This window comes from Meleagris gallopavo, chromosome 4, assembly GCF_905368555.1.
Source record: "Meleagris gallopavo chromosome 4, MGAL_WU_HG_1.1, whole genome shotgun sequence".
Taxonomy (NCBI): Eukaryota; Metazoa; Chordata; class Aves; order Galliformes; family Phasianidae; genus Meleagris; species Meleagris gallopavo.
Window position 1 is genome coordinate 2128960 of NC_139407.1, and position 72089 is coordinate 2201048.

At 38.7% G+C, this 72089-nt stretch overlaps 2 protein-coding genes and 1 long non-coding RNA gene across 3 annotated transcripts; 2 read left to right on the top strand and 1 right to left on the bottom strand.

Annotated features, from left to right (window-relative positions):
* Positions 1–17722: 17722 nt before the first annotated feature.
* Positions 17723–35662, bottom strand: GASK1B (golgi associated kinase 1B). The gene is made up of 5 exons (XM_085222002.1): positions 35347–35662; positions 33464–34747; positions 25686–25900; positions 22331–22557; positions 17723–22032 (listed from the first exon to the last, which is right to left on the bottom strand). The coding sequence occupies exons 2-5, from the start codon at positions 34458–34460 to the stop codon at positions 21825–21827; spliced, it is 1647 nt and encodes a 548-aa protein (XP_085078128.1). The 5' UTR covers positions 34461–34747; positions 35347–35662; the 3' UTR covers positions 17723–21824.
* LOC146544394 (uncharacterized) lies at positions 23550–27203 on the top strand. Its single transcript, XR_014882808.1, has 4 exons — positions 23550–23689; positions 25662–25918; positions 26835–26954; positions 27070–27203. It is a non-coding gene; the product is annotated as an uncharacterized LOC146544394 (long non-coding RNA).
* A 2721-nt stretch (positions 35663–38383) lies between the features above and the next one.
* Positions 38384–59610, top strand: TMEM144 (transmembrane protein 144). Its single transcript, XM_085221925.1, has 12 exons — positions 38384–38867; positions 42411–42611; positions 43668–43790; positions 44240–44339; positions 44848–44928; positions 46532–46613; positions 47334–47405; positions 48189–48297; positions 49632–49751; positions 50219–50316; positions 52309–52362; positions 53076–59610. The coding sequence occupies exons 1-12, from the start codon at positions 38837–38839 to the stop codon at positions 53157–53159; spliced, it is 1155 nt and encodes a 384-aa protein (XP_085078051.1). The 5' UTR covers positions 38384–38836; the 3' UTR covers positions 53160–59610.
* The last annotated feature ends 12479 nt before the right edge of the window (positions 59611–72089 follow it).

A 72089-nucleotide genomic window follows, 5' to 3' on the forward strand; every position in this document is an offset into this window, starting at 1 on the left:
CACCAGATGCTCAAGGAGAAACTGTGGGAACCAATTGTACCTAAAATAATCTTGGTATAGCCTCCTGTTTTCTGAGCGTCAGCAATAGATAGGCATCTTCAGCAAGAGGCACATCCTGATCACAGTGTGTACCAGGTACCAAGCCTATGTTGTAGTGCATCTAACCCATTAGCCACTGGCATCTCCAAGCTGAGCACAGAAGAGAAGACAAAGGATGACAAAAGGGAAGGAAGATGAGTGTAGTACAGACTGCTTCACAGTGAGAAAGAGCTAGAGACAGGAGGAGCTGCTGGGCAGACATGGGAGCACTTCACTGATAGGAGAATTGGGAGCTATACAAACTTTTTTAGCTTTGAATCTCTGCTCTCTGCCAACTTGACTTCAGAGCTGATGTACGTCCTGCAGGGTGGGTGGCAGCCCGAGAGGAGATGCCAAAGGCCACTGAATCCAGGGTTATACTGTAACAAATGCAAACAGCAGGATTTAGGGCTTCCTGTTGAGGTGTGCGTGAGCCACAATGGAAGCACACAGGAAGCAAAATTCTTATTTGTCATTGTATGCTGACCCATTACTTATCATTTTTAGGGCTGTGGCATCTTGCGATAAAGTCTCATTTTTCAGCTCCCTTAAAGTGTAAAAATTCAACCTTTAGGCTGTTGCAAGTAAGCCCAGTCAGTAAGTAATAATAGCGTAGCTGAGTCAACTGATCTAATTATTTCTTATAGCTTGTTAAGAAGTTTAGACATGCACAGCTACTTACACAAGACATCACCTTTTTATTATGGGAAAAAAAAACGAGATATCGAGATATCTCTGGTTGCAGTCCTTCATTTAGATGTTCACATACCATCACGTAATCCTGTGACTTGAAATAATGGTAAATATTGAGGTGTAAAATCCTCTATGTTCTTTTTATGCAGTCGTGGCAGTAAGAGATGATGACGATACGTATTTGAAATACATAAATTGTGCCAGGGGAGGCTCAGATGGGGTATTAGGGAGAATTGGTCAAGTACTCCAATAGGCTGCCCTGGTAGAGGCCCCATCCCTGGAGATACTTAAAAGACTTGTGGATGTGGTTCAGTGATAGGACTCGATAGGTTAAACTGATGATGTGATAGATGTGGTGGTCTTGAAGGTCTTTTCCAACCTTGATGATTGTGTGATTCTATGAAACGCCGATTCTATATGCTCATCATATGTGCTCTTGATGACTGATCTAGTTCTACTTCATGAGAATTTAGAGTTTACTGTTGGCTCATATAATACACATCCGTTGCAGAAATGCGTGCACAGTATCAGCAACATCTGTAGCCCTTCCTGACTTATACTTGACCACGTTGTTGTGCTGATAGAAGCAAAATCATATGCTTTTCCCTCCTCTACTGCGCAAACTAGAGTTAAAATCCGATACTGTAAAATGTAAAATGTTTTCCAATTAGTATTGTTGTCCTGTGTCCTTTTCTATTTAAATTCTCTCTCCGAATTCAAGCTTTCTGTCCTTTGGAAGAATGCAGAGGTTGGCACTGGGCAAGTGAGCCATGTGGGTGCCACCTATTGCCTTCCAGGTGCCACAGGAATATTTTCTTTTACACGACTGTCTAACATGGAAGGTGCACACAGTGCCAATGAGAAACACAGACTTTCACTGATGGATAATTTTTACATTTAGTATTTGCTACACAAGCACAGTGGTTGCCATCCTGGTCTTCTTACATTCTTAAAAGTATGTAGGTTCTACTTTGCTCTTTTCTCAGAATTAGGCTTTTTTTTTTTTTTTCTCATAAACACAATTCATAATTGCAATAGCCAGAGAACAATCCTAAAAAAAGTTTTTCTCCAGAGACTTGATATAAAAAATTAGTAATTTTTATAATTAACTTCTTTTTCACTTAGTGATATTATTTTCTGTTGAAGTTAGTTTGTCTTAGAATTTTTGTGCGTTTTACTTCTCTTCGTTGCTGTTTACATTGCCTCCAATCATCATTTGCATCTTAATTAATTAGGATTTTTTTTTTATATTTTAATTTAGATCAACCATTACAAAATCCATTACATTCCAGAATTAACATCAAGTTAGTGAATAGGAACATCTGGGAAGAATATAAAAGAACATATAAATTATCTCCTTGTTTGTCTTCCAGCTTTGAGAAGAGTGAAACTGTAGAAAGAATACTCAAAGCAAGGACTTTAAAAAGCCAGATTACTCTTTGCTTTAAAAATATCAGTTCTGGATTTATTATTGAGATAATTAGAATTGGTGGGGGGAAAAAAAAATTGCAAGAGATTGCCTTAATAGGAACGAATTAGCTGTTTTCTGGGATAATAACAACTCTTATTGTAAACACATTGCACAGAAGGGAAGTGAGTGTTTAAGTTGAACAGTTGGAAGGAGAATTAGATTCAGAGAAAAAAAAAAAAGATTTTTTTAATCCTTGGGAGCAGCATTGCTCTGGATAAGTATTGGCAGGAAATACAGAGTAGAACAGAAGGAAAATGGTAGAGATTTATTCATTTACCATGGCTCAGATTAGCACTCAAAGATTGAGAAGTGATGCTGAGGTGGATGAAAATAGGTGGAGGAGACCTTGCACAGCTAAAATGTCTTACCAGCTCAGCATGCAGTCATTTATAATATGAAAATTAATCTATGCTGAAATGATCACACCGTGAACAACTGTTGGTCACTGAAAGCATTAATATGCATTGACACATTTCTGCTAATTAGAAAACAACAAATAACCTGTTTACTCCAATAGAATATAGCATGTCTTAAATCTACGCATAGAGGTGGAAAAGTTAAAACATAAATTCTGGTCTTGACTGCACGGAAAAAAAATTTCAGCATGCATTGTGACTTTAGATCAGTAATGAAGGCAGAAAGCTCATGTGCTTGTGGCTTTAACTGCCACATTTTGTTCTGGCTTATGCTATGTTATTTTCAGAGAGCTTTTGGTATTGCACAGCTGTGCGCCTTGGCTTCAGTGGTAATGATGCTAGGATAACTGACAAAGTCTTGTGGGCAAAACTTTGGTTTTCCTAGGTCTGATTCATAAACAATAGCTGTGGCTTCATGCTGAAGCAGTCGTCGCAACAGATCTTGTCTAAATGGTGTCTGCTGGGACATGTTGAAGTATCACTCGAATGCAATGTTGTGACCACTCCAATCAAATCAAAATAAATCAATTAGGTGAATATCATTGGTGTACGCCCTTCCAATACAGCAGTTGTGACTTTGCTGTGTGTATCCATAGATCCGTGCCTGTGAGTGACCTTCTGCATGAGAAGGTGATGAGCTGGACATTAGTAAGGTCCAGTGAATCAAAAGGGGAAAAAAAACCTCCCCGTTTCCTCTGGCAAATAAATGCCACCATACACTCTGCTACACTTTTTCTTGGAGCCAGCTTATCCGGGCTTTCCAGTGTATTATGCCTATTTCATTAGATCAGCCCCCGCTGTTGCTCTCAACATTGCAGCATAAAGAAAGTGTCACTTGTCAGCCTTAAGTTTCCTGATTTTTTTTCTTCCCTGTGAGCAAGGCATTACAGTATGTCTGATTATTAGAAACAAGGAACAAACATTTCCCCTCTGTGAAGAACAGGAAACAATGTTTGGAAAACAATCAAGTCAATTCTCCATGGAAAAAAAGAAAAAAAAAAAGATGTAGCAACGGGAAAGAGGCTTGACCTTTTTCCAGTTAAAGAAAAACAAGAAAGAAAACCATTTTCATCTGAAGAGGAAATCATCTTATATATTCATGCACACCGACCTCTTTCTGAAGATGCATTTGATTATAAAGTGTATTTAAATATCAAGTATATCAGCAAAAGGAAACCAAAACATTAGGAGTTTTGGACTAAGCATTTTGCTTTCATCTTGTGAAATCCTTGTTTACATCTGCCTGCCATTGTACATTAAGTCTTCAGCTGAGCATGAAAAACTGCACAAGATGCTAAGAGAGGTCACACATGGATGTGCACTGCCACCTGCTCACAGCTGTAGTTTACATGGGGGAGTCAGCCTGGGAAATAGCAAAGCAAAGCGACTGCTCCGACCGCAGCCCAGCTGTGATCCTGTAAGCATCAACAGCTCTCTTCTCTGCTTTGAGTTTTTCGTTTTCTTTTGGATTTCTGTGCGTAGTTTTTAAAAATCTAGTTGGAAAAAAAAAAAAAAAAAAAAAAGAAGAGGGGAGAGACAAACATGCATGGTGCTGGCACGTGCTGTGGCCTGTGAACTGAATATCTTTATCTCTTACAGTTTGTGGACACACGTTTGTCTGCCTCCTACTTCATCCTGTCACACTTTGCACTCCCAATTTTGTGTTGTATCACATAGATCTTCCATTTAGACTTGTAATTAATTCTTCAGCATGTAGTTCTGCTGCCCCAGCAACTAGGGAGCCACAATATTGTTCCCAGTATGGCCCAAAGGGAGGAAGTAATTGATGCCAACCTTTAACCGATGAACAATACTTCCCCTGTGTGTCAGCTCAGACATGTGGTTTGTGCATCTGGGAACTAAAAACAAGGGTCAAATGTTCCCACTTGCACCCTGAACAGCAGAAATTTGATGGAATTTTTCTCTGCTCTGTGCTACACGACAGCTGCACTGACCCTCTCAGTGCTGTCATACCGTCATGCTCAGCACTCCCTCTCTGGCTCCAGAACAAGTGCCATGTCACCAAAGTCTCAGAGCATCACTTTTCAGAAGAAAACGCAAGTTTACCAATTTATGCAGCAATGATATTGCCGAAGCTGATGGTTTTAGTATCAGTTTTGTCATTTGCTGGGTATTTCCCAACTCACTGACTGCAAATAGAAACTCAGGAAGGGAGATTTCTCTTTTTGATTGGTTTTGTTTTTGGGGTCTTTTTTTTTTTTTTTTTTTCAGTTTTTAAGCATATCCCTGGTCTTTTAGCTAGGAAAAAAAGAGACTGATAGAAATAAACCAGGAGACTACGGGAAAGAAGTTAATGTTCACCTGCCATGTTGTTCAATTCACTGTTTTTCTCCTGAACACATGATTTCCATGGGCAAAGCTGTGATTTTTAGAAAACAGCAAATGCTCCTTGCAGTCCTGCTGCACACTTAGCACTGTCACATCCCTGCTGCCTGGCTCCCAGTTTCCAGGCTTGCTGGACAGGAGCAGTGTAACCGCTCTCCCCTTGCCATGCCTCAAAACAAGACACTACAGCAGGGTAGCAGGAATGACTGAAAGATGAGAAATGCTTGAACTAAGAGAAGAAATGGTTGTGGCAAAGGCGATTGCAATGAGTAGTTCCTACTCAGAGCTCAAAAAAGGCTGTGCACAGACTGGTAATCCGTGAAACTCATTGCCAGTGGGTGCTTAAAATAGTGCTTAAAACACATCAGGAAAAAGAAGAGATGCATATGGGTGCATTCAAACACTGGCACCTACAAGGACGTGAAGAAGCAGTACCTGCAGTATGTAACAATTACATTTTTTTCCCATAGAAAATAATGCTCCATTGGTGCTTGCCAAAGCACTCAGCCACCACCTGACATCAGGCTGAGAGCTTGTTGATTAGTATGTGTAGAATAACCTTTCTGGCACATTTCTTTACAATCACTGGTTGCATTGTAGCCGTGTTTCAGATTTTACTCCCTCTAAAACCAGGCAGTCTGTCAAATGAGTTCAGCAAATAATATGTTTACTGAATTTCATGAAGTATTAGAAAGCTATTATTCAAAGGAATGTTCTCAATGGTTCATTCAGCTCTGGTCAAGGCTCTGCCTTATGGGCTGCTGTTGACTAAATTTGCAAATCCTCCTACACATGCAGCAAAATACCAAGGCAACACAAGAACAAGTCAACTTTATAAATCTCATCACCTTTTCACTTTTCTTGAAACAAATCTGCTATTGTCTTATTTGCAACATTCCCCTTGGTCTATAGTGAAGTTTATTCTCAGCACATGCTCTGATACCACAGAGATCTTAGCATTTTCAGTTTATTTGCAAAATTAACACATCTATAGCAATCAGGATTGCAAGTTGCTTCTAATTTTATTTTTTATTTTTTTTTTTGTCTCAGAAATCTGGTGTCTTGGAGCTATTTTATACAGTGCAAAGACCAAGTTCTCTTAGTTGTCATCTCACTTTCAGTCAGAGCAAAATATTGAAAACTGTATCACAGATAATAAGCTATACTTTTATCATGAACTATGGGAGTATTTTAGTAAGCTATAATTAGCATTTGTTAATCATGGAAATGGCTTAATTTCTCTTTTTGCATTCCATCCAGTGTTAGCGAGTATTATAGGCTGGATTCCACATATTTTGCAGATCTTTTCTTTTTTCACTCATTCCATTTATGTAGTTAGAGTTCTGTTCCCTCCCAGCTCTTTGGGCTTTTTGCTGAGAATGTCCTTGGCTCTGTACAACACTGCTTTTCAGCAGCTATAAACATCAGTGTGTTATCCACAGCGTTTTTCTCCTAGAACCAAACTGTAGCATCATACCAGGCACTCTGAAGAAGAAAGTTCCATCCCAGCTGAAAGTAAGACAGACATAAAATATCTCGAAAGTGAAACCAGTGTTTGCATTTGATGTGTTAGAGTTTTGAAGGCAGTGAGATCTGGAGAGAGGGTTTCGTGTTCGTAAGATTTTCTTGCAGTATTATGAATGGAGGCAACATAGCGACTAGCCAGCACACTCCAGACAAAAGGGTGTTTTGGGTGTTTCAAGACTTAATACTTGTCATGGGGCTTGTACGAAGCACTTAGCTGATGGTGAAGAGAAAGCTGTACCCTGAAGATGCTGCACAGAATTTCAAAGGTGACAGTGAACTGCTAAGCCTGAGTGACAAGCTGGCTACTAATGCTGTCCACAGTGGCGGAGGGACTATCTGCAAGGATTTGAGGGAAAAGATAAAGATCTTCATTAAACTTCAGCTGCTGGCAAGAAAACCATGAGATGGTATCAGAGAGAGGCCAGTCAAAACAAACCAGAGGCCTGGTATTTCAAACCAGTTTAGATAATGCAGACAATGAGGAACTGTTTGAAACAATGGTGAACTTTCAAATTGTTTTTATAGTTTGTCTTGTATTTTTCCCAGAAGAACACCGTGATAACTTGGTGTGAAAAGTAGTGCACAACAATGAAAAATGCATGCATTTATGCATGTGCAAAGAATAAGGGATATAAGGGAAATGAATTTGTATATATTTGGCGCTAACTTCTAAGCAGGGATGACCCATTTCTGGGAGTTATATCAAACACACATCCTGATTTCCCTTAGTTTGCTGTTGGACTCCTTCAGACATATAGCATATCTAAATCATGCTTTTTAACATTTTCTCACCGTCATGACTGAAGATCTTTTTATCACAGAAGCATGACTTCGCCTTAGAAGTGTTCTGATTGCAGCTGTTTCCAGCATTTTTCTTGTTTCCCCTGTCTTTCCCCATCTTAGACTGTGGCACTGCTTGTCGTACAACTGAATGCTCCTGTCCCAGTGTGTCTGCTTCATTTACATACAATTATTCACTGAAATTACAAAGTCACGCCTTCAGTGTCTCCTTCCTTTTCCAGAAGAGCAAGAGACTCAGAGGCGTTGCTGATCGTGAGTGAAAGTTTTCAAGGAGACGCTTCATGGTGCTCATTTTCCAGTTGCTGACTTGACTCACCATGCTCCATTAAGACAGTCTGGTGTACTAAGCAAGCCTCAGAAATGGAAAATTGTGTCTTACAGTAATTTAGACCCAAAAAAAGAAGATTAATTCCTATAGGATATGTGCTGGCACAGTTCCAGGCAGCTGGGCTTGCACAAAGCGGCCTTTTTTTATTTCATAGATTCTGGCCAAGTTTTGTCCCTCTCTACAGAAATTGCCTGTATTATCCTGGAAATAAAAGTTCAGAAATTGAGCCTGAGCTGATCTGGAGGAAACATAAAAAAGATTGTTTATTTATTTATTTATTTATTTTAGACATCCAGTCAATTTAGATTCTCAAAGATCATCACAACAACTTTGTAGCAGTGTATTTGAAAAAACAAAGGAGGCTGCTAGATGCTGTTACTTACCATCCAGTGCATGGTTATGGCCTATTAGGATTCATTGGGCGTACTCTGCAGGTTTTCTACATGCAATAGTTGCACAATAGCACTCAAAACAGACTCAGAATTTCCTAATATTCCCCAGTTTCATGCCAGCGAATAACCAAAAGAACTATTAGTGTGGTTTTCTGGGATGCAAGGCTAGGCTTGTAGCATCATCACATTACTTTTGTAAGTGTTGGAACAAAAGTGAGGCTGCCCTGTGTCCTAAACAGAGATGCTCATCTTGCATTAGAAATGTATTCGGCACCAAAGCTTATTTTAGGAAAAAAAATCTCCTTGTGTTGAGTAGTCATAAGGCTTAAGGGTTAAAGGTTGATTTAATTTTCAGTTAATGCTTTAGCTGTTCCGAGGCTTTTCTGTTTTGTTTTGGTTTGGTTTTTTTTTCACCAAAGTCAACTTGATAATGTTTATAAAGCTAACTTAGAAAGCTCAAACACTGATTTCTGCATGGCTGAATTATGGAAAAACAAGCAAAACTAATGTAAGCTGCAATAGATATGATCTACTATCTGTCCTCTTGCTTGTTTGTTTTTAATAGCCTATCTTGAAAGTATCCCTCTATTTTTAAATGTACTTCTTTCTTTTGAACAATGGATTTTTAACGATATCAGAAATTTTATATACAAGAACATCACTAATTTCATCCTCAAAATTATATGTATCGCAAGACCCTACTAGTTCTATCTTTATTTGTAGAAAACATGATCAACTGGGATTTAGGAATTGAGAAGAGGTTAAGGAAACATACAATAACAATGGAGAAAGGATATGTATCTGACATATGGCTCCCCTTATTGTAGTTGATTCTTGAGCAAAGCAGTTTACAAAAATAGGTGATAGCTATGAAGAAAATGTTTGGTAGCGTTTGGAAAAAGGGAAAAAAATTAGCAAGTATCAGGCTGAAAATTTTAGTCATAACGACAGAGTTGTCTCTTGCAGTTTCCAGCATACTAGGTCAGTACAGTAGGCAATAGTCACCATTTTACTGGCTGTGAAGCAAAGAATCTGACTGATATTCATAAGAATTAGACACGTGTAGTTACACATTCTTATCTGTTCTTTAGATATTTGCATAGAGACATTTGGGGCACCTGAAGTGGAAGAGAGCCAAGCACTTCTACTGGAGGTGAAACCCAAACCCACAACCCCATAGCATAGCCAGGTCTTTCTGCTAAGATTTTGCATAGACACGCAATTATCTTTTTAACTACATGCATCCCGCTTTGGGGCAGAAGGAAAATATTATGGAAAAATAACAATCTGCAAACAAATCTGGAAATCTGTTTCTAAATAAGAGAAACACTGTGCTCAAACTGAATCCTAATTTGAATACTCTGTATTAAGGATTGTTTCCAAAATTCAAATAAGAAACAAGTAATGAGATGTAATATTTAAAATGCTCTAGTTTTTCACTCCACGTTTCATGATTTTTTTTTTTTTATATGAGTGAAATGTTTGAGAGTGTGAGAAATTTTGTACTTTTGATGTATGAGCTATATCAAAGCCTGAGGAAGCAGGCACACTGGAAAGGAGATACTTCTCTGTAGCTGTAGATAAACGGCCTGACAGATTAGATGTCTGCACCTCTGATGCTGGGCATTAGCACTGGTATTCCTAACTCCTGAGACATACTTGTGTCTGTTCTCAGAGCTGCAAAAACATATAGTCTGAACAGGAAAGCTGCTGTGCATAGAGATGCAGGAGAAGTAACCCAAAATAGATGAAAGGACATTTTTGTTGCCAAGAGCCAGGGGAAGTATACAGGGATTCGTTAACAACCTTCTGGTCCTTGGGGAACTTTGTTTTGCAATCCAACGCTCTCCAAAATGCTGGCAGGTGTCATCAGTTCCAGAATTTGGCTCTGAATTAGACTGGCGTAATTAAAGATTAATGTTCTCTGCTGAAAATTAACAACTGCTTCACATCTATCAGGGACTGAAATGAAATCCTCTTGTATTTTTACAAGTAAATTAAAGCAGTCTACTTGTGTTGCAGCTTCAGGAATTGCAAGTATCCACCTCAACATCCTGTGCTGATGGTTGATTTGAAGCCATGTTGTCATACACGGGCATATCGTCACCACCCAATTCATTGTCTTTTAAAACTGTTGTCAGCTAAGTCAGTCAGGTATAAGTCACAGAATTTTAGAAATATTTAGCAATAACAACATTCAATATATGAAGCATGTTCTGATCAGAACTGTAAAAAATGTGCCGCCCTCAGGGAGAAATCAAATGGAATAAAACAGTTTCTGTGCGTCATATGTCTACTAAAATGAATCCAAATGACAAAGTAAGTAATGCACATTTTAAGAACTTCAGTGTTTATGTCGTTTTCTAACGTTATTTGATGTGACATCTAGGATTCTGTCTTCAGTAAAACAGAAGTAAAATGAACTACGGGGAAGGTTTTATGAAAAGGCAGCATCAGAGCTGATTCTCACTTCTGCCCTTTGTTTCTTTTCTCTCCTGTTGTGCACTTTAGAACTTTGATAAGTTTTGCTCTCTGGATTCTTCACAATCCTTAGGTGTACATTTTCTATATTTATTTCGTAACAGACAGGAAGAAAGCTCTCACTTTTCATATTCATTTTGACCACTCTGAAAAAAATTAATTACTCAGTGTTTTCCAACATCTGTGTGTTGCAAGAAAACTGACCCACAAAAAATTGAGCCTTCCTTGAGAAAACTGCCCAGTTTCCAAATAGGTTTTGCTCATTCATCTTCATTATAATTACATTTAGACTCAGTTTGCTGCATTACTTTAAACCTCCTTTTTTGTCATTGTGTTTTTTTTCTTTTTCTTTCTGCTTTGATTGTCTACTTGGAATCAATTTCTTAATTAACTTACCCAGCTGGGAAGTACAGAGTATTCTGACTCTCAATCAAGCACTATTGCATGCCTCAGCCAGTGGTTACCATACTCCCCCAGGATTGCTGCCATGAGTCTATAAGGAGGTTTCTACCAGATTCAAAATGAGGAATGGCCTTTCCAAAAAACATCCAAGCAGATTAGACATCCTGTTTTAGCTGGGAATGCATTCTAAGCCTAAATGATTTGGAGACTTTTTATTTTCTTCTGAAAATATTTTGTTCTACTCGAAACATATTACTTTGCATCTCAAAAGTGCAGCTGTAAGTAATATGTAGTATGTCCAGTTTAGGAGTTTTTGAACTGATTATGAAAACTGAATGTCTACAGAGCTTTCCTCAGGCAAAATAATAATAGTAATAATAATAGTAATAATAATAATAATAATAATATTGCGTATTTGTATTAATTCAGGAGTAAAGGAAAGCATTAATGTCCTTTCTCACAAATCATATTAATAATTTCATATCCTTCCACGCAGGATGCTGTTAAATTGATTTAAATGAAAAACAACTCTGAATTGTATTTGCAAAGTGTGTGAAATAAAACTTGGATTGTTTGTTAAATGAAAAGTATTATTAATATAACATGAACCACAGGTGGAAATTTCATGTGTGGATAAGAGTATAATGTGTTTGCTTGTTTGTACTCTTGCAAGACCCTTGGACAGCATTCACAGAATGTCTCTGAGGGTAGATTCTTGATCTGGCATTAATGGAAAGATGTGTCACACCATGTCCAATCTAGAAATTCACCATTACCTACTGTGCTTCTGGGGAATTACTGCTTAATTTAGCAAGTATAGAACGAATGTATTTGGGGATTATTAAACTGAAGAATCTTATGCTAATGTTCCTGTAAAGAATTTGCTATTAAAAAACGACTGGTATGAATGAGAATCAGAGCCCCATTAGGAATACATCAAAAGCTAACGTAGCTATTTCAGAGTTTCCATTTTTGTGAATTCATCCCCAGGGATGTATTAAAACAATGTTAGTATTTAGGGAGGAGCTGGAAAAATTGAGAGAACCTAGATACAACCTCATATTACCCAATCTTCTTCTATCTTCTTTCTGATTATATTCCTGGCCCCTTCTTTCCTCATCATTCATGATTTGAGAGTTGTGTCACAAAACACAGCACACTGACTAGGCGATCTCTTAATATAGACAGAAAGTTGAAACATCTATACACAAACTGGGGGAAATCACTCCTTCCTACTGGGAACTGAGATCTGTGAGCTGTGCCAAAGTGGTCCTTTGAATCCAGAAAATCCTAGAGCACAACTGTGAGTTGAAAGAGCACATGGACTGAAGTTATCTTCTATTAAATAGTATTTGAATCTAGATAACCTAGGACTAGGCATCTTAGATTCAGATAGGGTTGAATTCAATAGACTGAATCTTCTTTACAAGGGAAGGAACCACTGCAATTTCTTCTGATGAACCTATTCCAACTGATTCTCAAAAAAAAAAAAAAAAGAACAGCATTCAGTAGAAAGCTTTGTAGGTCTTTGAGATGCAGAGAAATTAAACTCTTGTCTCTACTATCATCGTTGTCCCTATTAAAAAGGCATATGTGGATCTACAATGCAGCATGCACAACTCAATAGGAAGACTGAAGGCTTAAGTTTACAGAAATTTCTGTAAAAAGAAAAAGCTTTTTCTCCACAGAAAAATATCGAAGTTGCATAATACATGCTACATTTCAGTCCAGAAGGCTTGACCAAATCTTGGTGATATTTCTGTGCCATTTGAGAAATGAGAAGCAAAGTTTGGGAATGCAATGTATAACTACAGAAGTTTCCTTGGTTTGAGCAACTTGAGCAACTTGAAATGTTCTCAGGAATAGGGCAAAATCTAGCAAAACTAGATAATTTGCTGCAACACAATCATGTTGTAGCTCCAAGACTTGAGGCTGCTACAACGGCTGCAGAAAAGTTGTTTAGAGGAGAGGAGATTAGAGCTGACCGTGTGAAAGACTTGATCCAACAGTGAAAGTCATCCAAAGGGCAGGACTTTTCCAGGCTTCTGTTGTCATATAGTGGCAGGACATCTCATACAAACTTTTGGTTGAGGAAATTATCTTGGTTTTCTGAAATATTCACCCAGTCCTTAAAATGTGTATTAGCCTTGATGCTGAGCTCCACAAGTTATTTTGGCAAAACCAAATGAATATCAGGTCACATTTTTAGATTTACACTTACGGAGCACACTTTTCTCTGGTGATCTGAAGTCACTCCTGACAAGGCACATTTGCATAGCTCTTGGCATGACTTCTCCCCACTGAAAGGGAAAAATGATTTATTTTTCCTCGCTAATTAGAATCTTAACTATACTTAAAATCAAGGAAAGGAAACAGGCTGAAAAACTGGCCCTAAACTACATGTGGAAGGTAGGATGCCAGGAAGTATTGAAACACATGGAAGTTCTGTTTTCTTAACAGGAAAGGCAGCGACTGTGAATGCTTGAGGACATCTCCACTGGGTGGTAAAGCTGACAGCAGAAAATCAAAGAAATCTTAGTGCTAAGGCAACAGTTTAACAGAAAATATATGTCAGCTCTCCATGCCCATGCAGATTATCGCTCAGATAAGACTGTGATAGAGGTTAAGAATTCTTTCCCAGTACAGTGTTGATACTGCAAAGCTTTAATCTGTTGTTCTTTAGCTTTTTGGATCTCTTGCTTCAGAACACAAACACTAACAATTTGACAAAAGCTGTGTTTGCACATTACGTCCACTTTCAATCTAGCATTTCAAGTTCAAGTTTAGACATACGAGCACGCAAAGCAAAACGAAGTGGAAAGCTATGATTTTAATGGGGATTTAATCTCTTTTGTTCTTTGACCTTTTGTGGCTCTCAGAATACATCAACACTTCTGTCGCATGAATTGTCTTACTGGCATAGAACGTGCTGATGCAGCCAAGCAGGCATTCAAGTGTGATGAGGAGTTTTAAGTTTTTACAGCATTTTGCACACTATCTAGCAGTAAGTACTCCATGCACTGTTTTGCATGGTATAAATCCTGTGCATCAGCACAGGCCTCAGCTGAGATCCCTTGCACTGTGATCCCTGCAACTGGATGGAGTTGGAAAGCAACTGTAGGAAGCAGTTGCTCGGTGAGTTGGTTCTGGGGGAACACCAAGCCTACTGAGCATCTTCTCTGTAGAAGGCCAAAGGTAGAATGATACTTGAGCTCAGTCAGCATCTCATAATAAAATCTTTTCAAGTCTGATTAATAAGAAAATAACACACTGCATTTTTAGTGCATGTAACAGACATTTTTTACTTCTTAATTGGCATACTTTATTTCCCCTTTCCTTTTATGCTCCAAAGCCTGTTCAGCTAAAGGAACATCTACAGTGTAAGTACTGTTCACCTACAGTGGAAGTCTCCTAGGTAAAGAAGTGCAGAAAAAACTGAGTCACAGGAAAGGAACCCACCACAGCTGAGGCCCTATATAATGGGGATCAGGAAAGCTGGAGGCAGCAGCAATGTGTGGTTAGCTGTGTGATGACAAGTCTTATATTTCCTAAGGCCAGACTCTTCAAAAGAACTGGGCTTCTGGGATTTCTCATCACAGGCTGTATCCCACTCACGCCCTCCTATCAAAAATTCAGCTATGACTTAATGATACACTCCAAATAAATGAGATTTCCTTCAGGCAGTTGTGAATCCAAGCTGCAATTGCTATTCTGGATAGCAGCAGATATATCAGCTGTAATAGGAATATTATATGGAAGAAAAAGCTCTGGTAAGATAAAAAGAGATTACTTTTGTATTAGGAAGCTAAGAGATAGAAGCAATGCTTCACATCATTGAAGATCACCAAATGAAAAGTAGATGAGTTCTTACAGACTAGAAATAAGACCTGCAGCTTGTAAGATTCAAGTGCAAAATAAAAGCATGTGTGTCATCTTGGGAGTTCTTCATTTAAGTGCATCAGATCCAGAGGGAGGAGGATAGGTCAAACCTATTGCATGGAAAGAATCAGCATGATTCAGGAGTATCCTGGGTATAGAAACCTAGAGAGCTTTCTGAGTTCAGTAATATTCATGTTATAGGCTGAGACCTCTGCAGTAGAGTTGCCAATGTGATGGTGAAAAGAGGGAGCAGAATGAGTTTGGGGAGAGATCTGCTACTGCCACGTGGGTCTGAGCATCAAATCGATGATAAAACGCTTCAGGTTCTTTCCTCACATGGTGAAATTCTTAAGGATAGATCTTGTCATATTTAGCAGGATAAATTCTTTTACTCTCCTTCAGCATGGTGCTTTCATCAGGCAGCTCTAGCTCCCCTTTCAGTACCATCAGTTCCCAAGTTTACTGCAGCTATGCCACAGCTGTCTTCAGAGTACCCTTCAGTCAGCTCTCATTTTCACTTTTTGACTGAATGTTTCTTTCTTCCAGACATCTTGAGGCATGAAAAAAATTACATGACCAGAAATGACCCTGTCTTAGGAATGTGATATATACACGTCCATCGGAAAATTAAGATGTATGACTTGCTGTTGTTTCGGAATTCCCAGGGCAGAGGAGCTTGCTGGGCTGCCAGCTTTTGCCATCTGTCAGGCATAGTTCTCACACTTCATGAGGCTGGCTTTCACACTGGTGCTATTTTTCTCAACAGTTAATAAATTCTAACCAAATCTCAAAGTGTTTCACATAGCTAGCTGAAGAATACTTCTGATAAGGCGCTCTTGTGTAGCTTAATAGACACCCAAGGAATGCCATGACAGATTTGCAATTGAAGGAAATACAGATAATGCTTCTTAGCAGTGAATTCTGAAACTGTATGATTAAATAAGTGAATGTACTGTAGAAAGCCAAAAAGGAAAATATTAAAATAGAACTAATTATTTTTTTGAGAAATTCAGCCACCTATTTCAAGATGTGATTTAATTAAGTAATTGAATCTTTACAGCTGGTGCTGAATACAGATTGTACAGTGCAGCACAGTGGCAAAAAAAAAAAAAAAAAAAAAAAAAATCTGGCTTTTGTGTGCATTTCATCTCTTCCAGAATAACAAAATTTGTGGAATGGCTTTTGGAAAACTATCATTGGGTTCTAGAAGATTGCCATGTGTTTTCAGCCTTTTCTTTCAATGAAGACTGCTTTGTTGAGCCATCTTCATATATATTCCATAGGAATACATGGGATTCCCTTCCGTGTCACACCCGTAGGTCATCCAGCAGTACATTTTAGGCTGTGGCAATGTGAGACAAGCACATGAGCCAGGGGTCCCTTTCCCTTAGATTGCTCAGAATTCAGAATTGTTGTATTAGGAATGTTACAGGATTCAGGCTCGCCTAGTCTTTATGAAGCCCATATAAAGAGAGAGAAACTTGCTGTTTCCACAGTCTCTCATGGCATCAAGTTCAAGAAGCCTAGCTCCTGATGTGTAAATAGCTTTATTTTCTCTCTTTAAAAGAGAAACCGGTTTCATTGGGTACTTCACACCTCTTGTATTGCAGGATTTGCCAAAGAATTACACCTTCCACGCTCAGCCAATTGCTCATCTTCATGATTTTGTAAACCTGAATTACCAATATCTCCAACCTTTTCTTCTTCAAACTAAAGAAATCTATCTCTCTCCTTACAAGACAGCCTTTTCAGTCCCTGATCATTTCACTTGCTCTTCTCTCTACTGACTTTAACTTCTGGAGAAGAGGAGAACAGGCTGCACACACAATCCACGATGCACTCTCTCCACAGTTTAAATAGTGGCAGAGTCTTTATATAACCTATGCTGAGGCTCATCTGCCAGGTTTGACCTACTCATTCTCATGAGGTTCCTCTAGGGTTCTTCACCATTTGTTCTTGTTCATACACTGTGAAAACTCATTTCTTTAACACTGTCATTTTGAAATACAGTTCAGGTATTTTGTGACAGATCAAGAGAAGAAACTTCTACACTACTGACTTTAATTACTGATCTCACATGTTTATATTTGGCTAGGTTAGGGCTTCCCATACAGATGGAACAGGTAGACAGACTTTAACTAAATCTTGTAAATCCTGCTTGGAGCCCACAGATATTAGATTTTACATGCCAGTTCTACATCTGTTCTATATTTAAGGCAACTCTCTACTTATTTGTTTGTCGCTCTCTTTGGTTTCAGTCCTCCAGCCTCTGAGAACATTGATTAGTCTAAGTGAACTTAACTGTTTTATCCAGATGGAGCAACTCAACAAAATCACACTGAATGTACACAAACGTATTTGAGATTATTTAGCCCGAAGCATGTGGTAACGTGTACAAATAAATAACGTTTCCATAAAACAAATCAAATTACTTTGTGTGGGAAAGAAAACGTTTAAAAATGTTTCTGCATCTTTGTGTTTCTCATTAGTCTCTCTTGGACAAGAAAAATGTAAACTTCAGAGGCTGAAAGTTGCTAGGCTACTTTAACTCTGTGTGAGTCTCCATGCCACGGAGGTTTCACCATGCTTCTGCTACTCCTGTACTTTCTCACTGTCTATTATAAAGGTTACCAGTCACTGACGAATGCTTTTCTTCTGGCATCACAAAAGGGCATGGCCTTTTCTGCTCGATGCCTGTGTGAACAGACATTGTCAGCATGGCTAAAGAATACGGTAACAGCAATGGTGCAGGATCCAGAAGCTCCGCAGCCACAGTGAATCAGCTAAGTTAGTTACAAGTCTCATGAGGAAACAGCTAGAAAATTTTTCCACAGGAAGAACTTCATAACACTTCTTGGATTGTTTCGTCTTGGATTGTTTCTCTGAAGACACAGTTTCAAGGGCACAGTTCTTTTTTAGAAGTATCTAATGATCCACGTACTTCTTTAATATGCATTACAGTTTTGTTACTGCAATTCAGAGATCTGAAAGTAAAACGTGATGAACACACCATTTTATTTTATATATTCGAGGGCATCACATGACAATAGCAGCAGAGTCAATCAATTCAGTTTTGTGATAATGCCTTTGCTGTCACTACAAGAGGACAAACAGGTTGAATGTAAAATGCACAAGTTTCAGATGGAACCTCTGCATCTAATGTAAAAATACCTCAGATTTGATAGCACTGTTGTCTGGCTGTTTAATTTAGATAGCTGTTTTTTTTCTTTACAATTGTAAATAGAAAACTTTTTACATTGCCTAGATGTGTTAGCATGGGAAGAGTTAATGCTTTGAGAACAAAAGATGCATCCATTATAATGCTTTGTTTAAACTTTGACTTGTATATACCCACAACTGATCTTACACTCTCAAACAGTACAATTCTACATGTAAACAACAAATTGCATACTCACACTGTGAGTAGAACTGAGCCTTTTATACCAAAAAAGCTAAGGTATATAAGAGTGATATATATTCATACACATGTATGTTCTTATTCACATACACAAACGTGCTTTAAAGCATTCCCAGAATTGCTACTGGAAGCTTGTCCCTTAATGTACCCTAAGCATGTATTTGCATTTTTGAAACTGTGGAATTTATCTTTCTTTAATATAGTACGTTATAGAATGTATGGGGGGGAAAAAAAAAAAAAAAGAAAAAAAGAAATTTCTCCCACAGTGCTCCACAAAAGTTTTCATGTTCTCAGCTTCTGAAAAGTCTTAAGATTATAAACTTGCTGGCAAGCTCCTGAGGAATTTCAAGGCATCTGTGCCTGTGCTCCTTATTTTAAGCTCTGTCTTCCAATGTTATGAAATCAGCAAACCCTCCTGATTTTCTTAGTAACTCCATTTTATGTGGTTCTGGCTTTCAGGGAGATTCAAGAATGACATAATCTTTTCTCTTCTTTTCCCACCCACAGATTTTGGGCTGTTGCCATTGGTTACACCCTTCCGAGTAATGTGCAACAGGAATATTTGTCTGCTCCCATATGCCCTTAGATGGAAGGCAGCCCAGCAGAAATGACTACAACCTAGTTCCTTGGCTCTCAGTTGATCCCTACCATAGGTAGATCAAGGCTTCTTCCTTTTCTTTCTGTCTGTCAATATTACTTAGGCTTCTGTGCAGGAATGTCAGTCCAAGTTCATGCTGTTTTATAAGGAAATGGACTGATTTCTCAGCACATTTTAGTCCTTCTACTGAGAGGAGAGTATATGTCTCGAATGTAGTAGCAGTGAATAAACAAGCTATACAAAGTGCTTCTTCTGTATTTTTTACTGAAGCATTTACACTCAAGAAGTACAGAATTCTTCATTTTTGAAAGAAAAAAAAAAAAAAGAGAACTGGGCTTGTATGTACTCATATGCACTCTACCAATTATTCTTTGTACCAAACTCAAGCACAAAGATATACAACAGTATAAACGTCAGAAAGAAAAGACACTTCCTGGAGTTTTTATCAACATTATTGAATTAGGAGCATTTTGCAGTCCCACTGCCAGCCTCCTCAAGCCTCTCCTGACTGTCTGAAGACAAGAGAGTTGGTAGAATTTGGAAATGGGGCATTTTAATACAATATAGACAGCAATGCTCCCAGCTACATGTAAAATAATACTAAGACATGATTATAAGTTGAGAACATGATGCAGCAAACACAGCACACCTCCTAGAGCCAAACTCAGAATTTCAGAGAAAGAAGTATTCCTCGGCCCTTGGAAAGGGACGATGCGTGCAGCCGTGGCACAGCTTATCCTGTTTTGTACATTCACTCTGAATTTATCAGTCCCTGCAGAAGTTCTGAGAAGACTTGACAACAGAGACTTTCTTCGAAGTCTAGACATTATTCTATCCTGCAGATTAGCTCTTCTGCAGGCTGAACAAACCCAGTTCTCTCAACCTCTCTTCACAAGAGAGATGCTCCAGCTCTCTGCATGTCTTGTCTTAGAACCAGAAGAGGAAAAACTAGAAGAGTTGCAGTCACGGTTCTTTCATGATCAACTGCAGTGCTGTACGTTTCCTTGGCCCTCTTCTAAGTTCAGTGCAGCTGAGAGTCACATCTTTCACTCTTGCCAGTGTGTGATAATCCAACCAAAAAGTATCTAGCAGGAAGAAAACTGAGATAGGCTAGAAAAAAGGACAAATTGATTGTAAAGTCATCAGGGTGAAATTTGTGAAAAATCAACAGGAGTACCATGTGAAATGGATCCAGAGGATTGTTTCTCTCTCTAGGCTCAGTGGAAATGCAAGCTACGCTAATATTTTTGTTTCTGTGATAGAAATTATCTGGCTAATATATTGTAACATTTTAAGAAAGGGATAATATGAAAACCCTATAAAATTCTACTTTGGTGTCATTAAAAGTTCAAGGCACTTAAAAACATGTCCTCTCAAGGCAATTGTTAAGTTCTAGGAAGTTTTTGAGTGTATCTGCCCTTTATTGACAGAATAAAACGATTATTTAGATGGCCAAGCTCTTCAAATTTTAGTAAGTGTCTTTAACTCTGCCTCTAATTAGATCTATTTCTTCAATTGTTAATAGATGTTATGATAATAAGAAAGAAAATCTGTTTTAGCTGCAGTGGAATTGCAGTTACTTAAGATATTAACTTCACCTAGCCATATTAACATTTCAGTTTCTAATAATGAAAAGTATTATACAAGCATTTCCAAAAATTATCTTTATTTAAATGCTCTACACCCTATATTAGTGGTATTTTTTTTTCACTATATATGAAGAATAGATAAAATCATTTAACTTCTGCTATTATCTCATGGCAAAAATATGATAGATATTTATTTAGGGAAAAAAAAAGTAAGAACCTTTCTAAACAAATAGGTAGAAGATATATTTTGGGATAGACTATATCAGTTGATATTTTGCTCCTTGAACAGAATATTTTCTGGAATAGATCCAGGCTGAGAATCTAAAGTGCTTGTCCAAGCTTCTCAAACAACCTTACTTATGGGAATACTTGGGCCAAGTCATCAGCTAGAATCAAAATCATCAATCTTAACATAAAACCAGAGTTTGGATTGCTGGCAAGAGCTAAGCAAGCAGCAGAAACATTTTCAGTTCTGATTTTAACAACATTTGCATCATTATGACATCTGCCTTTTGATACTATTCTAATAAACTGTGTCAAGAATATTGCAAAAACAAACATTATACTTCATTTAGCAGCATATTTACACAGAGCTGGAGCTAAATTTCTAAAAAAAGAAATGGTGATGCTAAAGGATGATTCTGTGAGTAACACTCAGTTAATCAATAAGCAGATATATCAGATGACCCAGCCACACCACAAACCAATCTGCACTGTAAATAGTACATTGTAAAAAATGACTCATGACAAAGTATGTTCCATATCAGACAGGTGAAAACTGTATTTGTCAAATTAATTATCATTGTTAAAGCATGTTTCCCTCTGCCTGATTCTAAATTTTCCTCACGTCCAAGGGAAATATAGCTGCACTTAAAAGAGTTAAGTTCAGTCCTCAGATTTCAAAAGACCAAAATAAAACAAAATAATCATTTGGGAATGTTGGAATTGTAGTGTTCTTAATCAAACAGATGAATTCCTGTATGTTACAGCATGTAGATGTGATGGCAATTTTCACTGATGTACGAAGTGACTAAAATCTCTCTTCCCATTTAAATTTGCAATAAAGCATTACTGACTTGAAGGAGGGAATCCAGACTAATGTACTGAAAAACTTGTTGCTAATTTTCAAATGGTTTAATAGAAGGAGTGTTCATGGTGCATACTTATTTCTGTATTGTTTATTGTATTATTTGACATTTTTTTTATTTCACTGACGACCTAGAAGTGCATTGTGTTGAGCTGCAGCTGATGTTTAAATGATGCTTTTAAACCATGTAAGGCTTCTTATTCAAAAATACATTTGAAAGTCTGGAAAAATAAAAATTAAATAAATCTATGAAATAAATGAATTTTACTCTGAATTTTTGCCCCACACAAATTATTTTAAAGACTGTCTCTCAGAAGCTCATTCATTCATGGGCAGTATTTTGGCTCCGTGTGCATTTATGTAAGTAAGAAGAATTTTGGACCTCCTTTCTATTACATCAATAAGCTTTTCAATTCCTTTTCTGCCTCCTTGGCTCTCCCAGTATACTTTATCAAGGAACAAAGACTGAAGCAACTTCTCCCGTAAACGCTGGCTCCTCAGCACTGAAACTGCAGACTCAGGGAATCTGGAACAGCACAAAGAAAATCATCAGTTTTGCCGTCACTTTGAATTGCAATATTCATGTTGTGGTTTAGCAATCAGTTCTACGAATTTAGACCGTGACTCAGCAAATGAAGTCCATGCATGCCTAATCATACATGTATCTTTTACACAAGTAAGATTACTCACACATTTTTAGACACATCCTGTAATTCACTGCATGCTTCTTGGGCTGCTGATATTTATTCCAGTAACTTAGCGTCCCTTGCTTTTTGATTATAACATGGCAACTCATTTTACAAAATTATTAACTTAAAGCTTACTCATTGATTCCTTGCAGTATTTTGAAGTCGAGATTGTCCTCACTTCTGTCAAAGAAACCTTTATTGTCTATAAAGGCCAAGTGCCTTTGATCGTGCCTTCTCTGCACTATGTGCGTCAAGTCAACGGCATCCTGATCACTGCATCTCAGAGCCAGTCCTTGCTGCACACAGGAATCCTCCTTCAGAGGTTTGAATCCACAGCAGTGTCTGTCTAGCCGGTTATAGATCTAAAACCAAGCACAGCAGAGCGCTGAGTGAGAACAGCATCAAAGTATTTGGGGCATGGTGCCACTGTCAGACATTGCTCACTAGCACAGCTGGCAAGAGAACAAGTCCAGAAGAAGCATAATTAAAGGCAGCAGTGAAATGGCATTAACGACCTGGTCCACAGATTTCTCATACTGTTAAAAGCAATTTGCTAGACTGTGTATTGTATCCATTTTATAGCCATGATTTGTTATGTCAGTAGAAATTCTTTGAAAATAATGGAACAATGCCACTTTGTAACTGGAATAACAATTGGGGAGTTTTTACCAAAGGCTGTAGGATTTTTTTTACATGTTGTCTGTGGGAGCACAATAGAAATAGCATAGCCTGACAGACACAAAAGGCCTCAATTTTCTATCAGACATGCAAATTTTTTATTTTTTTTAAAGATGGGTAAGGGGCACATTAAACAACCAGAAGCTACCAAATGCAGGAATGAAGAGTAGATCTGTAACCACAGAGAAGCCTCTCCAAGCTGCCCTGTGATGCATACTTTAATGACATCAAGGTCTGGACTATTGTTTCCCATGGGAACACTCACTCAGTCATCACACAGCACTTAGCTGGAGGAATACATCTGGTCTAACTATAGCAGTGTAAATGCTAAGCATCTCTCCTGACCTAGTCATTTCTGGTCCTCACATAAACAACGACAAGAACTAAGCACTCCCTGAGCAAAGGATGCCATTTTAGGCTAACTGTTGAGCATGGAAAGATACATCACACTTCACAGGTACTCCTATTTCCTGCTGACTAGATAACAGTATTGCCAGAACCCTGAGTGCACGACTGGCCTTAATTGCCTTAAACAGTCTCACCTGGGACCTTCACACATTGCCCACGGGCCCAGGAGCCCTATTTAAGCTCAGGCTCAGCAGTTCAGCTCTCTTTTAGGCCTTACTGGGGGTGTATGTGCTTCTTGTCCTGTTACTTGGTGCTACTGGATAGCTGCATAGAAGTTCAGGCTTGATGACCCTGTGCCATGTGCTAAATGCTGCCAGCCGTGCTTTGGGCTGCCCTTAACTCCAGGCTTGGTTTCTCCTGGGGACCAATCCTATTCTTACTTGTAGGTGTTTGGGGAGCAGAAGTGAGGTAAGATGCATTTAGACTTAATGAATAAACTAATCGATAGTAAATCTTTTTTCTGCCCTTCTTGTTCACTGTATAGTGCTAACCTTTAAAACTGCTCTAGGTGTAAAAATAATACTGCTCATGTAAGCACAAAGCCTTCTAAAATTAGTCTTTTAATTTTTTGGCACCTCAGTGAAATGAAGTATTGTGACTTCTGATGTAGAACTGATGAATGTTTAAAAGGTCTCCTGTTATTGTTCATCAAGTGAAAGCCTGAGAGCTCTTTCTTTGTCTGAAGCATGTAGCACTGTTGCCACTGGAATTAGTGGAAGCATTTATTTTCAACTGAGAAAATACTTGGAGAAGAACTAGATTTCTTCCTCCCTTTTCTGCTGCACTGCACTGAGCAGGAACAAAGACTCTGTTGCTTGCAGTGTCCTAGCTCATTTCCCATTGAATTCATTGTCCAAAAGTGAAGGAGCAGCTTCAAGACTCCTCTTGTCCATAGCCCTATTTCATCCTCACCACATTTCGTTACATGTGTTAAATAGACAGGTAGACTGTGTTCTTACAGATAGCCTTTTGTATGCACTGCAACATTACAGGTTTAAAACAGAGCAAGGTGATACTCTGGAACTGATATTGGAACCTTAACAGCTTAGTACTGATTTTTGATACGTATTTATGTATGCACACGAAAATCAAAGAAGTCATTTTTATTTTTTGTGTCCTTACTCCACCTGAGTTCTTGAAGAAGGCAAGCAAAGGCCAAAAACAAGCATTTGTCAGCCTGCTCCTATGGTAATCCAGAGATTAGGAACCTCTTTAAGAGCACCAAAGGCATTTCTTTGATGGAATTATGTTTAACCTTTCACTGCAATACTAAATGATTTATGAAGCACTTTTTTACAGCCGTCTTCTGTAGTTTACCAGACTAGGCTTTAGACTATTAAGACATTTTTTTCTTGAATCAACTTAAGATTATTACACCTGATGGCCTCTTTAACTATCTTGAACAGTCTCAGACCATCATGGTGCTTATGCCCCTCAAATTCTAAGATGTTAGATTAACTCCACAACACAGACATTGTAAGCACATTACACAGGTACCTTAGTTCTTCAAATTCCCTTTCTATTTTCTGAATTATTCATTCTTATTCAATCTTACACGCACGGAGGATAAAAATTCCATCTTAGAATAGAATGGTTTTTTAACTGACCTCTCCTTCTAGAAAACAACAATTCCCTTAAGAAGTTTAAAAACTTGTCTTAGAAGATCTTAAAATTAAAAAACAGCACAGAACTGTTAAGGATTTTTTAAACTGTTCAACAAGAAAACATTGGCATGAAAAAATTAACTGATGTATTCTGCATTATTTCTGTTGGGGTATGTTGTATTATGTTTAGAACCAAAATAATCCACATGTGACTTTATTCTACTTTCTAAGAGTTTCTTGCTCATAGTAGAATTAAGATGGAGTCTTTAAACAACCAACAATATATTTTCAGAGAAAAATTTCATACTCTTTTTAACCAGACTGCAAAAATGCAAGCATAGGAAGCCTTCCTTAATCCTATAACAGACCTGAGAAGGGCAGGGATAGGCTATTCGTAAGGCAGAATGATTCTTGTATTTCAAGAAATGAAACTCTACTAAAAAGTTGAATTATATGAGCGCTCAATCACAGTGCATAAAACTAGTGCTAAATGCAATTTTAAATACCAATAGCTTTATAGACATCAGTAATTACTGCAGGAGGCTCAGTTACACACACCTGTCGAGCAGGCAGAGACAAATGGAAGCAATGCTAGGGGAGGTATAAAATCAGCTGCCAGCCATATAAAGTTAGTTCAGCTCAGTCCTTATTAATGCAGAGAGTATATTAATGTCCTGCTGTGTAACCAGGAACAAGTTCAAATTGTGCATTTAAAAAAAAAAAAAAGAAGAATTTTCTAATATCCCATGTGTGTTTTTGTGATTTTTTTGAGGCAGATATGTGTTCATTAAATGTTGTACCTGCAGAAGAAAATCGAAGACTGCCATCTTGGACCACTCGTGATGATGGATTTCAGTGCAGCCCCACTCATCTTTGGGAACTTTACCATTCTGCCAGCATTTCTGCTTCAGTAGTTGCTGATATTTTCCCCAGGTTAATCTCACTGAAGAATGAGTATTGTTATCAGTCGGACTCAGTGAAGAATCCCAGAGAATAACAGGACAGGCTTGACCAGCTGAAAAAGGAGAAATAGGTAGTAGTTATGCTGGGATACTGTCAGACTGACTTGAGACATTGCCTAAGCATCCACGATTACAGTGTTTTACAGATGTGGCAGAAAAAAATGTTGCTACAGGCTAATAACTTAACATCCTTTGGTTTATGTGGTCTTATTCCACATCTAAAACCAGACACCAAAAGAATGGAAGAAGCACAGACATAAATGCCTTCAGTATACAGAAGGCTGTTTTTTCCACTTGGAGGAGATTAATGTATTAAGCCATATACTAAACCTAAGTATTACAAAGTGCACAGGTAGATTAATACCCTAATGCTGCTGTGAACCAATGGTGAAGTTTCTACAGTGAATTGATGATGATTTACAAGAGCTTGAAAACTTCTCTAAGTGCATTTTCCCATATAATGGGCATAAAAAGATTATAAATCCTATACTCAAAGTGGATTTATTTTGTTATTTTTAATATTGTAGGCTTATAATGTATGATTTCACAGTCCTGAAGTGATGTATGAGAATACTGTAGTGTTAGCTTAGCATGAATAAACACCTTGACAATTTTATTAGTTTTTTCAGATACAGATAGAACATGAGAGCTGCTTTGTATAGCAACTATTTTGATAATTTTTTTTTCCCTGTATAGAGAGTATTCCACTTTGCTTTGAAATCACTAAGTTGGGGTGTGTTAGCGCTGGTGAATCCAAGTTTTGTAGGATTTTTTGTAGTTTTGTAGTGGGAAGAAACCACTGAAAAAGTTTAAAATAAAATAAGATTTTTCACCCTATATCTAATAACAGGCATGTGTGTCCTGTTAGGAAAATCAGACACTTTCACTGCCAATGCAATGCTCCTGTTGCTGCCTTAAGCAGTCAAGGACCAAGGACTGACCATGGTTTATTAAAAGCTTAAAATAAAATTTTATTTTTTCTTTCAGAAAGAAGACAAAATATGATGCCTTGTTACGGATAATGGGAATCAATTGCAAACCAGTTACTTACTGGCAGGTGTTCAGATGTGTGCAAAGCTCTAGAATTCATTTATATCCAACTTGAAGGTCTGTAAACCTACATGCCAAACATGTGCAACTCATGCAGCCTAAACTATCTGTCCTCCATATGCACTTGGACATAAAGATGTATCTGAAAAGAAGCTCTCCTTTTCTCATGCAGGCAACGTGCTCCATGGCACCTTCTTCAGAGGCAACCTGGACGGATGTCAGAACATTAAAGACTGGCACCAGAGATGAACAGCGAGGTAGAAGGTGCTAATGTGAATCCTCCACCTGTAAGCAGTGAGAATGGTTGATGGATATCCACACAGCACCTTCTTCTGACTGATCATAGTAAGTAAGAAACTTTCTTTGCCAATAATTAGCGGTGAATTATATGTAAAGATCCACCACTGTACTGCCAACAAAATAGAAGTGCCCCAAAAGTAATGCCTCCTATTTTACTGTGTTGGCCCACGATGTTGGAGGAAGATGTTGGTGGTACAGCAGTAGAACCTTCCCACCAATATTCCTTTTTATTTTGTTGCCATGTGACAGATGGCTGCAGAGGGGCAATCTAACAAAATTCCACTAACATGGAAGTGCTCATGTAGCACAGGTGTGCCACTGAATTCCTGCATGTGGGAAAAACAGCATCCACTGACATTTATCAATGCTTGCTGAACACTTAAGAGATTAACAGTGGATCTGAGCATGGTGAGGGGTGGATGGTGTGCTTCAGCAATGGTGACTGTGGGTCACCTCTGCTGGTGAAGATTTTGTTGAGAGTGACATGCAGGCTCCTGTTCATAGCCAGTGAAAACGCATAGCTAATTTTGGTGACTGTTGAAAAAGTTTTGTGGCTGAAAATTTGTTCTATCAAATAATGTTATTGTGCTCTTTGTATCTGTTGTAGTGTCCATGGCAATAAATAGGAGGCATTACTGAATGATTTAGGATGCAAGACTCCATGCACAATCACATCCCAATGTGTGCTCCATTAAGAGAAGTAGAGAAAAATAAACTCTCTTCCAACACCAGAATGTACTTGAACTTCGCTCTGCCATAGCATATGCATACAAGGTAGTCCTCTAATCAAGGCAAATTGTGGCTCTTTAACTCCCTTCTTGATTAGATCCTTGATTTGTCCTTAGGAACCCAAAAAGTGTCCTTTCACTACGATCAGCATCATGCATCAGCATGTTTCCTTTGATGGGAGAGGAACAGTGCTGAGCACTCCTGTAAAATCAGGCTTCTTTTCAGGCCTGAAATGAGTGTTTAGGAGTTTAATTTCCTAATTCCTAGCCATTTCCCAATCTCCCTCACTCTGTCTCCATCACTGATATTGTAGATTACTTTAGTCAGGTCAGCCATCAGCTAAGCCTCTTTTCCAAGGCAGCTGGAGAAGGTCTATAAAAGCATTGCAAACTGGCACACATGCAAAAAAAAAAAAAAAAAAAAAAAATCCTAAAAAACAGCTTCCTTCAGTATCAAGTCTGATCTTCTGTTTTTGGACCTCTGTCAACAGCTTAAATAAGCGACTTGCAATTTTTTCAACAAATCAAATATGTAAACTGCCTTCTAACAAAACAAACATCTCCTTTCTACTCAACGGGGGCATGATAAACAATAGTAATATTAATAATAATATTGTTATTATATTGTTAATATTATATATATAATTTTTATATTATATATAATATATACAATAGTAATATAAATAACAGCAATATACTTGAATAATATCTTAGTTTCCAATATGATTTTAAAAAAAAGTTAAAGAGCAAGGTTAAATACAGGAAATGTTTGCGTTCTAGAGGAAATGAGAGCAGAAAAGATGAGCCAAAATGTTTCAACTCTGTAATTTAAATTGAATTATGGGAATACAAAACAGTGGCTTCGGTAAAGAGCAGCGACTTAAATTTTTTGACACTAGCAGGAAAACACAAATTTGCTGAATTAAAGCAGATAAGGGGATGATTCATAGCTGTATCTTGGCATGAACACATGGAGATAGGCAGCTCTTCTGATTCAAACCTCCTGAGAATGGGGCTAGAGTTAACAGAGCAATGGAAAACACAGCCCAACCAAGAGCACCCAGTCTGATCAGCCAGAACTGAGGAGGTCCAGCACACTTCAGAATAAGTCCATTTGCCCTGAGTGGACCTCTTCCTTAATCAGTTTTATAATAGTAACACAAAGGGTTGCTGTTTTTCTGTTGCTGCAGCTGCGCTGTGGCTCTAATTACCAAGAATGCCATGGTTGCCTGTTACTGAAGGACCTAAGGACTGAAAAAAGCTCCTGAGAAATTCACAGTGAGAGAAGGAAATACTAAGAGGGAGACAGGGAAACTTACTCAAAGCAGATTAACTTCATTTTCTTTTCACCTGCTGCTTTAGATCCATTTAACTAGTTGGCTACCTCAAGATGAAATGATCTGGAAAACTGCATGAAATAGGCTTTCAGAATTTGTACTGGAACCTACTTCCCAGTAATTTGCGTGGATTTTTCAGCATCAAAAGATTTCTAAAAATTTATTTGGCCCTTAGAAGGTCCAGCTTCGGGGAATCCAAAGCTGAATACAGAAACCCCAGGTCACCACATTTGGCTGCCCCAAGGTACTCAGACCACTTTGTTCACAATTAAGCAGTGTACCACTGCTTGGCTTCTTCTGTATCAGCATTATCTCAGAGATCCATGTGCCATGTCACTCTAAAATTGGGCTGCATGCTGCTTAACCACTCAGATGCTCTCACTAATGTTATTCTTCTACCTTGTCTGCTAACTTACAGCAGGAGCATTTTCCCTAACTTTCAAAGAAAATACTTTCAAAGGTACCCAAGAAACCTTCAGTAAGAAAGCAGTTATTTCAGGAGATACTTGGAGACCTTTTCAAACTCATCATTGTTTGCTGCAATGCAGTACGGTTTACTGCTGTCACATTTAAAAGGAACAGTTTAGTTGCCCACGTAACTGACAGCAGCATTTGGATTTGAGAATTTCTTTGAGATTATGCTCTGAGAAAAGCTATAAAATACAGAAGCAGAAAGGACATGATTTAGGCCATTAACTTATCCTGCCTGTACGTCTGATTTGCAAAATTTGACCTGTGTGCAAATGGACATTCAAATTAAGGAATGCATGAAATGTGCATTAGTTGACCTCTAGAACATGGACTTACACACAAACATCTCTACTCAACAAGATGCTGGAAATACACTCTCTGGAGACATGTATGACATGATAGTGTATGTTGTTCAGGTTGCAGAAGTAGCACAGAAAAACTAAAGCACTTTCAAGCATTTTAAATGCATAAGGCAATGCTAGGTTTTCCTTGTTCTTTGCCCTAAAATTAATGACATTCATAACACCCTTACCTGCTGTTTTGCAACTTTTGGTGGAATGACAAATGCAGGCTGATACTGTAAGGTACAATGGTGAAAAAACCTATGGCTCTATTCATCATCCTGTAGAGGCCAGCAAAGCGAAACAAGCATTCCCAGTAAGTTATCTATCTCATGAGTCATTCACCTATTTGCACCTAACTAACCATGAAAAGTATTACTCAGAGGAAGGTCTTCTGGCACATTTCAGGAACAAAAAGCAGTTCTGGGCAAACAGTTGGCTCAGTCTCAGCTAACAGAGGGCCCACTGAATTGAATGCACATGTGCTTACTCTTCTCAAACATAGTCAGCCAAATTTACCATAGAAAACCGTGTGTTTGAGAGGTGGCTGTCAGCATGCAGTAGCTCTGGACTTAGGCAAAGAGATGTAAAAAAAAAGCTGTGCAGCAGTTGCTGTGTGTTATGTGAGGAAGGCTGATTAAGAGCTCTGCACTATGGTCCAAGGGGACCCAATTCTCTTCCTCTGGCAGTCAGCTGCGGGAAAGGAGCAAAGCCCTCCAGCCGTTATCGATTCATCTGTGGCTCCAGGGACAGCAAACCCTGGCAGCTGCTGAGCTAGAGAGCTCTGAGAATCTGTGCTGAGGACCATACTTGGCTTGTATGGATTAAAGTTGGTCTGTGACTAAGATGTGCTACATAGCAAGGACACTTAAGGCTCTCCTGTCCTTTAGGTTAGGATCATCAAATAATGAAGACTCTCCATCCTGACGTATACCAGAACTTATACACGCAAAGGGCCATTCTCTGCTTTCTTCCCCAGCACCTGGAGTTTTCTAGTTCTTGCTGTTTTACAGACAAATCATTTGTTTATAGGTGTTTTGGAGCTCACAATGTGTTCATGCTATGTAGATAGCAATAGGAGTAATGAGTATCTACTTGTGTATGCCCAGAATCATGCTCACGGCCTGTAAGACTGAACTTGAAAGGGCTTTGCCCACTTGTACACCATAGGATATGCCACTTAATTACAAAAATGAGAGTTATCATACCTGATTTGTCTGTGCATGATGGAAAAATAATATAATCTTCCCCCAAAAAGTTTTAGTTAACATCTGTGAGGGTTTACAATTAACTAAGAAGTGAGAGGGCTGTGAACAGAGAACTTGCATACAGTCTTTTGCTAGACTTTTAAAGAAAACCCATCAGTGAGGGAATAGTGGGAATAAAGGAAACAAAACCTATATATGGGTTTAGTATGTGATTCTTTGAAACTGCTTTCGACAAAATGAAAGGCAGTTTTGAAAAGCCCATTTTTTAAGATTTTAATGCTACATCAAACACGTCCTGTTGCATCTCATCACAAGTGAGGCAAGCTAAAGGGATGTGTATGGGGACAGAGATGTCAGTTCAGAAATTGTGTACATTTGTTCACAGTCTCTAATCATGTAGCACTCTCTTTGTCATATGAACAAACATGAATAACAAGCTACCCTGTAATAATCTTAGGAGTGCCCACCTCCCCTTAAGTGCATGCAAGTTACAGAAATGAGCTCACTAATTGTTCACGTTGTTTTTAAGAATACATTTTTGTTAATTTTGTCAACACGAAGATGGTTTCAAGATTATGCCAAATACAAGCCTGCAAATAGTAGTGAGCTCAAATAGATATGAGGCATCTGAGCTCCAGAATATTTTGAGGCTAAAGAAATGGAGAGAGTAGGTACAGTAACTGTTCCAAATCCTCTGTTCACTCTTTGGCTGGAAAAAATGAAGTGGGACCAAAATAATGTTATTTCTCTTCTCATCACCTAGCAACACTCTTCTTGCTATAGGAACGTAGCCAGTTATGTGGAAAGGAAAATAAAAGACAGCAGAATGACTCTGTCTGTTCCAGACAGTCCAAAACATACTGTAAGGTGACAGACACTGTGCAACAGTGTGCAATTAGCCTAATGGCCGTTCACAGAGACTTGCAGTCTGTCATCTCTGCAGCCGTGCTGTGCAGAATTCCTCAAACTGAACTACCTTAATTCCTCATGACAGCTCTATAGCGATAAATCTTGTGCCTAAAAATAAACTAGGCATAATGTATCTTCCATGCCCTGCAAGTATGAATAATATTCAGAAGCCACTGAACTGTTATTCCTAGAGATTCATTCACATTGTTGTACAGGCTGCCAGAAGGAACGTTTACAAAGCAGGAACAAATCAGAGATCACTAGGTCCTCTTCCTGCTATCAGATTTTAGAAAGCCATTCCTGTGTTACTTGTTTCTTTTTTTGAAGACAGGCTGAAATAGAAATATTTCCTTTAAGCTAATTTCAGCAGTAAGAAATGAGCAGCAAAAACAAACAGCCAGCCACTTTAGCAATGATTCACTAAAATGCAACGTAGTCCTTTTGGGCTGTGATTTGTGACTGAACAAAAATAGCAATTAGGCTGCAGACATTTAATAAGTAGCTATCTTAGATGTAGACTTCTAACTTGCATTGCATGTCTGAATCTATCTTTAATTTCTCTATGGGATAGAAAGCCAAAGTTTTCATTGAAAACTGTTTAAACCAATTGTGTTAACAGGTATATTGCAACATTTCCTGCAAGTATTTCTCTGTCTACGTTATATATAATATGTAATGAGCCTCAAAACATCAAGCAGGATTCAATGAGACGTAGTAGTTTTTTTGAAGTATGAGAAGGGAGAGCATAATATTAAAAATAAGTAGTGCCCAGAGGTATTAGCAGCGTGCAAGCTTCTTCAGGAAGTCCTCCTACCTTTTTAAGTAGGTTGTTACCTGACAAAATACAAAGCCCTTTGCCTACCACCTGTTTGACAGATGAATTCTTGTGTTCCCTTCCAATAATATTTTATTCAAGTCAAATCTAAGAGATGAAAAAAATTAAATGAAAGGCAAATATCCAATGAATCAAAAGGAACCTTCTGGAATTTCTTTAGTCAGTCTGTATAATGCCATGCGACATACACGACTCCCTCTTTTTTATCATTACTAATTCTCATGGCCAGTGAATCATTACTGCTCCCAGCAACTCAATCGGTTTTATATTTATTCTAAATTTGGAAGCACTGCATCATTTGGACAGCACAATTACCTGACAGAAACTACAGACACATCAGCTTTATACCCTTCTAACAATGGGATTAGTTCTCAGACTAGCTGCTGTCCTGTGGTTAATGTGGGATGGGGGAGCTGAAAATCATAGGAATGCGTTACCTTGGAAGAACTCCGATTTCCTGCTTACAGAAGGTAAGCTCCTGTTTAGCCCCAAGATCCTATCCAAATGAAAGGCAAACACTTCACTCATGTCTAGGGGTCTTTTGATGATGCCACAGTGCCCCTGACTACAGGCAGTTCCTGTGGTGCTGGGGCCCCTCTCAAATACTACCAGGACAGCTTTATGAGAAGGTAGTTCTTGGATGCTCTCTATCCGAGAATCTGCCAACATACGCATGCTTAGAATGTCTTCTTTGCTCAGCCACGAGGGAGAGCTCTCACTGTAAATCCTGATGTTACTTTCTTCAGCCTGAGGTTGTGCCTTAATCCTTCCAGAAATCCCCCCAGGTCTCTGATGTCCCCTCTCCCTGACTGCCATTTCTTTATGCTGGAGTATATCCAGTTGGTGTTTTTTCGCCTCCAGAGCTGTTGCTGCTCCTATTGCACCCACAGCGTGAATGTCCCTCCCCGGCTGCTGAAAAAAGATCTCCTTCTGGCCAGTGAAAGCGGCTTTTGGAAAGTGCTGCCCATAGGACAATGGGACTGCATGTTTCTTCCTGCTCTTTGGCTTCACTGTGCCTCGGATATTGGCAGGCTTGCTGCGCTTGGACCGCAGGGTGATATAAACCACGTTAGGTGGCACCAAGGTCCCATTGCCATCTAGATTGGGTTCTTGGAAGCTGGATGGTGACAGGGTGCTGTCCAGTGGGATGCCCGGAAAAGAAGCTTGCACTGCATCCTGGAGACTTCTGGAACTGATCGTTTCATATCCTCCTTTATGCTGGGGTAAAACGTGGCCCACCTGACTGACGAGGAATCCCAGGTAGATCACACACGCAGTGCCCAGCAGCAAATTCCTCCTTGTCCTCAGGCGCCTGCAAGTCCACAGCCTCAGCGTCCGTGGGGAGCACAGGCAACAAATAAACAAGTTTTTTATTTTACCTGGCTGATCAAAGAAGGTCATTTCTCTAGTGAATCTGCATGATGAAAACAGCATACAGTCTTCTGTACACTCCAGCCAGGATGATGATGCATGATTTCCCTTCTCTGTTTTCTATTTCTCCTTTCCCAAAAAGCTTCCTGCATGGGTGATGGACAGAGACTGTGGATATGCCTGGGAATGTGTTTAGTACTAAGGATGCTGACACTCCACGTCTGCAAGCTGTTGAATTCTTATCAGCCACCACAGGGCAAGTGATTGGTTTCAGAGAATGAATGGAGCCAGCTACGTAAGCAAAGTTTACTCACTTGTAGTCTAAAATATCTGAAGTTCTCCCTTGCAAACTGCAGAAAGAAAATGGTTAATAGTACCATTTCATTACACACATTCAGCATCTGTGGTTCTATATTTAAAGAGACAGAAGTTCTAAATGAGATAATATGCATCTAGAAATGTTCCAGAATACATCTTTCCTTTCTAGTTACAATGTAAGTTGAACACCAAAATCATGAAATACAAGCTCAAACTGTAATCTCAGCTAGCTGTCTTCCAGCATTAGAAGAAAAGCTTATCAAATCCAAATCGTTATCTTTTTCTTATAAGACAGAGTCTTTACTAAAGCTCATGTTATGGAAATGCTGTAAATTACACACTACTAACAAGCAGTAACTGTAGTAATTACATATGCATATACTCAGTAATACAAAAATAAAGTAGCAGTAACAAATTTCCCTAGTTTAATGTAAATGCAGTTCATATTACTCATAAACCCAGATTAAAAATGAAAGATACTTAATTCTTTATACTCTTGTGAAGCCATAAAATAGAACCTAGCAATAGTTTTTCAAATAAAATCACAGTGCCTTATATATACTTTCAAAGAAACAAAGAGAATAAGTGCATACAGTATGCTTATTGCTATAAAAAGTATAAAGCCTCTTACCTATTCAGCTTGACTCATCCTTTGTCCTGGTAAATTCCTTAGGTTAATAAAAATAACTTAGTAGAACTGACGTTCTCAAAGAATTCTAGCCCATATTTCAGTTTTAAGTATAGTTCACATTTATGTACTTCATTACAAGCTAAATAGTGTTTGGAACCTAACCGTACTGAGAGGTTGTTTGCATACGAACTGCTATAAACTTACATGAACCTCACGTTAAAAAAAAAAAAAAAAAAAAGCCCTCTTCTATTTTAAATTCTGTAATGAAAAGTTCTGTGAAGTAAGTGCCTTCCAAAAGTACATTCCATCCATTTCTAACTCCTGAGGGCCCTCTAGTGCACTGCACACAAATGAACAGAAGAAATTCCCATTTTTCCAGGGGTTTCTTTTTATAAGAAGGCCCTCTGCATTTTGAAATGTTTGAGAATCATACGTTCTTGTGCGGAGAAACAAACAGTGGCTTTTAAAATGCTATTAATATGCTACTAAACAGGAGGGTTTTCTATTTGGGCTTTCCAAAATGAGGACAGCACAGTTATTGTACAGATGAGAGAGTCGAGGCAGTAAGAAGAGGTTGTGCAGAGCTGAGCAGTGAGGCAATGGTGAAGCTATGACTTCTGACTCCTCGTCTGTTATAAGCACAAAGCAATAAAATGGATATATTTGCTGCAATTAAACTAATAGGGACATTGCCTGTTCCACAATTAACACCTTATGAGGATCAGATTGATTAAAGAATAGGCTTATGTTTCATATAGGTCTAATTTGAGTTACAAAACTTTGTGAGTGGATTTTTTTCACTGACCACCACTTTTCTTTACTTAATTCAAAAAGCTCCGGACAAATCTATCAATAATATCAGTGTAGATATGACGAATCTTGCTTAAAATTGTTTACACTTTAAAAGGCACGATATGGACCTTCTCAAATCAGCCTTACATGTTGGAGGGTCCTGCTGAAAGATGGAATGGTCATTAAAGAGGTACCAGCTTTGTGCCCTTTTGACCAAGAGAGAACATAAATGGGTCCTATGAACAGCCTCCTGTTTTCCATCTAAGAAAGATACAAAGTGAGTGCTAAATATCAGCAAGTTATGTGGGTAAAATCAGGGCACAGAGCATATACATAAAGTCTTTTGAAATGCTTAAGACAGGTTTCTCTCTTTAAAGATAAATAATGGGAAGTAAACAGACCACTTAAACAAACAGTTTAGAAGCAAACAAATCAGCATGAAGTTTGTAACCACTGTACTTCTTTCAACTATCTCAGAATGTTATTATTTTTTTTCACCTTCATTGCTAGTGGCACAGGCCAGGGAATGTATCACACTGCAACAGTATATCTGAATGTCCAGTTCCTGCATGCAGACTGTACAGTGACCTGTCCATGGCAATCAAGCAGTTGTGGAACACTGCCTGTTCCAGTTACTAATACTTTTCCTTTGGCATGGCATTTCTTTTAAATTTTGTAACCTATGCAATCTCCTTGCAGGAATTCTTTAAAGATTATCTGGTGGAAATTATATAGGGATACAGGATATTTCTTTCCTTCCTGATTTCCTTTGTAGCCTAGAAGCTAAAATGTGCTGTACCCACTGATGTGCAGTGTTGACCACTGAAGTTTTTTTTTTTATGATTTCTGTGACTATGGCCATAGTATTTTCTTAATTTTTCATGTTCAGGAAAGAGAATTCTTTCTTTCATGACATCTTGTTAAATTTATTGGAATGGACAGTTGCATGTGTTCAACTACATAGGATTCAATATCTTGTTAACTGCACAGATACTTGCATCTAAATTTCTTTTCTGGATCTTTAAAAGATAACACATTAAGACATTGTTTTTTTCAGTGCTTGTATACAGCTCCATTGCCCTACTAAATTTCACAAAATAACCAACAAATGGCTATGGGCTTGTTTGGAAAACAAACTTTTCTTTGTGTTTCAGAAAAGATAAAGACACGTTTGTTCTTTGGTAGAATTCTTCTTTCTTGTATAACTACTAACACAAAGATGCAGCAGGGCACAAAAGTGAGCTGAAAGGGTAATTTCTCTGTGTTCAAAAAGAATCTGGAGTATTTTTTTGAAAGAATAGACTGAACTATGAGTTGTCTCATCAAACACCGACCTCAATTGTTGCACTTTGCCTACCTATACTTAGCCTACAGGTCAGTATTTATTTCTTGCTGCAAACTATTTTTGTGGTATTGCCATCAGTGTCCATTAAAGTCAGCTTTTCTCATGTCACTTCTTTATATGCCAATATTTCACAGCCAGTGTTATCTATTCCTAAGCCTAGCGGCACTGGAATACCAAAGCTAATATAGGATTAGATGGAATGGAAAGGGGCAGTGGATGGAACAGGGGAAATTAGGAAGTAGTTTCTAGTTCTTTTCATTCCTAGACACAGAACAGCTGAATTTTTTGAAACTTTTTTGTCTTGTTATAACTGCTGAAACACAACACCATCAGTGTGTTCATTTGTAGAAGAAACCAGATCAGTTTGTGTTTGTCACAGGGGCAGATATTCACGTTGAAATGGCTGAGGAATGGTGCAGAGCTGGTTGTACGGGGCCTATGGGCCTGCAGGAAGAAAAGGAACTGTCATTATTATAGTTAATGTAGACTTGATTTTACAAAGCATTGCTTGTGCTTGTGCTGGGCTTATGCTGTGTTTTTAAGGCTGTCAACGTGAACTGGCATCTGGGAACTGTACTTTGAGAGGACAGAGATGTTTGCTTCGTTACTAAACATGCTGACTAATAAGTCTATGCTTTAACTGCTGCGGGTCAAATCCTTACAGGGCAAACAGCGAGAAAGCTCCATGACATATGCGTGAAATATTTCTTTTTTACGACTTGGATTTGATTATTGAACAATGCCGCAGCTTATGGAGGCCGCTCGCCTGAACCCGGGTGCCTCATAGCCGGGGACAGAGGACAGAGGGCGGAGGCGGGCCGATACGGGGGGCGGGGCATTGCGGGCGGGAGGCCGGAGCGGCGGGGCGGTCGGTGAGGCGGTGTGGCGGAGCTGGGCTGGGCTGGGCTGGCAGCGGGGCTGGGGGACCGGCGCCTGCTGGGGCGGTTGCTGTCGGTTTGTCTACAAGCGGTGCCCGAGCGCTTGGCTTGCGGGAGCCCGGGGAACCGCTGCCGCGCTCTGCTCGCTCGTGTTCCGCCTAATGGCGGCCTTGAGGCAATGGCAGCCTGCTACTAGGAGGGCAGAGTCTGACAATATAGTGAGCACGTTTTTCCCTGCTGCTTGCTTAGTGAAAGTGTTGCCTGACTTTGGAAAGCGTGGTCGTAGGGAAGAGCAGAAACACTCAGCTCATCAGGGAAAGGGTTTGGAGAATATGGCCTATGAGGAGAGACTGAAGGAACTGGGGCTGTTCAGTCTGGGGAAGAGGAGGCTGAGGGGAGACCTTATTGCTCTCTTCAAATACCTGAAAAGTGACTGCAGCAAGAGCAGGCTTGGTCCCTTCTCACTGGTGACAAGATGAAGGGAAATGGCCTCAGGTTGTGCCAGGGTAAGTTTAGGTTGGATATCAGGAAAATCTTCCTTACAGAAAAGGTTGTTAAGCACTAGGATAGGCTCCCCAGGGAGATGGTTGAGTCACCATCCCTGGATGTGTTTAAAAACCATTTGGATGTGGTGCTCAGGGCCAAGATTTAGCAGGGAGTGGTTAGAATTAGGGTAGTATGGTCAGGTTGTGGTTGGACTCGATCATCTTTAAGGTCTTTTTCCAAACTGAGTGATTCTATGAGCAGTGGGTCTGGTGTCACCTGAGCAAGCTGCTGTATCACCAAGGAGCCAACAGGAGCCTCCTAAAATGAGGATGAAAATATCCATTTTGAACGGGAAATGTGGCATAGGAAAAATGTGCAAATTAGCAGTGTTAAATACAGCTTCTAAACAAATTAAATGAGCACAAGCGGTTTCAGGTTGTGGCAGTACCATGGATCCAACTTGCAATGGGAGCTGGCTTCTTGCTTACACAGCTGTTTGTAAGGACTGCACCGCTGTGTTACTGTTGCAGTAAGTGAGGGTAATAGAGTCACAGAATGGCTTGGCTTGAAGGGACCTCAGTGCCTGCCCTGTCCTTGCACCCTGCTGTGGGCTGGTTGCCCTCCCACCAGAACAGCTCAGGCTCCCCAGGGCCTCATTCAGTCTGCTCTTAGCGTCTCCAAGAATGGGGCACTCCAACCTTTTCTGTGCAGCCTGTGCCAGGATCTCACCACCCTCTGTGTGAAGGATCATGGTGGTGTATTCCTGAGGAAACAGTGAAAATAGAGAACACAAACTTTCAGTGAGGTAGACCATTGAAGTTACTGGGATAAAGCCAATGTATACAAACACAACTGTATTCCCTCTGCAGCTCAAAACCCTGAAATACCTTTCAGCTACTTACTGAAGAACTTCTTTAGCTAACTACAACTGTCTGTGACTTGCAGATATAACCACTGTGTTCTGACATCCTGGCAACTTCAGCTATAGCCCTGCTGTGCATTTGTTAGCTGTAAGCCATTGGAGGTGCATAAGCTTATTCATCTGGCAATTACAGGATTGTAGAGAACAAAAGATGTTTTTCAGGAGTCCTCTGAAACTCTCAGAACAAGACTAAGGTTATTGACCCAGTACGTGCAAACAAAAGTGCAGTTGACTTAATGCTGTATGTCAGTACATTATTTGCTCTTGACACTGGATCATAGATTAATTTTAAGTTAGAAGAGACCTCTGACAGTCATAGAGTTCAACTCCCCACTTAAAGCAGTGCTGTCATTGAAGTGCATCCAGTTGCTCCAGGCTCTTGTCCAGCTGAACCTACTCTTGAACTCATTAAAATGGAGTTGGAAGTTGGCCCTGATGGTTAGCTAAATTTGGAGAGTAAGTACCCAAAACCTTGGAGAGTTGCAGAGTTTTCATCAGACCGAATGGAGCATGCTCCTCCTCAATTAACTGAAATTTATCGGTTTTGTGTCATAATTTTTATAGTTTTACAGTTTTTTTACATACAGTTTTACAGTTGTGCTATTGTTTTCAATGTGCATTTTTTTATATCTGTTAGGTACTATCTTGCCCTGCATCACACAGATTTTCTCCTAGTGGATATAAAAATGAAGTATTTTTAATGTGACATTTATATGTCATTAACAAAATCAAAAAGGATGAAAAGCCATTTTGAATTTGAAAGGTTCATAATATTTTACGTGAATAATGACTTATTTATACTTATTTATTTAAAGACTGAAGAACTGAACCCTGCACTCATAGAGATGCAATGTGATTAGCTTTATTTTTATGTCTTTAATAGCATAAAGGCTTTTCTTGTGGAAAAAGCCAGCCTTTGTGCCTTACGTGAGAGGCATTTAACGTGCTATGAGTCAATCCTGATGGCATGAAGCTAGCTGATGTAAGCCTTTATCTATTCTGATTTATTCTGTGATGTCACGGTGTTTCTCAGCCTGTGAGTTCAGTCTTGAAAGAAATCTCAGCCTTATTACATCCAGTGACAAAGTGGAAGTTTTTCCAGGCAAAACATACTTTACAGAATCTTTAAGTGTAGTGAAAATCATCTGGTGGAGGTTATCTTCTAAATAGGTAAAGAAAGTGAAGAGTAAATGAGAAAAAGAGAGCTGAAATACCTGTGCTGTTGTACCTTTGTAGTATGTCTTCTAGATGTCATTTGTGTTTTTCTTTTTTTGTAAGTATTTAATGAAAAAATGATCTTTCAAGGAGAGAAATTATGGAAACTAACTGGTAACAAGACTTATGGGGCTGAACTTTTCACTCGCTAATACAACTGATTAAATTCAGCCAGCTCTGATGACTCTGCTGAAGCTTAGATAAAAGCACTACCTCAGCAGATGTGGTTCTCAGTGTCCTAAGGACTGCAGAGAAGCTGAGGCTGGAGGGTTAAGCAAGATGAAAGTACATGCTGTGGCTCAGCTCTTCCTTTTTCACAGAGTACAGCTGCAGCACCCCTTAGCTGATTTGGCAGAATTTCCTCCATCCTTTTTTAGCTTCTTTCCTCCAGGCAGCACTTGGTCCACTACATTGGGGAATTTCAAACTGCATTGGGAAATCATTAGAATAAGCAGAGTTACATCAACAACCTCTATAAATATTGTGTACCTCTATAAATATGTCCCTTTATACTCACAGAGTAATCGTTTTCTACAGTGAAAATCTTTCATTGAAAAGAGGAAGTCTGGAGTATAGGATAAACAACCACTAAATTTCGTATTGCCAGTTAAATATCTTATTGCAGATTACAATTCCAAGTGCTTTTCCTATATGTTTGTTTCTCACATGTTTGCTTTTCTTATAGAGTTATCTTCAGAGCCACTTTTTCTGTCAAATCCATATCAGAGGTGTATGGGACACTTCTGTTGAGTGTAATCTCAATCTCCAACTAAAAGAACAAAAGAAGAGGTTGTTATGAGATGAAAAAAATCTATGGCTTTCACTTGAAATTCTATGGAATGAAAGAAGAAACTGTTGAGGCAGCTTGTCCTTCCATTCAGAGAAAAAGATGAACCTTTATTCCTGCTTTATGCCAATGAGAGCAATTCATGTGGTTTGCTTATAATCCTATGTGAAGCTCAGTATGGCAATCTGTTGAATCTCTGTGCCTATTCATGACTTGTAGGCAGCGAGGTTGCAATTTACTGTAGCTTCTTCCAGTAATGGTTTTATCTAATTTTCGAATCCCTGCTTTTTTACACACCTGTGTGACCAGTTTGCCTACAGGAGTAAGAACGTTACGATACAGTGTCTCCCTAGGCAGCAAGATTTCCCCTAACTCTCACAGATTCGAATCATCTGCATTCATGGTAGTGTGTTTTCAGACACGATTTCTATGAAGTTATGAAATGCGCCGATTATTGTGCATCTGTTCTTAATTGGCATGTGATTACAATTGTATGGCATGGGATTCCATCGTGTAGTTCCCAGTTCTTTCAGACTTCTCAGAGAGAAACGTAGGGTCCTTTGAGTTGCAGGTTTCTGAACTAGAGTGCTATTTTTAATTTTTAATACTCACATATTTAATTCTGCCCTCTGATTTCAGAGTCTTTCAAGACCTGCAGCAAAAAGAAAAGCTCTACAGAAAGAGACACCTTCAGAGCAAAAATGAGCTTTGGGAGAGCCTACAATACCTTTAACATCAGCAATAGCACAGATCTAGCTATTGGATTCACCTCTTCTGCAGTAGCTGTTCTTCTGTTTGGGACAAACTTTGTGCCAGTTAAAAAATACGATACTGGTGACGGTAAACTTATCTACATTTTTACTTCTATTATTTTTGCTAGTAGGAATAATATTTCACCTGCAAATGTGAATGTTTCTATAGATACATTTCTAAGTATCAATATAGTCTGAGTCTGCGTTTAGACTTTCTTTCTGATGTTAGAGTTAAGTTAATTCAGCATTAGTAAATCTCTTTTTAACAGTAAAGATGATTTCATGAGCATCTTCCAGTAGAATGTGAAATGTCCTTACTTTTAGCATGCTGGGGATTCTCAAGTACATACAGTGTTATTATAAATATATTACAGTGTTATTTAGATAACACTGTAAAAGGTGTTGGTTTTCAGAGTATTGCCCTTTGGTTCTGGACCTGAGACCAATAAGAAAAGGATATTTTTATACTTCTAATTATTAATGCTAATAAGAGGAAACATCATTTCTATTTTCTTACAATTTCCTTAGAATGTTATCACTTTATGATACTAGTTTCATGTTGTATTTGCATGTTTATGTGCAGCATAGTCAATAAGCAATCCCCAGAGAAACATATCTACAACTGTGTTCTTTTAATGATATTATGTGCATTACAGACTCTTTTTTTCTTTTGTACCAAATAGCGTTCTGGAAAGACAAGGATAGTTTAAAGTGAAAGTCTTAGCTGTCATGAAGTTAAACAATCTGCTTTGTTGACCCTTAGAGGTTCAGTGAAGGTTGGAGTGATTTGTCCAAACTTTGTCATCCTCAGTATTCTGTATTAATGAGCTGGGCCATGAAGGAGTTTTGTCTTGCTCAGTCACCTGCACTAGCTGCTACTGGGGTGGTGGGAGAAGCTTTCAGTAACTTAATATTCTCTTTGTCAGAAAACTCTCAGAACTTTCATGCATTTGAGGTTTGGGCTGTGTAAACACTGCCCACCAATTTATTTTTTTAATAGAGTGCTTAGCAGGGAATAAATTGACAGAAAGTGACCAAGTTTCTTTTTTTTTTTTGTGTACTATTTAAGCTAAAAGAGTACGTTCAGAGGCAAGAGACTCACACTTGCAATGTTCTCTCTTGTACACATTTGCTTTTTCCATAGGAATGTTCTTCCAATGGATTCTCTGTGCTTCCATATGGATAGTTTCTTTGGTGATCAATTTAATCCAGAATTGCCCCCAGTTTTGGCCTTTGGCTATGGTAGGAGGCTTCCTGTGGGCTACAGGTAAGTGTTCCAGTCCTGAAAAACAAAGTAATCCTAACTCATCACAAAAACAGCAACAAAACCATTTCCATATATGAGGTAATTTGACTTTTCTAGTCCTGCTATTAATGGAGCTTTACTTTTGGAGCAAATGTTATTGTGAGTAGTAATACTGCATGTGCTGGGTGGACCTACTTAATGCCTCCAGCTTTTTATTTTATAAGCAGCAAATTCGCACCAAAACTAACTTAAAATGATATTGAGGAAAAGTCTGTGATTTAATATATTTCTTTTTTAAAAAATGCTGTTGCTACCAACCTGTAATTGCCTCAATTGTATCCCCTTCCGAACATTCTCAGACTAAATTGATAGCTAAAATATGCAAGACCACAGTCTGGTTTATAACTGATTTCAATTTTGGTGATGTGGGCCATTGATTTTTTTTTTAGTATTATTATTTTTCTTTTCAGGCAACATCACAGTTGTCCCTATTATTAAAACCATAGGCTTAGCTCTTGGTCTTTTGATCTGGGCTTCTTTCAATTTGCTGACAGGCTGGGCAAGTTCCAGGTAAGCATTTTAAATCATACATTCTGTACGTTTATCTTTCCTTGTTAACAGCTAGAGTGTAAGCACCATTGCCAATAAAGAGGATACTTAAAAGATCTTTTCTTTCAATGTGGAAAGTAGTCAGATTAATTATTTTATCTTTTTTGTTTCCTTTGCCTTAATAGGAAGAAAATGCCCAGTCATGTTTATTAACATAATTGAGTAAATAAATAATGTGGGTTTTTTACATAAAACTGGAGCACTGTCTTCTGCAGCATGGGTTGATAAAACAATTCAAATTAACTTTGATTTTTAAATACCCAGATTTAAAAAAAAAAAATCAATTTCAATTAAGTTACAGATTTCTTTTAAATAAACATGAATTTTTGTAAGCTAACTGAAGCATCAAACCAATATTTCTAACATAAACTTCAGCTGAATTATTTCTGTGTATAAAGATTTTCAAGCCTAGATTATAGTATTTGGTGTGCAATCAGTGCAGCTAAGAATAAGTAGTTGAATATTCCAGGTTCGGATGGTTTGGAATTGACCCAGAAGAGGTAGCAAGACCAGTCTTAAATTATATTGGAGCTGGACTTTCACTGTTAAGGTAAAAAGCAATGATTAATTTTTGTGACATTAAAAATGTATTTTATAACCACAGGAAAAATGTAACCAGCAGGCAAATGTATTGAACTATTTTTTGCAAATTGATTTACCACAAAATTTTTGAGTTGTCCATGCCTGTTTTTTTTTTTTTGGCTTCCATGCCTAGATTTCAGTACAGAAACGTATTTTTGTGCTGGTAGACGTGGTCAAGACAGATCTGTGGTGCATTCATTGCAGCAGCTCCCTGTCTGCCTTACCTTCAACAACTGCCAAACAGTGGCTTCCTTTGGGACCTTTGGAAGGATTTCTCATCTTATTATTAGTTTATTATTTGTATGGGTTCATGTTTTGAGCTAAACATAGAGTAAAGATGGTCTTTGTTTAGGTAGCAGTGTCTCTGCTTTCCAGCTGATTGCCAGGGAGCTCTTTCCAGGAACAGAAGGGCAGCCCTGAATGCAGGAGCAGTACCTTGCCATAGGCATGCTAAGCAAAAGATGCACAAAATACCCACCAAAAAATGCACAAAAGAAGAGAGTTAAGAACATGGGGAAAGTGGGGACCATCCTTGATTGCTGTGGCTTTTTACCCAGTAGCAGTGCATGATTTTGAGAGGTTTTCACTGAATGTGGCAGTGCTGCTATTCCTGCCTGATAAATTCATTCAGCTCACCAGCTGCTTCCTGCCTGTTCCTGAGATATGAGAAAAAAGTGATCAACACGGGAAAAGATCCTTACTAGACTTGTTTTCCTGGCAAGCTGCACAAAGCATATGTATATTGTTCTGTAGAACTCAGAAGCATGTGTTTCATTTTAGCCTCCTGGGTGGGACCTGTGCATATTTACCTAGTCCCTCTGGAGGAAGCTGGCATCTTTTTGTGTCTATCCATATGGCTTCAGCAGGAGATAAATCACTCCTCAAATGGAGGCATTCTGTTTATGGCTATGAGAAAGAATTTGTAGAACATTAAATTATTTTGCTGAAAAATAATTTAAAGAAGCAAAATCCAGAACCAGACTGATTACGTATACTTACCTGATTTCTGAGAGCTGGGGGTAAAAGTAGAAATGTTCCCCTTTTTTCTTTCTTTTAATCAGTCAGTGCATTTGAGCACCACTAAGCAGTACCCCTTCTCCTTCTGCACGTGCATGAGACCCTGCAGGAGCAGTGTTCTCCCAGTTGCAAATGATAGAAGACTCAGAAAGACTAATTCCCCTTGGGCACAAATCCAATTCTGTGCAGATTTAAGTTTTTCCATATAGAATTTCTGTGCAGATGTTTGACCATGTGTGGTGCTGTACAAAAGGGACTGTTATCTACCACAGCTATTATTAGCATGTGTCTATAACCACACCACAGAAAGGAGACCATTATAGAGAAGAGAGAACATTAAAGACTAAAAAAAGATCAATCTGTTTACTTCTGCTGAAGTGGTTTGTTAAAACTATTCAAAGCAATTGCATTTTAAAAATGTATTGAATTGAGTCTAGGATAATAATGACAATAAACTAATATGCTTCCAAATACACCTTTTGTTTCTGGACGCTAAATGTTGTATCCTTGTGATCTGACTTGTAGTAATCATTGGTATGTTTTTCTTTTCTGAGTGCTGTCATATTTTTCTTTATAAAAACTGAAGTCCAAACTTCTTCAGCTTCATTAGAAAGCACACCATTACTGAGAGAATGTGTAAGTACTCTATAGTTTTACTTTACAGCAGTGAAAATATGTAACCATTTAAAAACAACAGCAAAAACTGCTTTAATGTTAACATGTTTTGTTAAAGTTCATGATAAACTACACAAAACTATATAAATATGCATTGATTATATTTTATTTGTATATTCAGTCAAAGGTGAGCAACAGAAAAGGCTTTCTCAAATGTTCTTTCTCAGCTTTATTACTTACAAGTACTTATTGCAGAGTTATAGACAATGTGTATTTCTTCCCTCTCTGAGAAGAGGAAGGAATTTTAATAGAGGCTTAACTGTAATAGCAGGAGAATGCTTAGTGGGAAGGTAACTGAGTGTTTAAGTGTTCTCCCAGATTTTTGCCACGTTACAGGACCAGTCCCTGATCCACAGCACAGGACAAATTTTGAAAGGCAGACCTGCATGTGAGCTTTAAAAGTGCTTGTGAGTGCTCTGTGACACAGGAAAGCCAGAATCCATAGCCAATCATTTACAGACTTGGAGATTGATCCAATTATTACTGTTAGGTTCTTTCTTATTTTTTTCTGAATGGATTTCTCTTCTCTTTCTTCAAAGTATTTGTGTAAATTCCTCTTCTTTTTCCTTCCATTATCATTTTCTCAGAGCTAAATTGCTGTATTAATACGATGTCTGAGATGCTGTTTTCTTTTTAAAGGGAAAAAAGCAGGACTGAGTAAAAACTCTACTTTTTCTACAGTCTGTTAATGCTTCTGAAGACACTTCTGATGTCTCGTGGGTGACCAATCTTTCTCCAGTAAAAAAAAGATTTGTGTAAGTCATTAACAGAGAAAGTAATTAAGCACCCAATAAGACCATAATTTGTAGTTTTCCAGGCATAGTCATGCTCTAATAAACAGTACACATATCTGTATATGAATAGCTAAGCTAGTTGGATAATTTTCTTCTGTGTTCAGTGTGTTCTACCCTACAAAGAACAACATTTGCAGAGTAAATATCAATAGCAATTAAGTAATTACAGAGCTCGTTTGTATCATGTGGTTGATTGGCACCCAGCATAGAAGGATCCCATGCTTCCAGGTGTGGTTTCCAAGTGAAAACACCTGGAAAAAGCATGGCAACATGGTAACTAAACAGCAGAAGTGGTCCAAGGTGGAATTGGTAGCTAGCAAGGGGACTGTTGACAGCTGAGGCCCCAGTCATCTGGAAGTGGAGAAGGGGTGCATTATCCTGGAGATCTTTGTATGGAAAACAATGACTGCAAAGTGAAGCTGAGAGTGGGAGCATTTTAACTGTATCTTTTGTTTTCTCCTAGCTTCACTTCTAAAGAAATATTGCTTGGTTGATGTGATTAATACTGGTTGCAGGTTGTCGACACAAGAATTGTCTGTATTTCTTAGCCATGAGGTGCAGGAAAACTAAATTACTGTTTTGAACAATTTCTGCTTTAAAAAAAAAAACAAAATGTGCTAACATACCATTTTTATAGCATTGCTAATTTTCTTAGATGTTTTAAGTGTATTACTTACTTCCCTAATTAACACCAGGCTGTTGGTTTTTTTTCTGATTTTTGCTCTTTTTAAAGAGGATGTAGCTAGCTGTCATAGCTGGAATACTCTACGGTTCCAGTTTTGTACCAGTACTTTACATCAAGGACCATGGAAGAAGAAATGAAACGACATATGCAAGAGCAAGTCAATTTGGTAAAGGCTAATAAGACCCTCTGCTTTATGTCATTATTACACAGCTGTCTTCTGCTTTCTTAAAGGCACAGGATGAAACTGTACTGCTGGAAGTACAGTGACAAAATACAAGTTCTACACTACGTTACGTGTTATCAAGTTTGTTGCCGTCTAAATACTAGAGCTCCCTTTTTCCCAGAGGTGACTTACACCATTAAAAGAACAGTGAGAAACAACCCAGAAGATACCATGCTTATCTCACTTACTTCACATCTTATCAAATGTAGCTAAACTTTCAAAGTACCAGGTTCGTATGCCAGGAACGTGAGGAGCAAGAGCTCACTCAGCTGCCAAATCATTACACTAGTAATGGAAAAGAAGATAGAACATAAATAATGAGCAGAAGAGATACACAGAAGTTTAAGTAATTAACATCGTATTGTTTTTTTAAATGGAAGCCTTTTGTTGAAGTGTAACAATGAACTTAAATGTTTCTCAAGAAACAATTTCCTGAAGATGTGGTATAATTTAGCAAGTAGTACCAGCAGCAGTTTAAGTGCAACATAGCACTTGGACAGAACAATGCTGCCATTAACATTGTTCATTACATCATGTTCATTACATCTTTTGAATGCAGCAATTCATGTATTCCCAAACTAGACACACTGTATTATTATTGTAGTTGCCTTTTCTGATGAGGACTCACAGGTGGAAGGAGATGGAGATTACCTTGCTACATGCTTCAGCTTTACCACCCTGGGAATGTTTTATTTAGCACCTACCCAAGCTGTAAAGGACTTTTGTTAGTGATTATAGTGATCAAAATTGTGATGCATTCTTCAAGATAAGAAAGAAAAAAAAAGACTGTGTTTATCTTCCCTGGTACATGCAGTTATCTGTGCAGTCCCATGTGCAGTTTTAAATGTATAACATAAAGAAAAGAAATGACTATCTACAAGAGTATGTAAATAGCAAATGTAGATGGTTAAGAGAGGATGTGATTATGTAAAACAACTCACATCACTTTTGTGGCCTCATTTAAGGGTTTTCTCAAGTTTTTTATAAATCAGTAGCTTGACTAATAGTTACAAAAAACAACTCATAGGAATGCATAAAGGCTTGTGATAAATGCTAAAGTCAGTGCAACATTTAATTCATGTTTAATAGGATATGTATGACTAACCAAATCTATCCACAGTCAGACTTACGTTACTCATAACCACAATTGAACTTGAATTGTTAGCAGTAGCATTTTATGTATTTTTGTCTGTAGGAATAGAATCAGTTAAATAAATGTAGTTAAAATTAATAGCTGATACTTTGGGCTAATAACAATTTTTCAATTTCTCTTTCAGATTTAGATTATGTTTTTGCACACTTCAGTGGAATATTTCTTACAAGTACTATCTACTTTTTGATCTACTGTGCAGTCAGGAAAAATAAACCTAATGTTTATCCCCAAGCCATACTACCAGGTATGTCGTACTGTTAAATTGGTAGCTAATGACTGTCAGTTCTTTGTACTTCTTTGCAGTGACTACTTCAATCTGAGTACTGGAGCTGTAGTTAGCCTTTGAAGTCTCTTCATTTGACTTTGTTTTGAAAGATACTCCTGTTAGGTTAATTAAAGTTAGGAAAAAACCTTAATTTTGCTCTGATCTGAAAAGTGACATTGCAAGTGGTAGATTTTCAAAACCTAGCTCTGCCTTAGAGGATAACACATTGCCCAGGAAAGTGTGAACTTCAGTGATAATTTGCTACTTCAGTTGAGGAAGCTGATTTTTATCCCTTGAGCTTTGGTCTAGATTATCAGAGCTAGCTTGTTAGAATAGTTACTGTACTAAAATACTCACTTTTGCTGTTATGCTGTAAATACACATGTTTCACAAATGGCTGTCTATACTTTTCTGTACGTGTTTTTGATCAGAGTTTATTTTTCTAGGGTTTGTTTCTGGTTTGCTTTGGGCAGTAGCCAATTGCTGCTGGTTCATCGCCAATCACTATCTCAGTGCTGTAGTCAGCTTTCCAATAATTACTGCAGTAAGTATATAACAACAAAATCTCTGACTAGAATTGAAGTGAAAGTTCTTTTTCTGCTATTTGTGGAATTAAGATGAAATTTTGGCACACCTAGGGTTTGTTTTTTTTTCTCTCAAGAGTATGCATTGCCTCTTTTGCTTGTCTGTGCTAGCCTTTGTTTTGTTGGAAACTGTCATGACTGTGACAAGCACCATTTTGGCCAGTGAAAAGTGGAGGAGTTGAAAGTAAGAGACTTCAAACTGTGCTAAAGCCAATGCTCTGGAAACATAACTGTATCAATATTAAATAGTGAACTGAGGTGATTAAAGGAAGAGAAGTTATGTACTTTCATCTCACCAAGTATATATTGCTCTGGATTTTTTTAGTTGTTATTTTTAACTATCAGAAAACTATTAAGAAAAATTAACTATTTTTCTTAATTAAGTCAAGTATTTTTTACCACAGTTCTTGAACACATCTAACAGCATTTGAATTGTTGAAAATAATTTTCTTATACCTAGGCAGGGAAAATAGCTGTTTGATTCCTTCTTATGATGCTGTACCTTTCAAACAGTTAACATCCAGAAGTTGTATAAATTCCATCACTGTGTACAAATTTGCTGTTACTCTCTCAAGGATCTGCTGAATGGTACTGCAAAGCTGGATAACTTCTGGCAAATTGAAGTTTATAAGTATCAAAATCAAAGTTCTGCTGAACAGCTCTATTTTGGAGAGAAAAAAAAAAACTAATGAAACAATAGGGATTAAAGTTTGCTTCAAGATGCAGTTAATCAAAATGAATTCTGCAGTATGCAATAAAAAAAAAAACATGGCATCATTCTAATTACAAACTGAAGGATTAGTGGAAAGCAGCTTTAGTAACTTTGGTTATCAGCATACGTAAAGGGCAAGGATATAAAATCACTAAATGAAAAATTTTAAAGACAGCACTGATGAGAAGCTGCCTATCTTTCACTGCAGTTTTGGAATTGCTCCTTTACTTCGCCCTAGAGGGAATTTCAGTTATTCATCACATCCCCTTAACAATTTGTTTCATTTAAAAACTGCATTCCTCTGGCAATGCAAGTTATCTAGACAGTGAAATAGCACCTTAGTTATTATGTAAATAATACTTTGCAATTTCACTCAGAAATAGCATGTGCAAACACACTCAGCATAAGGTACTGTTTTCTCCTGGTATAAATTTTTGTCCTATTGAGTTTAGTTAAGATAGAGAGAGGAAGATGACTGTCTAAACATCTGTCAAGTGTTTCAGAGAGCAGCTGTAATGGGAAGCATTTGCAGAGAGTTTCAGACATTTTCTTATCAGACGTGAGAATTCAGGTCATTGCACACACAGGAGATAAACTGTAATACCAGGAATGTCTGGAAAATATCATTGTGTACCACAGCTTGCTGTTAGCTAGGAAACCTGTAGGAGACATCACAGATAAAACACTAGTTTTCCTGACCTGTCTTAACTGTCTGGCTTTGTGCTTTGTCCAGATCCCTGAAAGACAGGAAATAACCTTAATGTTCCAGTGTCTTGATATCATACCGAGTGATAAAATCAAACTTTGTTGAACAGGTTGGTGGTAGTAGAGGAAATGTTAGGAATATCCTTGATGGCTGCCAAAAAAAAACCTGATTAGTCCTCTGAAATGTGGTGGTGGATGAAAGTCTGTAGTTTGGACATATTACTTGGAGACTCTAAAAGAACGTGTAACAGCCAGTGCAGATTCCACAGTGTAATTTAGAAAGAAATGATGCCCTCTGTAAAACCAGTCTTTTACTTCTTTAGCCCTTCTTGATTATTTATTGTATCTTACCTCCTAGGGTGAGATACAATCGCTTTGGTGATGGTAGTGCTTTTTCCATGAATGCTGTAATTATACAGGATGGAAAGACATAAACTTGCTATCCAATTGAAATGCAAGCGCCCTTAAAACAATAATGAGAATGTGGCACATTTTAAGGAAATGCTGTAATGTACAAATGAATCATTTTCTTTAGGGTCCTGGCCTTATTGCTGCAATGTGGGGAGTCCTTGTATTTAAAGAAATCAAGGTAATCTTAGTAGATCTTTCACCTAGTCTTTCTTGTGGCTGTCTCTAGCTTGTAGAGCAGCATTACTTGATAAAGAGCTGTCTCTCTTCAATTTCTCCACCTTACAAGTATTGCATTATGAAGCTGAAAGTCGTGTCATGCAGTAGTAAGTTTTCCAAGAAAAATTAAGAACTTTGAACAAGTTTTACAGGAATGAAGATTGGAATTCCAGAGCTATGAGCAGCAGGGGGAGTAAATAAAGGCTGTAGCATTGTCAAGAAGTGGGATGCCAAGCATAGCCTTTATTTGAGCTAGTTCTTTCAGTGGGGGCAGGGAATTTAGCAGTTGTCCCAAAACTCACATGTTTAAACCAGGATCAGTTTCTCCAAAGGATCAAACAGTGAGGCAGAGTGCCCTTCTGATGGACAATAGAGACATTCTTAAAGGATGTGCACACAACAGTCTAATTTACTAGATGTTAACATGGCTGAAATTATTTTTCTAATGGAATCAGAAGCATAGCAGTGTAGCCCTAAGATTCCCTTAGCTATTCTGTACAAGATTCATAGATGTGTAATTTGCCATTACAGATGAGATCAGCTTTTCACGTAATTGATAGATTCATTTTGTCATAACATTAAATGAAACCCTATTTTTTTAGTTTCCTTTTTTTTTCTTTTTTTGTGAAGAGATATAAATTATGATATATTTTTCTTTTTCTCTCATCTATCCAGGGCCTGAAAAACTACGTATTACTCTCAGTAGCATTTTGCATCATTTTGGCTGGATCACTCTCTACAGCTTTTTCTAAAGTTTGAAGATCATCTTACCAGTAGATGGTGCTACTGTCTTGTATAATCAAAAGCACAGCTGTATGTATCAACAATTATTTGCAAAATGCATGTCCAACATTTATCATAACTTTTTTCAGGGAAGTTAAAGGAAAAAAAGGAAAAAGGAAAACCTTTAGCGTGAAAGAAAATTTGGAAATGTTTATTTCTACACTCCAAGGATATCAAAGGATCTTATTAAATAAAGCCAGATGATTTTGTAGTTACTGATTTTGTTGGTTAGGGATGAAACTTGCATCATCATAAATTTCAGTTCACTGCTGTGATGGTGGAGAAAGGGAGTCAATATTCTGTGTGCGTTTACTAATTCATCTTATTCCAATGCTGTCTTACTGATTTGACTATATTACGTCTGGAAATATTTATGTTTTGGAACTGATTCAAAGATGTGAAACTTGTTTTTTATTAGAGGCATTTTTCTTTAAAGATAACAATTCATATAAAAATCTTCCAATCACTGCAGAATTTTGAAGGAAATGCAGAAAAAAAAAATGGTGCTGAAAAATAAACTAGTGCTTGCTGCTACTCTGTTTAAATGCCATAACATTATGTAGAAATCATGATCATGATATGAATTATTGGGGTGTTTACTGAACTCTTGTTGAGTGGACTAAATCTGTCTAGAAAAGTGCAACACTCAGACTGCAGTCTGAAAAAAAAAAAGAAAACAAGAAGAGCAGCACTGTGATTATGTTTTTCATCTACTTTATAAGCTCTACTCACGGACACGTGATAATATGATGTGCTGTAATACCTCAGCTTGAAATTTGTAGCATGTTGAGATTACATTGTAATTTCATTAAAGTTTTAATCTGGAAAAATCATAGAATGGATTGGGTTGGAAGGAACCTTAAAAATTATGTAGTTCCCTGTAATGCTGTGTAATCTATCCCCAGCTGTGCTAGGAATAAACAAGCAACATTGCTTGAACTGGGGGAAGTAGTTTACCTCTAACCTTGACCACCTGTTTCCCATCTTCACTACATGAAGTAGTGCTGTAGGCCCTTCTGTTTCTTTAGTATCCTTTTTTGTTTGGTGCTATGAGTATCCTGAGTGGAGGTGTCTTGGGTTCAGATTTTTGCTCTCTCTTGATGGATGCTTGTAAGTTCACGTGTGGTGTGGGCTCAGTATTCTTCTACCAGATTGGATTGTAGGAAACATCTGAATCTACTAGGGCAGGAGCACCTTTACACTTCCTCATTTCTGCAAAGCATTATTTGGCTTTCTGGAACAAACCCACAGCAATTGCATATAGATACATGCAATTTTGTACAGTCTTCCAGTCTGCATTGTAAAGCTATGAGTTTGTGACAATTTAATAGCTTATTGTTAGGGCATTAATTACAATTCTTGTTTGGGAAGACTCAAATATTGGCTTTGTTAAATGTTTTTTGGCACATTCCCTATTTGATTTGCCTTTTTGCCTTGCAAATGGGAAAATAAAAAAAATGAACAAACCATCTCTTTGCAGCTCTTATCTATTAAAAATCCATTATGGTAATGTGTCAGGAAGTTTGGTTTAAACATGTATTTATTCTAAACTATGTTTTCAAGGTGGTCACGTGGAATATTATGAAGATAAGTATTCCACTGATTTCTGAGATGCTCCTGAAGTTTTGAGTTTGAAATACAGCTTTAATGTTAAAATGCTGAACCCACAGAGTTCTGTTTATAGAGCTGTTTATACGCAACAGTCTGACAGCAAATGTTTAATGAGAGAAAATTCTGCAGCTGATCTAAATGATCATGGCTCTGCTTATATCAGCAAAGCTCTGTGTTTTTATATCAGTCAAACAAGTGACATGGAATATTTCTTTTCATTGTTGTTGCTTAATTTTTTGTATGTGTAATTGAAAGAAAAATCAAGTAGGATCAAGATGGGAAAATGACACTTCTTGAAGAAAGTTAAATGTCTTATACGTGTCTGGGTCTGTTTAATAATTTGTAAGAATATATTTGAGCTTGTTATAAGATTTTTTCTCTGGTAATCCTTAAAAGCAAACTAATCTTTCAAGTACAGGTTGACAGGGAGTTTCCAAATTAGATTTTTGTGTGGGTGTGGTGTTTGCAACAAGGGTATTTAGCATCACCTGTTTAGAGTTCTCACACCTCATTATTCATTCCCCTGTATTCATTATCACTTTGCTTTCCTAGGCTCGCTGCTCTTCTTCCATAATTCTTTTTATTCCTTTATATTCTTTGTAAAAATTATTAATATCTAGAAAAATAAATACATTCACTCCCATGTCCTTTAAAGCAGCTAGTGAAATGCAGCCCGTTTATTATCTCTATACATGTTTCTGTATTTTATCTACATTAGAATTTTCTTTTTCAATCACAATTCAAGGTTGACTAAATACCAGTTCAATAGTCTGACCTGATCCCTGTGCATTTTTGCATCTGGAATGAAAATAAAATGATAGTCAAGATGATGCATACTAGCAATTAACGTCATTTTTTATGTTGACCCCTTGCTTTCAAATAGAAATTTAATGTAGTATTCCAGGATTATGCAGTGACAGATGGATTCTACTTAGCTAAATATATAATCTTCGTAGCAAGTGACTGTGGAGTGCAGTATTTTAGCTGAGGAGATGTTTTTCATGTTCTTAATGCTTACCACAAAATGTGTCTTAAAAATCTAAAAGATTTATTCTCTTGAAACACTGAAGATTTGTGCTGTTTATTGTACCAAAGGGCCCGTTTGCAAGAGCAACCTGACATTTTGCATTTGTGGACCAAGGAAAAATGGTGGCCTCTAACAGATGACTAATTTTTCCTTATTTACAGAGGGGAGGGGTACACTTGTTCAGGAATTGCAGAGCAAAAGCTGCTCCCAGCAGTCCTACACATCTGAGCTTTGATCCAGGAATGCAAAGGCCACAGGCTCCAGGATGCTTTGACTGTGGTATCCAGTTGCTTTTGTATGCAATTGCAAGGCTGGAATTTGTTGTGTAAAACCCTACCAGAGTTTGCATCCTCGAAGCATACTGTGCCATCAAGCTCAAAGGAACAGTTCAGGCTGTTGGTTTGTGGTGAGTCCCTAGAGATACATTTGCAGAGTATGTGTGCCCTCATCTGTAACTTCTGTTTCACATGTTTGTGTCTAGCATTTTTAAGTGAAGTAGTTGAAATTTAGTTCTTAAATCCATAAAAAAGCTACTATTTATAGATAACCAAAGCTACATGGAACAAAAAATGTTTGAATATTTTTAGAGGTTGGCAGCATTTTAGATTATGTTTATAATACAAGCAAAAAACATTGAAAAATTCTAAGTTAAGCACTTGCAACTTGCAGTTCTAGCAAAATACACAACATTTTCTTGCCTTTTGTGAGGCTGTTCACCCTGAACACTTATTGTGCTTTTTCAGCTTTGTAGACGTGGAAGTGAAGTGATTGCCTTCTGTTTTTCCTTCTCCACTGATTACACTTACTATACTTTAGTGCCCGTTGTATTCTTGTAACCTGGTGAGCAACAATTGATTTGGTGAAGCAAGGGTATGTATGTGTGTCTATTTACACGTGTACAATCATACTTTTTTTTTTGGTGGTATCAATCCATTCTATTCTTTAGTATTTCATACCTTTTATATTAAGTTACTTTGGCAACTGCCAGTTTTTCCATGTTGGCTGTACCTACTTCGGTGAAGTAAGTTTTAACATCAAGAAAGACCCGATCTTAATAGACTTCTACCATTTAATTGGGTTTTCACTTGTGTTTCTCATAATGTGGTTTATGTCAGTTTTAGATGCTGTCACAACTCAGCTGTTTGCTACTAACAGATACTTCATACATCAAGTTTTGTGAGTTTTTATGTCCTTATGGGCAGAAAAATCAGCTATTTTAACATATGTCACTGTTAAAATGCCTCCTGAGGAGCTTCTGTCACCTTGGTGTAGCACATGGAGAAGATTGTATCCTTGCTACTTTGCATCTAATTGTAGTTACAGAACTAAATCTTTCCTAAATCTAACCTGTTTTTCTTGTTGCTTTCCTTTCATAAGAAAATTAGCTTTAATTTTTAATTGAAGATAGATGCTTTGCAAACATTGTAAAATTTTAGTGTTTTGGTAACCTTGGAAATCTGTTTATTGTCTGCATTATTTAGTCTAATTTTCTTGCCTTTATGTGAAAGCTGGTTTTTTATCTGCAAGCCGGTTTCGCTATGAAGCGGAACAAAGTGAAAAGACCTGCCCAGGAGATTTGGTTCCTAGGTATAAAGAGGCAAGATGGGCGTCCTCACATCCCAGCAGATGTGATCAACAAAATCACTGCTATGTCTCCACTCTTTTCTGGGGGTGTAGTGGCCTTTTGGAGAATGCATGTTCCAAATGATAGCTTTATTCTTAGTCCCTTTTATCAGGTGATGTGGAAGAAGAATAATTTTTCGCGAGGCCCTGAGCAGCAGCAGGCTTTTGAGCAAATCAAACAGGAGATAACCCGTGCCATGGCCCTGGGGCCAGTACGGATGGTCAGGGTGTAAAGAACATCCTCTACACTGCTGCTGGAGAGAAAGGTCCCACTTGGAGTCTGTGGCAAAGAACCTCAGGAGAGACCTGAAGCCGACCCCTGAGATTCTGAAGTCGAGCATACAGGGGGTTCAGAGAGCGCTACTCTCCAACTGAAAATGAGATCTTAGCTGCATATGAAGGGGTTCAGGCTGCTTCTGAAATAATCGGCACTGAAACGCAGCTCCTTCTGGCACCTCGACTGCCAGTGCTGAACTGGATGTTTAAAGGAGATATTCCCTCCACCTATCACGCTACTGATGCCACTTGGAGCAAGAGGATTGTGGTGATTACACAGTGAGCTCGGATGGGGAACCTCAGTCATCCAGGAGCCTTAGAGGTGCTGATGGACTGGCCTGAAGGTAAAAAGTTTGGAACATCACCAGCAGAAGAGGTGCTATGCTAAAGAGGCCTCACCATACAATGAACTACCAGAAAATGAAAAGAAATTTGCCCTGTTCACAGATGGATCGTGCTGTAGTGCAGGGAAGCATCGCAGAGGGAAAGCTGCTGTGTGGATCCCCACATGACGAGTTGCAGAGGCCACTGAAGGAAAAGGAGAATCGAACCAATTTGCAGAGGTAAAGGCTGTCCAGCTGGCCTTAGATGTTGCTGAACAGGAGAGGTGGCCAATGCTTTATCTTTACACTGACTCATGGATGGTGGCAAATGCCTTATGGGGGTGGTTACAGCAGTGGGAGCAAAATAACTGGCAAAGAAGGGGTAAACCTATTTGGGCTGCTGAACTGCAGAAAGATATTGCTGCCTGAACAAAGAATGTTGTTACAAAGTTGTGTCATGTGGATGCTCATGTGCCCAAGAGTCAGGCTACTGAAGAACAACAAAATAACCATCAGGTAGATTGAACTGCCAAACTTGAGGTGGCTCAGATAGACTTGGACTGTCGAAACAAGGGTGAATTACATCTTGTTCATGGGCCCATGAGACCTCAGACCATCAGGGAGGAGATGCAACATATAAGTGGGCTAGAGACCGAGGGATGGACTTATCTATGGATTCTATTGCACAGGTTATTTATGACTGTGAAACATATGCCATAATTAAACAAGCCAAGAGGATGAAACCTCTCTGGGGGGAAGGGCAATGGCAAAAAAAAAATTATATCACCTTGCCATGATCTCACAGTGGTAAGTGTTATGTGATTACGGGACTCATTTCAAAAATCTCCTTGTAAGTACTTGGGCCAAAGATCATGTCATTGAGTGGATTTATCACGTCTCTTATCATGCAGCAGCTTCTGGTAAAACTGAACGATACATTGGGTTGTTAAAAACCACATTGAAAGCAATTGGTGGTGGAACATTTAAGCATTGGGGGAAATATTTTGCAGAAGCCACCTGGCTGGTCAGCACTACAGGGTCAGTCATTGAGATGGAGACCTCGAGGGAGATAAGGTCCTTGTGGTACATATAAAGAGCATGTTGGGAAGAGCTGTTTGGATCCTTCCAGCTTCTGGAAAGGATAAACCTCTCCGTGGAACTGTTTTTGCACAGGGATCTGGGTGCACTTGATGGGTGATGCAGAAAGATGGGGATGTTTAGTGCGTACCAAGGGAATTTGATGTTGAGAGAGTGCGGTCAGTAATTCTGTGTGTATATACGTATATAGATCTGTGTGTGTGATGCATTTTAATTATTGCTTGTTTGTATATATGTATATATAATAAGTGTGCAAGTCACAGGACTCGTTCTCTCTCTCATTGCCTGGCTCTGTGTGTGTGCGCGCGCTCCCCAGCCATTTCACCTTCAGTTCAAAGTAAGGCCTTCAGTTTCAGACTCTCTCTCTCTCATTTTATTTGATTTATTCGCTTCAGTTCCAATTACATTGTATTATATTGTGCTGTCTTGCATTCCGATATCGTATTTAGTAAATTAACTTTCCTCCTCAGATTGTTGCCGCTGTTCTGTTTTTAGGCCCAGCTCCCATCTCCCTCCCCTTCCCCTTTCCCAGGGCGTGGATCTGTGGGTCTCCTGCCCCATTTCTCACAGAACTGGGCCAAACCAGCCTGTAAATCATCAACATCCCCCCCTTCTCTCCCCTTTTTGGGCGTGTGGACCTCCCTCTGTCATGGACACAGGTAGAGCTAGATAACCCCGTGACACAAGTAAACTCTTAGATGCTTTAAAAAATGGCTTTGCATATGATTTTTATCATATCTTAATATTAAATATTGCATATTAAGCACTGTCTGGTGTAGAGAATTTGTGTTCGCGGTTAGGGTTGTTTAAGTGACTATTGTGTAAAGTTTAATGCTCTCTATCATTTTTAAGTCTTTTTAAAAAGTCTGCATGATAATTGGAGCCAAAAAGACAAGAAAATATCTGTTTCTGGTTTTCCACAAGATCTGCCCTGTCCAGGATTTGGAGATCTTTTATATTACTCTGGGGAAGGAAAACAGCAAGATTGGACTCCATTAGATGGATAATGAGGTGTTGCACTGTGAAATCACTTCTGAAAAATTTCAAGGATGAAAACATTTCAGAAGCCGTAGCTTTTTGTTAGTGACAGTTTGCTAATGGAAAAATATTCAGAATATCAAATTTTAGGGCTGCCATCGAAGCACAGCAAAGGATGTCATCGGTCCAAAATACTGGTATGTCTACAAAGTACAGTAACCCTAACTGTGCAAATATCAGTATGCATATATAAGCATATAGGATACACTCTAATTTAGATACATAACAACTAAAAAGCATAAGTCATTGCAAGTAGCTGCCTGAAAATGTCAACTCTGTGGTCAGAGTGTTTGAAATTACTAAACAGTAAATCATGGAATCCTTAGAGTTGTAAAGGACCTTTAAGGTCAGCTAGTCCAACTCCCCTATAAGGAGATCTTGCAACAGCAGTATTCCACCATACACCTTCAGCCTTCCTAGTCTCAAAAATAAATGTACAGTGGCATTTTTAGGAGTCATAAATACTGTAACCTTGTAACTTTGTTCCCAGTAATTTGTTATTTAATTAGAACTCCTCATCCTGAATTAGAGAACCAACATGGAAAAAATGTGCCAGTAAATTATTGTGAATAAGGAATGACTAGTCACTGTGTTGTAATGCAAGAACAACTGACCACACAGCAAAGTTATCTGAGCAAAGATTTATAAAACAAAAGAAAGTGATTTTTCAAAGGAAGCCTGGTTTCCAATTTGAAACTTCTCAGAAGGTGTTGTGTAGGTGAGTATTATAAATAAGCACTCTGAGATCATTTGCAGGCTTCATTTACTGTGCTTTGTGTATAGAACATTTGATACTCGTTTTATTAAGACGACAGCGTAAATTTTGTATCTGGATCAAATACATCAGCACTTTTACTGGGATTTCAGACAGAGCCTCTGGTTGATGCTATAATGAGTATTTCAAGAAGGCGTGTGCAATTCAGACTGTGCCTATGAATGATTACCCTACTTGTTCCTATAGCATCTTACTGAAGAGTCAAGTTGCTTCACGGGGGGAAAAGCTGTCTGTGGACATTTGTTGAGGCAGGTGGAGAGCTCTTTAGATTAGCGTTAGTGGCTTTTTTCCCTACTTTGAGACAGTGGTTCAAATGTACGCTTGTGATGGCAAGCACAAGGAGGAGCCTCAGTTACTGGACAAAATCCAGAAAGCATGAAAAAGATTACTAAGAAAAGCAGAAGAAACAAACTTTTAATTAGGATATGGAATACAAGCAGGAATTCAATAAGTACGGATGACAAATCGAGCCAAGGGGAAGCAGTAATAAAATTATAAAGCAATGAAGCTGGAGTGAGAGTTTCTCATTATCCGGGTTGAGAGAACTTTCAGCAAATTGATCGGAATCAAGGCATATTGCATCAATTAGACTTGTCTTGTAGAGACTGCATTGTGCTGGAGGTTAATGGGACGGAATAGTAACTCAGAATCTGCCCCACACAGCCCTGCATTGGATGCCAAAGGAAGCGCGACCTCCGCTGCTGCTGTCTGAGAGCAGTGCAGTGTTCCCCCCCATGGCTACAGTCTGTCATCAGCACATTATTTTCCTAGTTACTCAGATATAATTCCATTATTTCTCCTCGTGTCTGTTCTGAAAAACAGGACCTGGCACAAATTCCCATTGTTTTATAGACTTCCTTTAGATATCTGTGGGCACTCAGGCTGGCTAATAATGTTTAAACCTATTAAGGGAGGGACACAGAAGAAAAGCAAAACAGTGTTTTAGTCCTTTATTACTACTTGAATGACAATCAGAAGCAAATTAAATTTTTTTAGAAAAAATATTCTTAAATGCAACTGAAAACATTAATTCAAATTCTAGTAATATTTGTCAGTTTCATAATGGAATTAAATGCTTTACTTGCTTACCCAGAAAAGAATAATTCCAGTTAAATTAAGTATATTCCTTAACAAAGATTGCACAACTAATCCATATACCAATACAATACTATTCATTAGGCAGCATTTCATGTCGTTCTTGTGACATCAGGAACAAAGCAGTGACTGAGGAAGAAAATAATTCTACTTCTGCTGCTATGTTCCAAAATGCTGCCTTTTTTAAACATACAAAAGGCTACGCGTGATTAACCATTCATTTGCTACCCTGCCATTTCTTTCAACTCAGGATCTGCATCTTCTGCATGAATTCTGTGTCCTGGGGACGCTGTCTGGCAGATTTTTAAATATGTCTCAACCCACAGACGATTCCTAGAGACAGCAAATACCATAGAATCGTTTGAGTTCAGAGGGATTCTTAAGGGCCATTTGGTCCAACTCCCTTGCAATGGACAAGGACACCTACAGCTACATCAGCTGCTCAGGGCCCCATCCAACTTGACACTGAGCATCTCCAGGGATGGGGCATCCACCATATGTGTGTACGTACCATACTGATAGCAGTACAGAAGGATTACTGCATTTTCCAGATTTTTTTCTACCATTTTAAAATAAGATTTAGCAGCACATCCTTCAGATGGAGGAGTTTCACAGGAGGTGGCTTGGTCTGGATGAGAAGTTTGAGAGGCACATCAAGCTGCAGCCACAGCAGCGTGCTCACCCAGCCATTAATAACAGGGCTGAGATGGGACAGTCCTGACAGGAGACTCAGGTGGACAAAATACATGTGCCTAAGCAGTTTCAGGGTGGTGGGCAGGAATGTGGGAGGAGGAGAATATAATTCCCTGAGGAAGGGCCTTAAGGATGCTCTCAGAACAACTTGACAGGCAGAAGCTGGTTGGTTTTTAATAGCAGCAGCATGCTTTGGTCAGGTAATGATAAAAATGTCTCTCCTAGTAGCAGAGATGCCTTAAGCTTTTCAGTAAAGCACTGCTGTCAGGGCTGGCCTGTTCCTGAAGCCATGCCTCTGACCCCACTGCTGACTGAACCCTAATGTTGTGAAGAAACCAGAGCAGCTTGTAGGATCAGTCTGTTCCCGAGCTGAATCTTGACAGCATTTCTTAATCAGACTGGAGCAAAATAAGACCTGAGTGATGTGCTGTATATTTACGTAAAGTATGCTTGTAAAGCATCTTAATGTTGTCTCTGTACTTAGTGATGATCCTGTTACTTGCAGCTCTCTCTAAGCTCTTGCATGCTCTGCTGATCTCGCTACTCTCTTCTCACTCTGCTTACCTCCAAAATAGTTCAGCAGGAAGGATCTTCTGCAAAGGAGAGGTGTTCCTTGGGCTGGCTGACAAGAACTAAACCTTCCTGGGACAGCTTGTCCTCCCATGCTTTAGTCAGATAAATTCTCAGTGAAACTGGGTTAAGAAGCAAACAATTACTAGTAATTCCAACTCGTTTACGTATCTGGAGGTTAAACTCTATTGGAAACAATTTACTGAATAACATGAGTTAACAATCAATTGGGCTGTGGCCCAAGTGTATATTACTTATAGCCAGAAGTCTGGTTATCCAGAAAAATAACTTGCATATTATCAATTATTAGTCAATCTTGCCCTCTCGGAAGAATTATTTTAATTATTCTCCACAAAATACAGACATTGTGGAATGTACGCCCATCTTCTGCCAGAGCTGTTTTACAAACCTCATGTGTTTTCTGCCCCCACCTCCATTATGAAACAAGGCCAATAGTTTTCAGCTGTCGTATCACCAGTAGAATTAAACAGTAGAATTACTTGTGTATTATCTATTTGAATATCATCAGAATACACATACATATATATGGGCAGCCTCTGGTATTGCTGTCAGCATTCATTCAGTTATGTCACACATGCTTGAGCATGCTGTAGCAATGAAGAGGCATGTAAATATGCACAAAGGAATAATCACAGGAGGGTTAATGGTAAAATATGAATTTTACTCATGCAAGTAATATCAGTAATTAAAGTGGAAATAATATGAGATATTTAACAAATGACTTCGTTATATTGTTTAGAAAATCTGGTGCAATTTGGGTTTTTATACAAAACCACAAAAATTTAAACCTGTAACATTACAGCTATGAGCAAGTCTCTTTAGCACATCCTGTTTAAGAAAATGCAATTCAATTTTTAGGACGTTAAGGGAGTGTAACAGCAGAGAGACCAGCGCAATGGGAAAATGTTAGAAAAGAAAGAAGAGAAATGCTCACCCATCTCCAAGGATCTAGGCTCACAGTTAGAAACTCCACAGAGAAGGGATTACCAACAAGTAACCCTTCCAGAGTGGCAGTCAACCCTTAAGTGAGGTCTTAAGAGAGGTGAAGCCAGGCTACATCCCTCCCAGTCACCCAGGTGAATTGCTTTCATCTATGCTCCCAGAGGCATATAGTAGCTTGGGACCATGAAAGGTTCAGCTCGCATTCCATCAGTCCCATACATTCCACTATCATGTTGATCTAACAGTGATGCTGGAGCATCTTGATGTCATGTTGCTCTTCCTGGTGTTCCTGTGGACTCAAAGAGACTCATGGAGAGTAGTGTAGATGTTTTCAAAGTGCCAGAAGTGGAAGGTTCACCTTCCATGGCAAGATACAGGCCATGTTCCTGTCCTGGGTCAACACTTCTGCTTGCACTGGGGCATGTCCCAGCCATCTGTACCATACCCTTTGCCTGATATCTGAGGATGCATATCTGTATTGGATACCAAAGGGGGAGTCCAAATTTGCCACAGGGTTGTGATTAAGGTCCCGTTAGTGATGAAAACTGGAGTGTTGACCACGATATCTGCAGGCCATGTACCTATTACTGGGGGGATTACTGATCCCCCAACCTCCAGTAATCTTCCCCAAGGTGCAAGGAGGCCACACCACTTCAGTCCTACTTGCACCTTCCAAGGCCATTCTATTTTATGGGTACTGGGCTCTAGGTTTTCCGGGGCAAGGAGCAGTAGATTATTTTCATTGCCTGCTTGGTGTCTTACTTGACAACCTGTGCCAGTAATTTGGATCCTCAGCAGGGAGGCCCATGTCTGTAGCATCTTCATGGCACTGGATCTGCTGTCTCTAGGCCTTTCATTCAAGTCCAGCAAGGTTTCATAGAGACTCTTTGTCCACTTCTGCAGGGACTGAGAGCCTGTCTTCAGGGCAGCCTTAAGAATGCTGTTATAGCGTTCAGTAAGGTCTGCCCCCATCAGATTATATGGTAGATGGAATCGCCATTCAGTGTTTTATTCTGCCCAGCACTGTACTATTGTACCAATAAAATGAGTTCATTGGTCGCACTCAGTGACTTGAAGAATCTTATAGGCAGCTGTCAACTTGGTGAGTGCCTTGATGGTGTATGTCTGGTTCACTCTAGGCACTGGATAGGCTTGCATTAGCCCACTTGCTGGGTTAACGCAGGTCAGAGCATATCTTGCCCCGTCAGGCCAAGGGAGAGGCCCAATGCAATCGACCTGCCACTGGTAGAGGGAATTGTGTCCTCTAGCAAGATGGGCTGTTGTTTTGGGCAACAGCCTTGGTCTCATCTTGGAGCAAGCATTGCAGTCTTGGCATGCCTGGGCGATGTCAGATAGTTGTATGGGCAGCCCCCATGCTTTAGCAGCTGCCCACATTGTCTTTTGTCCAGCATATCGCAGCTTCTGATGTAACCAGCAGGCAATATTCTTGGATAGTGAATCTTCAATCCATCAAACTCAGGCCAGTGTGTTGGCTTTGTCATTTCCCAGTGACCGTAGAGGCTGGTGGCCAGAAATGTGGTAAACATGTATGATCCACATGCCATATATCTAACCACAAACCTTTACCTCAGATTGGTCAGGTGTGGATAGTCCATTCCTGGGTGGCTCACTGTGCAATCCAAAGAGTGAGCCCCCTGTACACAGCCCAACTATCCATTCAGATGTTCAGGATACCATCACTGGGTTCCTTGGTTATAACCATCCACACAGCTCACAGTTCTGCCCATTGGCTGCTCTGACCATCCCCCTTGTCAAACCAGATTGTTTCAGTGGAGGGATGGTATGCTACTGCTCTCTACTTGCTCGGGTTGCCCTTGCTGGACCCATCCATGTAGCAGGCATCTTCAGGAATGGGATATTTTCATTCCTGAATGGACTCTTCTTCAGTGGAGTGGCCATTGTTTGTTCCAATGTATCGCTGTGGTACATCACATGGCCTAGGATCTTCTGGAGTTCTTCTTTCAATGGTGATAAAGGCAGACTACTTCTCTGGCTGAAACCATAAAAAGCATGATCCATCATGCCATGCCATGCCATACCATGGGACCACCCCTGCCTTAGGAAGGTTGGTCAGATCTTTCATCCACCCCTGAATTGGCAAGGTTGTCTTAACTATGACCTCAGATGTTTGAGTTATTGGCTCTACTGCCTGTAATGCGGAGTAGGCAGCCAATAACTTTTTCAATCATGCTGTACCTTTCTTCTGCTCTGTGCCAAACCTGAGACCAGAACCCAACTGGGATTCGAAAGGAATTTTGGCACTGCCACAGGCCCCAGCCGAACCCATCCTGAATTACATGGACATCTAGTTATCAATCCTAAATCTCAGTAATTCAAGGTGAAATGAGTTCAGATTTCATCCAGCTATACCTTTAATATGGGGTCTGATAGGCACTCTTGTTAGATCCTGCACTCACTGAAGCATGACTGTTTTCACAAAAAAGACTTTTTCTTTTTTTTTTTTAATTGCAGGCTCTTTATATATCTTTATATATATCTTATATCTTTATATACGTCGTCTTGATGATCATCTTAAAGGGAGACAAGTTTTCCAAAACAAACTGTGATCAATAGCTATTTTCTTCATGATTTTATTTGTATCTCTTATTTCAATTTGATTTATGGTAGAGAGAATCAGATACGAATTTATGAACTGGTGAGTTGATGGGGTCATCAGTGAAATTGTGTGGGGTAGCTTTTGCTCTCTTCCGTTGTAGGGATGGGCAAGTTCTGCATTTAAAAAATGCATTGCAAGATGCGTTCTGTCCATTGTAAAAGCTTATAACCAGGTAAGTAACACAGGAGTTGTAGCATGAGGTATGAAAAGAGAAGCAGAATTTAGTAGCTAACAGAGCTGTTGTTCTATTTCAATTTGTGCACCTTCCATCAACATCCCAAACCAGATCCCTCCCATGTTGGCTAGCAATAATGAAGTGACATGGAAAGCCAAGTATTTTATTGCCATCACACAGATTTTCACTTCCAAAAATGTTTATTTTGAAGGATGAATAACTCCAGCATATTTTGTACAGCTTTTTCATTAAGGCGAAATGTCAGGGGAGAGTATTATTTAAACCAAACACAAAGAAGAAAATTCCTGGAACACTACACTCTTTTCTAACATGATATAAAACAGTGTTTGCTTGATGTAACTTAAATTGTATAGAAAGCTTGCTTTGCCAAAGTTATTTATAGAGCTTGATATTATTATTGTCTTTGGCTTTATATTTAAAGCTTAATTCACTGACATCATCACCACACGGTCCTTTGATGAAAATAATTTAAGGTCTTCCTTAAAGCGTTAAAGCTTTTTACCTTTGCATATGTCATAATCTCACAAAGCTGAATTTCATTTAGACATTTGTTTCAAAAACATTTTCCTGGAATTTCTAAGACAGTAATTTAAAGTGAATATTCATTTGTTGTTTCTTTCTTTCTGCTTTCAGTTCCAAACAAGTAGGGGTGTGTATCTACCCGTAAACTTTGCAGTCAGTGAGTTTTTTACAGCTTAAGAGCAACGACTTTTCTTACGTATGCATCGTATATTTTCAAACATGAGCATCAACCTGAGGAATATCAAACAAGCAGAAAGTACTCAGGCCCTACCATGGCCATCAGGACTCTTAAAAACAGGCAACTACTTGCAGCTTTTTGCCAAGGAAACATCACACTGATCATGTGGATGGTTTTGCACAGTGAAAAAAACCAAAACAACAGCAACAACAAAAAAAACCCCTTTGTCCTTCTCCAGTAGAATTTGTAGCTTTTTTTTTTTTCAGTCTGTTTCCATTTGCTAGTTGCTTGTTACAAGCACAGATTAGTATAGTCAGATAAATACTTTGTTCCGCGTTCCTAAGTAGACTGTTTCTGTGGCACTGAAGATAGGGTTCTCTGCCAAACTCTAACATAATTCCTTCTCTATTTGGTCAGTAAATTGGTGTGATTACATAAAGTGTAAGTTCTCCATCAAGTAAGAACAATTCTGAAGATTTTTTGAGTTTCAACCGCAGAGTTTCAGCCCCACACTTTGCGGTGTTTTGAGTTCAGCTCACTGGCTGGGGTTCTCGTAAATATTGTGATTGGGAAAATGAATGTCTGAACAATGTTCAGTTGTAGAACTGCAGAGTAATTTACTACCAGCTCCAGCATCAGTTAGTTACTTCTGGGAAGGTGCCATGTTGTTAGGAGTGGCACACAGGCCACAGGGACTGGCCCCATGTGAGGGGGAGCAAGGTTGGCATTTAGTAAAGTGAAAAAGACTGCAGCTTTGGCTTGTAACTGTAGTGATCAGAAGACACATTTGATAAACAAAGCTGACACTCCCAAGATTAGTGCTGGTGCAGATGTAGATAAGGAATGGCTAGGGGTACAGCTTTGTAAGCTCCTTGTTTGCTTTTGGAAGCATTAATTTGTTTGTTAATTCTTTTTGTATTTAGGTACAAACCTGTGTTTAGTTAACCTCAAAGAGTACAAAAAAAAAATTCCCAGTTTTGTGGTGTGAGGATTGGGGCTGGGAGGGAAAACCTAGGCAGCACCACCATTAGAAGTGAGGGATCCTTATCACCATATCACCCTGTGCATATCTCCTGCATGGATGGCAGATCAGAGCAAAGCTTTTCTTGTTTTAATTGATGTTTATGGCATAAAGACTGAGGAGGATGAAGGGAGTGTTGGAAACTGCTGTAGAAGGCCCTTGTTTTGTCAAGTGAGAGTTTGGTTTGAGGCAGCTGAAAGCTCCAGTTGAACTCCAGACTTATTTCTGTAGGTGGCAGTGAGTTGTCTCACACGTGGACCTAACTTCTGAGGGGATAAGGTCAAAGTTTTCTGCTTTCAAACCTCTCCTTGTCTTTGAAGGCTGCTCCAAAAGCAATGCCTTTTTTATTTACTTGGCCCATGACAGCAGAGGCAAATGTTAGTGGTATGGCAGTAGAGGTTGAACCTACCTGCCAATATTCTGTTACGCGTTCTTTCTGTGTGACAGATGGCACCACAGGGGCAGTCTGACAAAATGGCATCTGACACGGAAGAGTGATGGAGCAAAGGTGTGGCACTGAATTCCACCATGCAGATATAATGGCATCCACTGATGTTTTCTGAATGTTGACGGAGACCAAAAAGTGAATGTGAGCACAGTGAGTCTGTGGGTGGTGCATTACAGCAGTGGACACCTTCATAGCAGCTGTGAAAAAGTGGGTTCTCTCTGCTGGTGTAGATTTTCACAGTCATGGCATGCAGGCTCTTGTTCATTGCTGGCAAAAATGCATAGCTAATGACTGTGGTTCTGGTCAAAACCACCATTTCATAGTTGAGAATTTACTCTATCTGTATTATTGTGCTTTTTATATCAGTTGTATTTTTTATGGAAAAAAGCAGGAAGCATTGCTTTTGGAGCAACTTATGTACCTTCACTGAGTACAAGCCTTGGCTCGTGTTGCATCGTGTTGTGTGTGGGACCAGAAGCCAAATGGTCTAGGCTCTAAATGCTTCTCACTTCAAGGGAGATTGAGGCAAAACTCCCTTGTGGGTGCCCCTCACATCTCCTCACATTGGGCTGACCTCAGGTTTGTACTCCCTCACCAGGAAAAGTCAAAAACAAACTAGGAAAATGGCTCAAGCTTCCTCCTGCTTGGGACCCATATGCCAACAAGTAGAGTGCAAAACTGAAGAGTAAAAATAGGGACAGACAATGGGTTCCACTTACCCCCAAGAAGAATGGCTGTGCCAGGGTCCAAACATATCAACAGCTTCCAGATGGGGGAGCCTTATACCTGGTTAAATTAACTTGCCTTCAATATAAATAAGCTGAAACAGATGGATGCTTGATTTTCATGGGACAGTAAGGTAAATAACACCAGCAGAAATTTGCTTGAGCTATCTCGTAGTACAGTAATTCAAAAATGGATGAACAATTTGAAAAGATGAAATCAGGTGAAAATGAAAGTAAGTGTCTTTGTAAACTTCAGTTGCAGCATCTAAATCTCTATAGCAGAGCTTATTATCCCGGTCCTCTGGTGCTGTCAGATGCTCTGACTGATAATCAGGCTTAAATCTCTACATTTCCAAATATGTGAAAAATCGGGAGAAAAAGGAATAACCTCGAGTGAGATGGAACAAGTGTTTTTAGAAATAGATAAGAAGAAGCATAAGGAGGCATTTTAAAGACTTGTAACGACGGAAGTTTGTGAGTAATGACTACTCACTAAAGGGAAGAGTGCAGAGGAGCTTCAAACGCAGCAGTGAGAATTCATGACCCAGGAACAGCTCATGACATCTCTTTACAGACAGAGTCCTTGTAGAACTGCTTATGGCAGCAGGACTCTGCCCAATGGATTGTTCATTAATTTTATTTAAGCATACACTTGTGTCTAATTTGCTTCAATAGGGACAATAAAAATTCCCCAACACTTCATAAAGACAGTAGAATTTCCTCAATTGTGTTTGAGAGTTTTAGGATTCTCCTTTGTGAAGAGGTGTGGTTTCTTAGATTTCAGTCTTCTGTTATGAGATATTGAGATGAAATTAAATCTGATGCTAAACTGAAGTTATATTAAGAAGGTCATAAATTGGACTTGTACAAATGTTTTTGCAGGTCTGCTTTTGCTCTAAAAACATTTGTAATGAAATAGTAGGGCAGTTTCTCCCACACAACAAGTGAAAGCAAATTCCTTACGAAATTAATGTGGAAATAATTCAACCATACCATTCTAAGTGTTTATCTAAAAGCCTGATCCCTATCTGTTTAAATTCCATAGCGTTACACAAAAAGATTTGCATCCAATTTTATTTATGATGCTGTAATGGGAGCAGACAAATAACAGTATGATATGCTGTGAACTCTTTCATCTCTCAAGTAGCAGGTATATAAGTGGGACCTGTGGTGGATCAACCAGATACCAAGCAGGACATGTTGTCCTTTGGGGAGGAGCTTCTTTCTCAAACAGGTTACTGGCTTGATCATTTCTAGTGGAAAATCTGCACCTGCAAATATCATTTCATTCAGTCAGTGGATATCTTTGTCCCTAAAGGTTGTTCTCTATATGTAGCCTAGAATTTTCTGTTTAGGAAACAGTAAAAAATACTTTCAAAGTAATTCCTCACTTGTCCTCTTTGGCGCATCTTTCTGTATAGTATCTCATACTGGAATGATGTGGAATTCAGCTTAAAATGGCACGGTGATGCCTAAATTTCTTACTTCCAAATTCCAAGTTGTTGAAATCCCTTCTTCAGCTCTATAGACACGTCATGCATGACTGTTCCAAGAGACTAGCTAGACCCTTTCTACTTCGAAGGCTGAAGACGAGAAACAAAAGATATCTCCCACCATTGGTATGATTTATCTTTGGTTTCAAATGTTGCTTGGAGAATGGCCATTTAATCAACTGCTTGTGCTACTTACTACACTAAAGAACTTGGTGTTCAATTTTACTCTGTGTGACAGGGAAAAGTAATTTGTGTAATCATTACACTGGGAATGATACCAGGCAGGTAAATTTGCAAGAGAGTATTACAGTCTTGCCTATATTCAGGCACATGTGTAGTGCTTCAGTCTACACACACAGACTGTAGATTTTCAGAGGAAATAAAATTTAGTGCAATTTCTCGATGTCAAACATGGCAGTCTTTCATGACAGATTACTCACTCACATTTATAATATAATATAATGCAGTACAGAAAGCAGAATCTAACCAAAAGCTTTTCTTCTGTGATCTGTTATCTGATAGGCACTCCAGGATCATGGAGAGAAAGAAGAACAGTGACAAAAAATAGGTGTTCTGCAGAGAGCTTGAATAAT

Excerpts from the sequence above, each read along its gene's own strand:
- GASK1B (XM_085222002.1), bottom strand. The coding sequence starts at position 34,460 with ATGCTGTTTTCATCATGCAGATTCACTAGAGAAATGACCTTCTTTGAT. Across the intron at positions 25,901-33,463 it reads GAAATCGGAGTTCTTCCAAG|CTGGTCAAGCCTGTCCTGTT; the intron begins GTAACGCATTCC and ends CTCCTTTTTCAG. Across the intron at positions 22,033-22,330 it reads ATACTGCAAGGAATCAATGA|ATTCCCTGAGTCTGCAGTTT; the intron begins GTAAGCTTTAAG and ends GTGCTGTTCCAG.
- TMEM144 (XM_085221925.1), top strand. The coding sequence starts at position 38,837 with ATGAAGGGAAATGGCCTCAGGTTGTGCCAGG. Across the intron at positions 44,929-46,531 it reads GCTGGACTTTCACTGTTAAG|TGCTGTCATATTTTTCTTTA; the intron begins GTAAAAAGCAAT and ends TTCTTTTCTGAG. Across the intron at positions 52,363-53,075 it reads TTGTATTTAAAGAAATCAAG|GGCCTGAAAAACTACGTATT; the intron begins GTAATCTTAGTA and ends TCATCTATCCAG.